This window comes from Cajanus cajan, chromosome 1 (assembly GCF_000230855.2).
Source record: "Cajanus cajan strain Asha chromosome 1, NIPB_CcT2T_4, whole genome shotgun sequence".
Classification (NCBI taxonomy): Eukaryota; Viridiplantae; Streptophyta; class Magnoliopsida; order Fabales; family Fabaceae; genus Cajanus; species Cajanus cajan.
The window spans coordinates 77,321,964-77,392,053 of NC_138517.1; the positions used below are offsets into that span (position 1 = coordinate 77,321,964).

Consider the following 70,090-nt stretch of genomic DNA (forward strand, 5'->3'; position numbering starts at 1 on the left):
AACATCGCCTTCACCCATCTTCAAAAAAGAAACTAGAGCCCCTAACCAGAGCTCTAATACCAATTGTTGAGAAAGATGACAAATAACAGCAATATTAAGTGGAAACAAAATTGGATCTCTCTTTCCCCTATATAAATATTAATAAGCTCTGAAAGTAACAAGATAATTTTAATAGGATGCACAAAAAAAAAATAGAAATCAACATCAAATTTTAATGTGGGAAAACTTTCAATGTGAGATAAAAACTCATAAGATTAGTCCAGTAAAAACTCCACTAATAATAATGAAGAAAATCTTCAAATGGATATCTAACCAAATAATAAAGAGAACTAAAATATATTGAAATTAGTATCAAACACTCCTTTTCCAAGAGTATTGCTTCACTCTTCTCACAAAATGCTTCTTCTTCCCTCTATTTTACAAAGAGACACAACACACACAAATATACACATTACTCTCTAATTTCTCTTCTTTCTAAAAGATTGATCTCTCATATAAAAAATTACCATATCTAAGACTAATACAATTAACATATTAATTTTTTATTATTATTATCATTAAAGTCAATATGAATCCAAATAAATTGATGATTCACTTCCCTGTATAAAACTCTTATCAAACAAAGAGATTTAGTAACGAGGATTTGCTAAAAAATAGCTTTTAACGAGCTTTACAAGCCTTTGGACTTAGAAGTCAACGTTAATTTCCTCCTTGCACTTAGCAAAGTTTTTCATATACTTTTATTATATTAAACTTTCAAAAACACCTTTCCTCTTCATCTTCCTCATCTTTCCCTCCATAAGCACCCAACCCTAGCTAGTTCCCACGATCTTCTTCTCATTTTCGTCTCAGTCACTCCTTCTGTATTGTATCAGTCAGTTCGTCGACTACATTTTAGAATGGCTACGTCATGGACTTCTTCATGTTCTTCTAGGTAAGTTTTCATGCTTTTTTATTTTTTGTTTTGATTTCGGATTGGATAATTCTAGAATGTGTTAGAATATCACTTCTTCCAAATTGTCAGTCAATTCAAACACATATTATGTTTCGGAATACCAATCTGAATTGGTATATAGTGTCTAGAACAATTATTTCGAAGTTGTTTCAAAACATTCATTTTAGAATAATTTGGACATATTGAATAAAAGTTATATGTATGTGGTACAAATATGGGTGTAGGAAGCAATTTCCCGCAAAGCATATCATCATTCATTCATCGCCTTTGGTAAAAATGGACAGGAGTTCCTAATGGATCCTCCATTTGGGCCTTCCACCAATTGCCTCTCGAATGAGACCAACAATGTGTCAGGCAAAACAGTGCTCTTATGCTGAAGGTAGCCTCATCAATTGCACAACTCTGCAGCAAATACTCTATTTCTTCACTTCAGCCCATTAATTGAATTCATTCGTTTCATACGATCACTTCATTAATTTTTATTTTTACTAATTATATATAATATTATACAAGTAAATAATATATGCATTAGCTTAATTGAATTGGCATATACGATAATTTACTAACTTTAATCATAATTACTTTATAAGTTACTCTTGAGTTCCTCTTCACTGGGATTAGCATCGCCTTTGGTGTGGTACTTGACTTAGGAAACCCTAATAATTATAATCATTTGCATATTGTACATGAATTTGTTTTTTCATTTTTTTTTTGTTGATATATATAGAGAGAGCAAGTGGAGGTAACATAAGTATATATAATATGCTGACCCTTAACGAAAGTGAACTTCTTGATGGTTCCGGGGCCACCATTTCCTTCAAGGATTTCAACACTCTTGATGGCCTCGACAGCCTTTGGGATGAGGTCATCAGAATCCTTAACCAGAGGTTTGTAAAGCCTAGCTGGAGCTACGGTAGAGGTGTTCTCATTCTGGAAAGTAAAAACACCCATGATTATGATTAAACAAGGGGATAATGAAATTGCTAGTGTGAAAATAAGGTTGTTATTTAATTGGCCCGTGTGGTTTAGGAGCAAAGTTGAGCCTAGTATTTATAGGAGTTGGAGGTGGTAGAGTATCCCATTGCTTATACCATTTGGGCGTGAAGATGCTGCCTAGTGACTGACTGCTAACACTTTGCTTGTGGACCCTTTTTGTACCTTTTCTTTGAGATTATTGCAAAATTTAAGATACATTTTAGATAACACGAAACTTTCATATAAAGGCAAAGTACTAGCAAGCTTGGGATATTTTGCAAAGAGAAAAAAAACAAAAAAAAAAAACTCTTCTATAACAATATGCAATACAAATTGAATATTTATCGTCATGTTTGTTATAATTTGTTTTTTAATTTCTTACTCAAGAAAGATGAAGATGGTGAGCGAGATTATTTAAAGAGTGAGGTTTGAAAATTAGTAGTTTGACATACTTAAAAATAAATAAACAAATTGTTGTGTTAACAAAAATCTAATCTGGTGCATTCTCCCACTTAAAATATCAAATTTATATATCATTATTATACTTAATTTATTGAAAAATAATAATTTATAACTATTAATAAAGAGATAACTTTTTAAATGATTGCTTTTGTCTCTAATTTTTTATTGAAATTTTTTGTCCATTCAATTATTATAATAATTTCCTATAAATAATATATATATATATAATATGTAATTATTTATATAAATGTTAGATATATGAAATATCTTAACTTTTTTAGTTAATGATAATAATGATAAATCCAGTGAAATCTCTTATAATTTTTAACTATAGTAAAGGGTATTGAATATTTTAGACTACACAATTTTTATTCAATTTCACTTTTATGTTTACTCTTTTTATAAATTACAAATTTTTTATTCTTTTATGTAAAATTTATTCTATAATTACCTGCATTTTTAATAATCACACACTATTACATAATTTTTAATGTTTTTTTATTTTTTTAAATAACTAAGACACACATATATAATAATAATAATAATATCCGCCCCTGCATTTTTTGTTAATTCATGGGTAATCAATAATCTTGATATTTACTCTTGAAATAAATAACAAACAATACATTTTAAGGAGAATATGAGGAAAAAAAATTTATGCACTGATCAAGGATTATGAACTGGAAACATTTTTCAAAGAACCTGAATAGCTTTCACAAATTGTATAGTCTTTGAATTGGAATTTCCGCTTCAAAATTACGCCTTACATTGTAAGAATTTTTAACGTAAATAATATTTTTTTAAAAAAAATTTACCCAAATAACACCTGTGCAACTTTATTTACACAACTAAAACTATTTACTGTTCACACTCAGAATTTGATTCCCGGGAAACCGAATTCTGAGCTTCAAAAAATTTTTTTTTCTTTTTTTTGTGCTCAGAATTCGGTTCCCGGGGAACCGAATTCTGAGTTATTTTTAATTTTTTTTTTTTTGTTTATGGCTGATTTTCCGCGAGTGTGGGAAGTGGAACGGGCCGTTCTGGAAGTAGAACGGCCGTTCTGCTTAAACACATGGAGTGTTTTTTTTAACATTAGAATGGGCCGTTCCAATTTAAAAAACAACACTCTATGTGTTTAAGCAGAACGGGTCGTTCTGCTTCCCAGACTTGCGCAAACTAGCAGAAAACGCAAAAACAAAAACAAAATTAAAAACAACTCAGAATTCGGTTCCCTGAGAACCGAATTCTGAGCACAAAAAAAAGAAGAAAAAAAAAATTTTAAGGGAACCGAATTCTGAGTGTGAACAGTAAATGGTTCTAGTTGTGTAAATAAAGTTGTACAGGTGTTATTTTGGTAAAAAAAATTTAAAAAAATATTATTTACGTTAAAAGTTCTACATTGTAAGCGTCGAGTTCATAAATAAGAATAAAAAATTCGGGATTACCGCAGTCGAAATAGTGTGGACCCCCTTCTAGAAAATCAATTCATATCAAGTAATTAACTAGTTGTTCATCGCCCATGGATTCAATTTCTTTAAATAACATCGTGAATTCTAATCTTTTTAATGAAAATATGGAGTTGCAAAATGGATATCCCATTAAATTCAACTAAATTTTTTTTATAAAAAGATTAATAATTAGAGTAGTTTGTGAATATTTTATATTAATAATATAATTATTAAAAATTAATATTTATATTATTTGATATTTTTTATTGATAATTAATTATATGACATAATATTTAAGTTTTTAATTTGTGAAAAAAATAATTTCTAATTACATATTTTATAAAAATTAATCAAGGATAATGTAGTTTAAGGTTATTTAATAATTTTTTTTAAACATATGCAAAAACTAATTGGATCAGATGACAATTATAATATTTCAATAGATAATATTTAAACTAGTGATATGAAAATATTTGTAACAAAACCAAAATTTCTTCTTCTAAAATGGGGGACCAGACATAAGTTACAATATTTAAAATAAAAATTAATTTCACTTAGTCCCTTTATAATATTTAGGTTAAAACCCTATTTTGGTCCTTTATAATCTTTTTTTGTTCAATTTAGTCCTTCATTAATTTTTGGTCTCAATTTGGTCCCAAATTAATTAATTGGTTTCAATTTAGTCCTAATTTAATTAATTGGTTTCAATGTGGGACTTTCCGTCCAAATTGTTTTAACGGTGTTAACTTTTGGCCACGTGGACGCCACGTAGATGCATACGTGGCATCCACGTGGATGAGAATTTTTTTGAAAACACCTGGACCCAGAACGGCCCGTTCTGAAACCAGAACGGGCCGTTCTGGGTGCACTTTTGGTGTGTTAATTTTGCAAACGGAACGGTCCGTTCCAAGTGCAAAATTAACACACCCAAAATGCACCAAAACCGCCCGTTCCAGTTTCAGAACCGGCCGTTCCGATTTTATTTTATTTTTTTATATATAAAATATTAATAATTTTATAAAATATATATTATTAATTATATTTTAATTATGTTATTATATCCAATAAAATAAATATATTAATATTTTTTTATATTTTATTTTATTATGTTTATCTTATTAATTTTTATCATTTTATTCCTTTAATCTTAAATAAGTTGCAAAAAATTATAAAGTGATATTCCTTTTATCTTATTAATTATTATATTTTTTAATAAAATTAATTTAGAATATTGGTTTAATTGCATTTTTTATCCCTCAAGTATTACAATTATGCATTTTTGTGATCTCCAATATTTTAATTGCATAATTTTAGTCCTTAAAGAATTGCAATTGCGCGATTTCGGTCCTTCAATTTTTAATTGAACAATTTTAGTCCCTCAAATATCATAATAGTATGATTTTTGTTTCTCCCATTAAAAATTAATAATTTTAATATATATATATATAATGTTTTAAAATTAAATAATTATTTATCTATTCAAATTAACGTATATTATAATTTTCGATATTATATCAATAATATTATTAATATATTTATAGATAAACTAATAATTTGATAAATATAACTTGTTATATATTAATATACTTTTACAAAAATATAAGTATATTAATTAGAAATATATATCTGATCTTATATATTTATATTTTTGTAAAAGTATATTAATATATATTAAGTTATATTTATCAAATTATTAGTTTATTTATAAAAGGGTAAAAATATTATTGATATTAATTTATCAGTAATATTAAAATACTAATAATATATAAATTTTATTTATTTAGTAATAGTAAATATATATCATTTGATACATTAAAAAAAATATATACGTTAATTTAAATAAACAAACAATTATATAGTTTTAAAACATTATATATATATTAAAATTTTAAAATTATTAAATTTTTAATGAGAAAGACTAAAATTCCACAATTATGATATTTGAGAGATTAAAATTGTTCAATTAAAAATTGTGAGACTCAAATTACACAATTATAATCTTTTAAGGACTGAAATTACTCAATTAAAACCTTAGAGATCAAAATTGCATAATTATAATATCAAAAACACAATTAAGTAAAGAATATTTTATTCACAGTTCTGGAACGGGCCGTTCTGAAACCAGAACGGCCCGTTCTGATTTCAGAACGGTCCGTTCTGCTTCACTGGTGGTGTTTTGATTTTGCAACCAGAACGGCCCGTTCTGAAAACCGTTCCGTTTTCAGAACGGGCCGTTCTGGGTCCAGGTGTTTTCAAAAAAATTCTCATCCACGTGGATGCCACGTATGCATCTATGTGGCGTCCACGTGGCCAAAAGTTAACACCGTTAAAGCAATTTAGACGGAAAGTCCCACATTGAAACCAATTAATTAATTTAGGACTAAATTGAAACCAATTAATTAATTTGGGACCAAATTGAGACCAAAAATTAATGAAGGACTAAATTGAAACAAAAAAAAATTATAAGGGACCAAAATAGAGTTTTAACCTAATATTTAATTTGGTTCGTATATAAGTTTAGTCATCTTTTTAAGGTTTATTTTTGTTTTTGTCTTTATAGCATTTATTTTTCTTTTAATTATTACAAAAAAAAAATTAATTCCTACACATTTTAACATGTACTTTTTTATTTAGGTGTCAATATCTATTATAAATAGATGTTGTCATTAAGTTAAGTAGTTATCTATTTAACAATATTATGTCATCATCACTTAATATGATATATTAGTAAGAATGTCACATTATCGATAACTTAATTTTATCTTCTTTTTTATTTATTTATAAATTTACTAATGGCATAAAAGATAAAAACAATCTTACTTTTGTTTAAAAATGTACATCAAGTTTTTTATTTTAAATTTTAAAAATTATTTTTATATAAGTGTGTTTTTTTAAAAAATTAATTCTTTAAAAAATAGATAAGATATACTTAAAATGGGGAAAAAATACATTTTAGAAAAGTTGACATTTAGAAGAGTAAAAGTTTTTTTTAAGACATTCAATGAGACAAAAATTTCTTAATATGTTGTAGAGGTTCTAAGTAAGACTCTTCACTCGTTTTTGTCCCTGAAAATTCGATAAAGCCATAAAAAATAATCACAAGGCTATATATTTTAATGAAACACGAAGTTTTTTTTTTTTTAATCATCTTAGTAGGTATACAATTTGTACTGTCCGTACCGCGAAGTCGAGCTCCGAGCTCGGCATCACTGTACAAAACGAGGTCGGGCGCGCGCTACGCGACGTCAGCTCGGCATTTAAGCAGATCGTAACCGATCTCGAGCGATCTCGCTTCAGACGGGATCCATCATTTAATCCTATCACATCTTATCTCAGGCCCAAGGCCCAAAACAACCCTAATTCACACTAAGGTACGTGCATTACATATACGAGATTCATACTCCCACAAACACTAACTTTAGCATCGGAGTCTCTTTTGCAGGTACCACCCCCATCTTGGAACACCAGCGTACCCGTGAAGGAGGCTCACTGATCTTACCTGGCAAATCACCTCTACGGCAGATTTCCGGTAAGAACATTTGGCGCCCACCGTGGGGCCGATCAAGACAGCTCTTATCGGCCACCTGTATAGTTTTCACCAGAAGCCATAGTAGATGCACAACAGACGACCTAGATCACGCAACTACCATGGACAACGAAGCAACATCAAGAAGGCTGATCGAGCAGGTCGAGCAGATGCGGCAGCAGCGCACCACCGATCTGCAAAACATGCGTGCCAAACACGAAACTGACCTAGCCGCGATGCAAACCGCCAATGAAGCAGACCTAGCGGCGCTGTGCGCCGAGAATGAGCGTATTCGCGCTCAACCCCAGCGGCGACACTCTGATCATCACTCCGGCTCTCAACCCAACCCCGGCGGAGCAATGCGAGCCGAGGTAGCCCAGGAAGTAGGATCAACTCCCCCATAAGGAGTGATCAGCACAATTGCAGGAGGTTTCGCAGGAGGGGGAGCCAGCAGCTCGGCCCGAAAAAAACACCTGCGCAACGTCAACCGCATACAATTTACCACCTCTGCTTCGCACTAGAGCTCGCTGACGATCACTTTCACCGACGATGACTATGCCGGGATCAACCCCAACCAGGATGATCCCATGGTTATCGTCGTGACATTAGCCAATTGGGAGGTTCACAAGACCCTGGTCGACCAAGGGAGCTCGGCCGACATCCTATATTGGCCAATGTTCCTCAGGTTAGACGTCCCCCACTCTCTCATACAACCTCACACAGAATCCCTAGTCGGTTTTGCAGGAAGAAGCGTTCACACTTGGGGGTACGTGGACCTACTCACGACTTTCGGAGCACCTCCGGATTCGAAGCTGGTCATGGTTCGATACCTCCTCGTGGAGGCCGACACCTCCTATAACATCATCATCGGCAGGCCAACCTTGAATCGGCTCGGAGCGGTGGTGTCCACCCCACACCTCACCATGAAATTCCCAGGGCATGATGGGAAGATTATCTCCATCAAAACAAATCAGAAGATAGCACGACAATGCTACACCGAAAGCCTGAAAATTGCCTCACCTGGCGAACAGTGCAAGAGCAACCTTACCACCGTGGCTTACACCAACCACGAAGAAATCACTGACCTCGATCCAAGATCCGACGCTCGTGACAAGCGGCCTAGCCCCGTTGACGAGCTCAATGACCTCCGGATCGGGAAACTCCCCAAGCAAACCACGAAGATCAGCAGACAGTTGACTCCAGAGTTGCGATAGCAACTTGAAGCGGAAATCCTCAAGAATGTCGACCTCTTCGCCTGGTCTAGCGCTGACATGTCGAGCATAGACGCCAATTTCATCTGCCACAGGCTCGTAATACACAAGGAGGCAAAACCAGTTGCCCAAAGGAAGAGGAAGGTCGGCGGTGAAAGACGGGAGGCCATCATCGCCGAAACACAGAAAATGCTCAACGTTGGCTTCATCCGTGAAGTCAGATACACCACATGGCTGGCGAACGTGGTCCTGGTAAAGAAGAACTCAGGGAAGTGGCGTATGTGCGTTGACTATACCGACCTAAACAAAGCATGCCCCAAGGACTCATACCCTTTGCCGAGCATCGACAGGTTAGTCGACGGAGCCTCCAGACACGCCCTCCTCAGTTTCCTCGACGCCTACTCAAGGTACAACCAGATAATGATGTACCCACTTGATGAAGTGCATACGTCTTTCATCACCGACCGTGCCAACTACTGCTACCGGGTGATCAAAAACGCAGGGGCAACCTACCAGCGGCTGATGGATAAGGTTTTCCATCAACAGATCGGGAGAAATATGGAAGTTTATGTCGACGACATGGTAGTCAAAACTACCTCGACGATAGACCACGTTGCCTACCTCGCCGAAATATTTGCCCAGGTTAGGAAGCATAACATGCGCCTCAACCCAGAGAAATGTGTCTTCGGTGTCCAGGGGGGCAAATTCCTCGGCTTCATGATTACCAGCAGAGGAATCGAGGCCAACCCCGAGAAGTGCAAAGCCATCATCCAGATGCAAAGCCCGCAAACGGTGAAAGAAGTCCAACGCCTGGCCGGACGGTTAGTCTCACTATCCCGCTTCATTCCCAAACTCGCGGAGAAGGCGGGACCAATCTTCACTCTACTAAAAAAGCCGAAGGATTTCCTGTGGACAGACCAGTGCGAAGAAGCTTTCCAAAGCTTCAAAACCTTCCTCACAACCCCACCAATCCTACAGAGGCCGGATCACAACACCGACCTCCTCCTTTACTTGGCCATGGCAGAGAACGCCATCAGCGCAGTTATCGTACAAGAACACCAAAAGGTACAGACACCTATCTACTTCATCAGCCGAGTCCTCCAAGACGCGGAAAGAAGATACCAAATGATCGAGAAGCTGGCATTAGCGCTCGTCACCGCAGCTTGGCGGCTCCGACCCTACTTCCAAAGCCACCAAGTGATAGTCAAAACTGACTACCCCGTCAAGCAAGTTCTGCGAAAGCCTGAACTCGCCGGACGCATGATCGCCAGGTCGGTAGAACTATCCGAATTCGGCATCCAGTACGAAAGTTGGGGACCCCTGAAGGCCCAATGTTTAGCTGACTTCGTAGCCGAGCTCACGCCAACTACTGCCGAGGAACCCCAGGTATGGACTTTACATGTTGACGGGTCCTCCAACTCTAAAGGCGGCGGCGCAGGCATCATCCTGGAAGGGCCAAACCAAGTCACCTTGGAGCAGTCCCTCAAGTTTGGCTTCAAGGTGACCAATAACTAGGTAGAGTACGAGACACTTCTCGCAGGATTGAGGCTGGCTCGCGACCTCGGAGCTCGAAGAGTGAGTTGCAACAGTGACTCGAAACTCATGGTGGAGCAGCTTAGTGGGACGTACCAGGCAAAGGACACTCTACTACAGCAGTACTTCCACACTGCGTCTCACTAGATCTCGTCCTTCGACGAATTCACCATAAAGCACGTGCCGCGAGAGCAAAACGCCCGAGCTAACCTCCTATCGAAGCTCGCCAGCACCAAAAGGCTCGGACAGCACCGCACCATCATCCAAGAAACCTTGCACTCACCCAGCTTAGACGACAGGGTCATCAGCGTCAGTGACAATGAAGACCTGGGATGGATGGCAGACATTTGGGGCTACTTGAAAGAGGGAATCCTACCCGGGGATAAAGACGAAGCTCGGAGGATAAGGATGAGATCGGCCAAGTTCATCATCGTCGGAGATGAATTATTCAAGCGTGGAGTCTCCTCTCCACTGCTCAAATGCCTGATCGCGTCTCAGGCAACCTATGTCATCAAGGAAATTCACCAGGGGATATGCGGCATGCATTCCGGGGCGCGTTCAATGGTAACTAGGATACTCTGAGCTGGCTATTACTGGCCAACTCTGAAGTCGGATTGCCAAAGCCACATCCAAAAATGCAAAGAGTGCCAGCAGTTCGGCAACGCACACCGACAACCGCCCGAAACTCTCCACCACATGATGTCGGCGTGACCTTTCTCCTAGTGGGGAATGGACATCCTCGGGCCATTCCCCCTGCGAAAGGCCAACTAAAATTCCTCCTGGTGGCGATCGACTACTTCACCAAGTGGATCGAAGCATGCCCACTCGCCAAAATCACCACCGAGAACGTGCAGAAGTACACCTAGAAGAACATCATCTGCAGGTTCGGAATCCCTCACGCCCTCGTCACTAACAACGGTCGACAGTTCATCGCACAGGAATTCGAGGACTTCCTCCACGAACTCGGAATCAAACACCTTTCGACCTCGGTGGAACACCCTCAGACCAATGGCCAGGTCGAAGCTGCCAACAAGGTCATCCTCCGGGAACTCAAAAAGCGACTAGGAAGCGCCAAAGGGCAATGGCCCGATGAACTCCCCAGCATCCTATGGGCGTATCATTGCACCCCCCCAGTCAACCACACAAGAGACGCCTTACAGGCTGACCTACGAAGCTGACGCAATGATCCCAGTAGAGGTCGGCGAAACATCCCACAGATGCCAAGTCTTCAACGGCGAACAGAATGCTCAAGAACTGGCAGCTGACCTCGACTTAGTGGATGAGCTTAGAGACGAAGCTCAAATCCACGAAGAAGCCTGCAAGCTCCGAGCTTCCCGAAGATACAACACCCGAGTAAAACCTCGCTCGTTCCGGGTAGGTGACTTGGTATGGCGATTACTAGGCGAAGCAAGAAAGGACACGTCAGATGGGAAACTCGCACCCACTTGGGGTGGCCCCTTCCGAGTTACAGAAAACTTGGAAAATGGAGTGTATAGACTGGAAGAACTCAGCGGCAAACCTATACCACGAACTTGGAATGCTACGCATCTCAAGTTTTATTTTAGTTGAACTTTGTATGAATGAGCTGTGCACTCTTTTCCCGCCTCAGTCTTTTGTCCCAAAAAACAGAAAGATGGGTTTTGACTGAGAGGGTTTTTAACGAGGCACATCTACATAATCAATAAAATGACTCATTCCATTCAACTCACATCTTTTTCCCATCATTTTACGTTTCACCTCAAATGGAGGTCGAGTTCGAACCACGATATGATTAAGGTCGAGTCCGAACCTTCACAAAGGTTACTTAACAAAAAGCCCCAAGTCGAAATCGAACCTCGGCGTGACTGAGGTCGAGTTTGAACCTCGATATGATTAAGGTCGAGCCCGAACCTTCACAAAGGTTACTTAACAAAAAGCCCCAGGTCGAAATCGAACCTCGGCGTGACTGAGGTCGAGTTCGAACCTCGATATGATTAAGGTCAAGTCCGAACCTTCACAAAGGTTACTTAACAAAAAGCCCCAGGTCGAAATCGAACCTCGGCGTGACTAAGGTCGAGTTCGAACCTCGATATGATTAAGGTCGAGTCTGAACCTTCACAAAGGTTACTCAACGAAAAGCCCGAGGTCGAAATCGAACCCCGGCATGGCTGAGGTCGAGTCCGAACCTTCACAAAGGTTATTTAGCGAAAAACTAAGGTCGAGCACGAACCTTCCCAACGTGTTACTTAACAAAAAACTAAGGTCGAATTCGAACCTTCGCAACGTGTTACTTAATAAAACAGAGGTCGATTCCGAACCTCAGCACGAGCGACTCAAAACAAAGTACCACCATGTCCAAAACCATGCAACAGAAATCGAACATATGTCTTAAACCGCGAAAACAGCTCAAATCAAATAAAAATACCAAAACCATGTTCAATACATGAATTCAAATAAAAGAAAAGTAAAGCAGACAAGCGCAATCAAAATTGGCCTACGCAGAGGCGTCCTCGCTAGAGTTATCCTCGACGTCGTCCTCCCTCACCAACTTTCCAAAACGAACAACTTTTTCCACATGCATGCTGGAAAAATCAAACCCAGGCGCCAGAAGTCTAGCCTGGCGAGCAGCCTTGAGGAAACCCCTCTTATGCTCCACCACGAGGGAACGCTCAACCTCCTCAAGCCTCCTTTTCAGTGCCGCCCTCTCGGCCTCCAACACCGAAAGACCTACCCTCTGAGCGGCTATCTCCTCTTCCTTACTACTAATGATAACCTCGTCGCGAAGACGCTCCTCGGTCACCAACACTAGTTCACCCTTCAAAAACGCTACTTCATCTTCCAAGGAGTGAACCTGGCCCGCATAACCTTCATTGGAACGCAGGGCAGCCTCTAGTGACTCTTGAACCTTGGCGAGGTCCCCCCTTGTCGCTTGGAACTCGGCCCCCTACAACTTTGTTTCCCCAAGAGCGGCAGCCAGAACCCCGTTCTCCTCCTTCAAAACCTTATTTTCTTCCCTCAGGGGCTGAACTTGGCCCTTCAGCTTCGCCACATCCTCCTGCTGCTTGGACCACTTGTGTTTCCAGTGATCCACAATGGTCGTGCCCCTTTGCAGGAAAATCTGAGCCGCTTCAAGGCCCCCCATCGGCCCGGCTGACTCAATCATTGCCTGATCAGCCGCACTCAGTGACCCCATGGGGAAAAACTTCTCCGGCGTCACCGCGGCACTCCACAGAGACTCGATCTCCTCTGACGCGCTCAAATGTTCCAACCGCATCGGCGCGCCCTCCCGCGCATAGCGGTACGCAAGATACGGGCACTTGGGAGGTCCCTTCGCCCCCAGAGCAGAAGTCGGGACCCCGGAGCTAGGCCCTTTTCCGCGAATATCGGTCGAAGAAGAGGCAGACGCCTCCGGCCCTGCACCAGAAACATCGACCCTTGTCGTCACCGACCTCAGAATCTCTGGAACCTCGGCAGCCTCGCTCGCCTGCAAAAGAAAAAGGAAAAGACACATAAACCTCACAAGTCGAAAAGAATTGAGGAATACGGTGCATCAAAGGATCACAAGTACACGCTGCTTACCTCGGCAGCTTGGGCGACCCGCTCGGCGAGGAGCCACTGTCTCGGAGGTTGGAGCGACCTCACCGGCAGCCTGGGTAGCCACCTCGGCAACAGCCCCCACCTGTAGTAGACAACCCCAACTCAGGAAACTGAAAAAGGGCATACAGGACAGAAGAAGGAATAATCAGGCGAGGCACTCACCACGGAAACCCGCCCAATAGCTTGTACCGGCACCTCGCCGGGTTGAACGCCTGGCTCAGCAGCCGACGCCACCTCTTTGACAGCCACACGATCGACCCCCTCCGACCGCGGGCTCCCAGCAAGGTCCACCTCCCCTACCTCACGAGGGGCGGAGGTGCCCCCGATCTCTCCCCCAACCCTCCTCCTTTTTCGGTTGATCTTCAGGGGGGAAACCTCCTCCTCTGGAAGCTCGGAAACTCCGAACTCGATCACTTTGAAGCGGGGCTTCAGCTCGAGCCACAAGTCTTTCCCTATAAGGCCTACAAACAGACAATAAGGCACGTCAGGGAAAGAAAGATTACACAAACCTCAATATAATACCAAGATACAAAATACTCACCCTCCAGGACCCTGTCCCGGTGTGCCAAGTTCGCAAGCGACAAGATCGTCTTGCAATCCAACGGGCGAGGCAAAGCCGAGAGACTCTCAATGACGGCAACCTCCGAAGCCGTCAACTCCAAAGGGTTCACCCCGTGAAACCTCGACGGATTAGGGCACCAGTAAAAGGGGGACTTTGGCAGTCCACCAAAGTAGAAATCCCCATCCTCCAAAGGGTCGACGTCCACGAGGACCACCCGGAAAAACTCAGACTTGAAATTCTTATAAGATTGGGAGTAAAGAGTGAATAAACTCCTCTTCTTTACTCCCGTTTAAAGAAAGAATGCCATACGGCGGAACGCCCAGCTTCAGCTGGTAGAAATGAAGGAAAACGCGAAGGGACAACTCCAGCCCTAAGACCGCGCACAGGACCTGAAACGCCCTCAAAAAGTCCCAGCTATTGGGGTGCAGCTGACAAGGGGCCGCGCTGATATAGTTCAAGAAGTCACACTCAAACTGAGTAAAAGGAAGACAAACGCCCAGGTCCCTGAAGAAACTCTGATAAACATAAAAGTGGGGGGGATCGGTCGATTTCTGATGGAGCTAAGTTGAAGAAGATTGATGAACTTCAACTCCTCCATGCTTAGGACCGAAATACACTTGAGGTAGACACCTTTAGATCTCTGAATTCTCCTTTGAAGAAACTCCAAAGGAAGAGAAGTCTTTGAAGGAGATTTGGCCACTCCTTAAACTTGTGAAGGAGCTTGAGGAACCAAGCAAAGTTTGAAGAACTTTGCTAGAAACCTAGAGAGAAAATTTCTCACGGTTTTGGAGACTCTTGATTAAGAGAGAAAAATCTGATTTCATTCTCTAAAAAGTTCAAAAGTAAGTACAAGTGTAGGAAAATCAAATATATAGGGGAGGGTAGCTTGTAGGAAAAGTTATCCTTAACCATGGTTCACTAGGAACCATGGTAGGGTTAACTTAAACTCCCACGGTTTAGCTAGCTTGTAGGAGAAGCTAATCCTTGACCATGGTTCACTTAAGAACCATGGTAAGGTAAGCTAACCTTGCTTGAGTTTAGAAGCTTGCAAGACAAGCTTCAAACTCAAGAAGGAATGCTTGAGAAATTCGGCCAAAGGAGAAGGAATAAGCTAGGCGGCCCTTGGTTTAAATGCTCCATGAATTAATTTTGAAAATCTTTGATTTGGTTTAGTTAGGTTCATCATTTGATAATGAAACCTAGCTAAATCAAATCTATGAAAAATTAGGAGCAAAATGAGTCCAATATGCAAAATTTTGCCTAGGCCCAACTCAGGCCCAATTTCTAAGCACACCCTCAAGCATTGCTAAATGTCACCCCCTTTTCCCTACTGAAAAAATACAAAATGAAAGTATCAACTAGGGAGGTTAAATGGAGCTAAACTCTCCAAGTAGCCTACCTTAAAAACAATATACAAACACTAGGAAAAAGCAAGTAAAGTGCCTCACAAATACAAAGGCAAAATAACCTATACAAGAGACTATTTACAAAATATATGAAAAAGGTCTTTAAGATCATCCCATTCCTCTTGGTTCTTTCAGTATATCACCTCTTGGATTCCTTGGCCTTGGCCATAGTCTATCAATTTCCCCATGAACACACCTTCACCAGTCAGACAAGGCTCGAGCCGAATCGTCCGGGAAATGGTGGGGTCGCAAATCTGGTGCGTCTCCCAAACCGCATCGACCTCCAGACGCGACCTGAACACACTTTGGACGAACCCCACCTCGCGCTTGACCTAGTCATAACCAGGAACACCCGGCTCCAAGTCCTTAGGCGGGGGTAACTCTCTCCTCTCGGCGGCACCCCTCCCGGTAGCCACCGCCTTTCCGCGCGCCTTGCCCCTGGCGGGCGCAGAAGAACCAACGCCACGACCACCAGCCATCAAGAAAACTCGAAGAAAGACTGTGAAAACGAAGACGAAAGGCGAACGAAAGCAAGAAAGATAGGAACAAGAAAGCACAGAAGACTATCGTACCCAAGAAGCTAAAGAGTAGAAGAGAGTGAAGCGAATGGGAAGAGACGCGGGAGAGAAAAAGAGAAGGGCTTTTTCCCACATTTCAAAACTGCCACGCCACGTGTCGGTCAGGGGGCACGCCTGACAACACAATTAATTGCAAGTCCATCATTGCATAACCGTCATTTCCCACAACGCGCCGCTTGCACGTTTTCGGGAAATGAACAGTCGTGACGCATGACATCTCAACAGGTAGAAGTACGCGAAAGGTCACTCCCCCCCAAGCAAGCTCGGTCTTAACTCCTCGACCTAACGGACTTCGGAGCTCGGGGGGTTAGTGTACTGTCCGTACCGCGAAGCCGAGCTCCGAGCTCGGCATCACTGCACAAAACGACGTCGGGCGCGCGCTACGCGACGTCAGCTCGGCATTTAAGCAAATCGTAACCGATCTCGAGCGATCTCGCTTCAGACGGGATCCATCATTTAATCCTATCACATTTTATCTCAGGCCCAAGGCCTAAAACAACCCTAATTCACACTAAGGTACGTGCATTACATATACGAGATTCATACTCCCACAAACACTAACTTTAGCATCAGAGTCTCTTTTGCAGGTATCACCCCCATCTTGGAACACCAGCGTACCCGTGAAGGAGGCTCACTGATCTTACCTGACAAATCACCTCTACGGCAGATTTCCGGTAAGAACACAATTAATTACATTTTCTAAGTAAAAACACTTTTGTCTCCTAAACTCTTAGAGTTATTTTAGTTATTTTTTAAATCAAAACTAGTGAGGATTATATATAAACTTTTTCGTAATTAGTAATTTTTGTTCTATCTCTGGAAACTTGGAGACAAGTGGTTAATCTTAGTAAAGTGTTGTCCTTTTTTAGTTTACCACGTGTCACTTGGAAACAAGCTACATGAAGATGTTTGTGCTTACTTTACACTTTACATGCTCTGTAGTTTCTAGATCTTTCTAGTGACTTCCCTTTCCCATTCGAGACGCGCCGACTCACTCTGAAGTAATAAAAGTAAAACCAAAAAAATGCCTAAATAGTAAATACTAATGAAAACCAATAAATAAATATTAAACTCTTGTTTCAATTCGCGGTCTTGTTAGTTGTAGCCTGTTATTCAAACGTCGTCGTTTCCCAGTTCCAACCAACTAACTTTCAACGCCGGAACTCACTCGTCAATGTCGATCTCCGGTGGCGCCGCCGTCACCGGCGGGAACGTCAGGAGGAACCACCGCTACCTCGGCGCGGACCGTTTCTACTACCCGCCACCGTTGCGGAAATACCGACCAGAACAGGAACATGTGGAGGAGCAAAGGTCAACGTTGTCGGAGAACAGGCCCGGTTCCTCTTCCGATTGCTCCGTTTCTTCTGAAACAACGCGTGAGGTCTCCAATTTGTGTCGGTTCTTGGAGCACACCACACCGCATGTTCCCGCGCAATATTTTCCCATGGTAAACTAAACCAAATCAATGCCTTTCAATTTTCGAATGATGTATGAGTTTATGGCGTTTTATTTTGTTTTGAACATTTTAATTTTATTAATTTGGACTGAAAAATTAGTTTATCAGTTTTTTTTTAGCAAAAATCATGTTTGGTTTATTGATTACTTTAAGAATTTTCCACGGATCGTGTAGGAGTCCCTCATTTTGTAGCATAAAATACTTGATGTGATACTTAAGCTTAAGCCGTTAAGCCATGGGACTCTTTCACTTAATGGAATAGTTTTTTTCTAAAATTGGACTATCCTTTTGTACTTAAGTTCTGAGAGATTGAGGTGATAATAATGCATTGCAAACGGTTTGTGTTGTAATTTTGGGGTAGTGTTAGGTTTGTTTGAAAATTGAAAGTGAATTGTTGTGGGGGTTAATTGGGTTTGTTTGGGAAAGGAACAGAGAAGCAAGAGAAGATGGAAAACTATGGAGGGAGAGTGGCATGCGTACTATGTGCTTGGGGATTTGTGGGAATCTTTCAAGGAATGGAGTGCATATGGGGCCGGTGTTCCGTTGGTGTTGGATGGGAGGGAATGCGTCAAACAGTATTACAATGTCTCCTTGTCTGCCATTCAGCTTTATGTTCATCCATCACAACATTTCCCATGGTTAAGGTCGGTGTTTCACTCTCAAATTTTAGTTCTACCTGTGTTGTGCCTCTCCAATCATTGATCATTGTGTGTTTGTTTGTGTTTGGCAATTTATCGTTGTTATATCAATTTGGATTGTTTAAAATTTCGTAAGGCATTTTCAGTTTTAGTTTTTGTCTACTTATTTTTACTTGGTGGAGAGTTTGATGTACTTATGCTTGTGCATCTTATTCTGTTTGTGTTGATGTTGTTCACATTTAACAGTTCAGAACTTTAGGTTTTTACTATGTAGTTTGCTACAAGTGAAAAGTGAAAACATTAGAGCAACTGAGCAAGGATCTTGGATCTTGTAAATCATGGCTTTTGTTTGATGACTCCTCTGATTTGAACTAAATAACTAAACTTTGAATTCAACAAATTATCTCACATTTTCAAGTTGTTAACTCACAAATTATGCTTCCATAACATCCCCATATAATTATTTTGACCAGTTGATAATTGTGCATAGGGGTGGATGACTAAACTGAATAAAAATTAACATTGACACATTGAAATTGTATCCCTAATATATTGATTTAGAGTTTAGGGTTACTAACGTTACATAAGAATCTTTTTTTTAATAAAAGGAGTAAGTTTTAAGGATATTTTAGTGACGTGATTATAAAATTAATAAAGTAAAAGTATGCTAACAAAAAATTTAATGATGAAGAACTTGATTATTCTTATTAACTAAGAAGAAGAAAAATTTTAAAAAATACAAATGTAATAATTTTTATAAATAAGTTGTATACATTCTTAGAATAGTGAATTTGAGTCAAATTCAACTCTACAAAACCAGCTTGTAAGGTAAAAAAATTAATTTTCACTTATACACTATTTAATTGTCTAATTTTTAGTCGATGTGAGACTTGGATTTTTCCCAATATATATAAAAGTATTTTAAGAGATATTTATAGTACACAAATTTATAAGTGAATTTATAATTTAGTTAAATAATATATAAAATATAATAAAAACCAGTTTGCTAATGTGGTCAGGTCTTTTTGTTTAGCAGTTAATTTTCTACGGAGTTTCTTTTTTATCCCTTTTATGTGTTGCTTTATGAATAAATTGATATATATTAACTGTGTTAACATACTTTTCTAATTGATTATAAAAGAAACTTGTGGAGTTTCTGTCCAAAAAAGAAACTGGAGGTTAGCAATTTTTATGTGTAGTCCCAACAGCTGAGGCTTTTTGTAAGGGTGCAACTTTATTTCCTTATTACTTCTCAAAGCCCATCATGGACCAAGAGACTCTACTAATTTTAAGGTGCCACCATTGATTAAGATGTTAAGCCTAAGAATTTTAAATGTTACACTAGCCTGATTACTGTATTTTCTTGCTAAATTAATTAATATACACTAAATGATTTAGGACTACAGTTAATGTAAGTAATGCTATATTACTTATCTTTGTAATTTAGTTTATCACATGTTAGTTGTATCACTTGTATGTCTTCGGCATTGAATTTAGCATATTGACATGGCTAGTCACACTCCAGAGCTATATGGAATACTGTGTTAATAATATTGTCATCAGGTGTCACTCTAAAACTATTTTGTTCTGTTCCTTGTCGCCTTAGTAACTTAGTATTGCCTGCAATTTCCAAATGGCATTCAATAGGATTCATGTTTAGCCTCTAATTTTATGATGACAACCACAATTATTTAGATGCTATGAATCTAGAATAAGGAGAATTATTTATTATATTTTTCGAATAATAGGCTTCTATCTCCTACCCTTTTCAATCATTCCATGCATCAGTTTACCACTTTGACTGATTTTCTAGACTTACATACTTGATACTACTATTACTTTTTTGTGTGTATCTATGAAATAGTTTCATTTTCGTTTCATGGCAGTTGGAATCAGCCTAACTTATCAGATGTAAGCACTCATGGTTTGGAAAGAAGTAAACCTCAAACAGGTTCATCAAGTGATGAGATTGAGAGCTGCAGCCCACCTGGTCAGCTTATATTTGAATACTTTGAGCATGAAATACCTTACAATCGTGAACCATTAGCAGATAAGGCAAGATCCTTATCCTTTGGTTCGGTTCCACCTTGAGACAATGAGATTATGTTGCTTTTCGATCCTAATATAGATTCATATTTCTTGCCCCCAGATTTTTTACCTTGCACATCAGTTTCCTGAGCTGAAGACATACCGGAGCTGTGATCTTTCGCCTGCAAGTTGGGTTTCTTTGGCTTGGTATGCTTTATCTCATCCTTTTAGTTAATTAGATTCTTAGGGTTGTATTATGCACATGATAATCACTAATCTAAAATTATCTGTTCCTGCATATATCATGAAGGTATCCAATATACAGAATACCTACTGGTCCCACACTTGAGAGCCTGAGTGCCTGCTTCCTGACCTTCCATTCCCTGTCAACAACTTTGCAAAGTATGTATTATTGTCTTCGTTCTGTATGGATAAACTTTTTCGAAAATACTTTTAAGAGAAAATAATAAGGAAATCAAAATAAACTTTTCCATAAATCAAAAATAAAGTTTTGAAGAAGTTAATAGAAGAGAATTTCGACAAATTAATTTATGTTAATTTTAGTTTATGAATAAATTAATTTCATTTTTTTTCCTTGACCCTTTGTTCAATTTCTTTTTGTCTTGAATTTGCAAGGTATCAACTGTAACATTGTTGTCTGAATCAGGTCCAAAGAATGATGGACTTCATGTTAGTTCAAGAGGTAAGGAGTTGTCGTCCAAGCTATCATTACCAATCCTTGGACTTGCCTTTCATAAGTTGAAAGCTTCTCTCTGGGATTCTGATGGTGTTGCTCAAGGTCAGAAAGCCAATTCTCTATTGAGAGCTGCTGATAATTGGATTAGGCTATTGGAAGTTAACCATCCCGATTACAATTATTTTATGTCTCATTATACATATTGGAGATGAACTGAGTTTTCTGTAAACTGAAGCAACCTATCTCCAAAGTACCAGCTTATGCAGACCTATCAGCATCACTCAAGTTTAAAAATAGAAAAAATAGAATAGCAGTAGTTTTAGAAAATATGAGAACTTTTGTTGTAAATAGATCCCGAGTAGCACCCATGACATTGATAACCAATGGCTGACTGTTGCAGTTATATGTTAAAATTCAAATGGTTCAATGTGAAACTTGATCAATCTGATATTAATATTAATAATAATAATAATAATAATAATTAAATAACATATAATAACTAATATTTTAACCTATATAATGTTATTATATATAATTAAAATTAACTTTTATACATTAGACAGGAATATTTTTATCTGATGTAAGAGTATTTTTAGGATTTTTTTTAATGAGAGCTTGTTAGGATATTTTTAATTTTTATCTAATTTAATTTTTATTTATCATAATTATTTATAAGTTAAATATTAATATTTTAAAATAATTTATTAATAAATAAAAATAATTTTTTGTTGCAATATAAATTATTTATTTTGAACCTAAAATATAAATTTTATGTTCAAAATATTTATGTATATTAATTTTAAATATAATTTATACATTTAAATATAGTGCTTATATATATATATATATATATATATATATATATATATATATATATTATTATAAATTCTAATTATACATAATAAATATGTATGTGTATTACACAAATTAAAATATTTGTTTATATTAAATTATATTTTTATTGTATATAATTAAAATTTATAATAAATAGATATTTTTAAATATATAAATTTTTAGATTTATGATGAATAATTTATGTTGAAACACAAAATTATCTTTATTTATTAATAATTTGTTTTTAAATTAATATTTAATTTATAAATAATTATGATAAATAAAAAAATTTAGTTATATAAGAACCGAAAAGAAATCAAGAAATCTTACAAATTCTACGTCAAAGAAAATTTTTAAAAATATTATTGCATAATATAACTGTTCGTATTTTAATATAAGAGTTGATAATAGGTTTATATTTAAAATTAAAAAAAAAATTGACTTGAGTCATTTTTCTTTTGTCACTTATTTTACCAATTTACTGGTTTTTCAACTTTTTAACTGATTTTTTTCAAATCAGTTATGTGACTTATTTAAACACTAATCATAAACCTAACAGATTATTCCAAATGTTAGTTACGATTAATTCTTTGACCGACTATCTCAAACTTAACTGGTTTACTAGTTTTTAGTTTTATCGACAAGTTTAATCTAATTTTCAAAACACGAAATACAATTAATTCATTAATTTAAATATATCTTTTCTTAAAATAATTTTAGTTGCGCATGTTTCTATATTTTAGATAACTTAGATTTAGGGATGAGTAAAGATTCAATTAGATTAGATTAAATTTGAATCATATTTCAATTGAACTAATCAACTTTTATCAATTTGAACTAATTTAATTCAATCCAATCATAGACCAAAATAATTGGATCTTTTATTAAAATAATAAAAATGAATAAAAAAATTATATTAGACAACTTGTGATGTACACCAAGTCTAATGAATAAATATTACATATTTAAAACATGACAAACTTAAAGCATCAAATAATACAAAAATACAAACTTCAAATATTTAATATTACAAATATGTTAGTGAGCATTATAAAATATTTTACTTAAAATATTTAACATTACAAGCTTAACAAACCAACCAATATCACTAAATTAATCTTAACGCTCTCAAAATAAAATCTAGAAGTCAAGCTAACATCACGAAGTCCAACCCTTACAGCTTAAACCTCATAACAAATCATATGACTCAAACCTAATAATAAAATTATATATAAATAGCAACAAAAGACAAACTCCATATTTTCGTATATTTTATTTAAAAATAAATAGATGATAAAAACAATTGAAGTTAAATACATGTAAGTTAACCCCAAGCGTGTGGTTCAGCGGTAGGGGTTGATCTACACTTAAGCAAGGTCAGGGGTTCGAATCTTGCCTTGTGTATGCAGCTGCGTTAAATCTTGGGGCCAGCTATCCCACCCTTTGAGGTGCCTCCAACGTAGCGAGGAGATTAGTCACTGCTATCGGCGGTGGATACTCCAAGGACGAACAAAAAATACATGTAAGTTGTTAACAATTATACTGTGTTAACAGTTTTAAGTAGTTATTTAAAAACTCTGAAAAAAAATTGAAACATAAATTTAACATAGAAATAGAGAAATAATAATAATAATAATAATTACTAAATAAATAGAAGTATGGGAGAGATCAAATTGTGTAGAAACTTGCGAATATTTAATAGAATAGAACGATTTAATTTGATTTCTTAAAATTTAAATCAAACTGATTGAAATCGATTGAATTTATAATTTTCTAATCTGATAGCAGTAACCAATCCAAGTTTTTACCTTCGATTTTGATTAGGATTTATCAAATTGGTTTGACCTCGTGTCCAACCACCCTGCATAGAACATTTCTAAAAAATAAACAAAAACTCAAGGAGACTGAATAATCCTTCGCAATGTACACGCGCAGGGATTGATTAATTTATTACAAAGCTATTTCACTAAAGTTGACTAGCTTTTTAAGTAAATTTAAACACAACGAACTATGAGAATCTGTGTTTAAACTTCAAATCGCCTTTTCCCCCTCTTCATGCCATTGCACTTTTTATTAAATAAAATGAGAAACATATAATTAAATATAATATTTTAACATTACTCTTATATTAAAATTTTAGATTTTAATCAAATACATTCAATCTAAAATATTTAATAACTTGCGTACCCATTACGCAATGTAAACAACAAATATTTTGGAACATTTAAGTAATAACTTAGGTCCCAGGAACAATACTCCACGTCAAGTCTACTATAAGAAAATTCAACAAAAGACTAGCTGAAATTGACCCTCCAACACCCTTACCCTTTATTATGGAACATGTAGAAAAATCTTAAAGCCCAACCTTAAAAAATATGGTCTATAAATTCTACTGTGCCCATGGTTGTCCGGTGCTCGTAAATGAATTTTATTTCCATTGGTTATTTGGAACTAACATAGAACAAAAGCAGGAATAAAGTAAAGTTTGCATTTTATGAACATAGCTATAGACACATTACATATTTATCAAATGTAGCCACTGCCACTTCGTATCGTTCTGAATAACTATCTCTCTCTCTCTCTCTCTCTCTCTGGTGCTTACAGAACCTGTTCCTAATACAATAGCGGCATACGAGCTACAAATGCAGTCATAATACATCACCATCAACAATTGTGGACATCAGTAGCCCTTGCACGAAATCAAACCTCCGAGCCTTCTCTACTTTATCCTCTTCCGACATCTGTAACTGTTGAGGTTTTCTGTAATCATACACAATTGTTAGACTAGGAAGTTTTAGAATGGTTTTGAAAGAGAAAAGGAAACAGTTGAGAAGCAATACGATACACTGTTAAAATGATCATATAACAGTTCATGTCATACGAAACCAAGGCATCATTCGTTTCATAAGTTACTTCAAAATGGACACAAATTTAACCAGAGTATAAGAGCTATTGCACCTGTGCATCGTCACACATCCAGAACTAAAACTTGAACATAAAACAAACTAAAACTTTTGCACTCATTTCTTAAGCAAAGCAAATCTTAATCAAAGGGCAACATCAAGATTCCTTACCTTTCCAAGAAATCATCTTTTGAGCTCCTCTCTTTTACAGGGGCATTTTCAATGGAAGGACAAGATGGTACACTCACAGATTCATCAGCTACAACATGGTTAAACATAAATAACGACAACAGAGGATCAGGCTCAGAAGCAGATGGAACTATGTGTGAAGAACCCCCAAGAATAGAGTGCAAGGCTCCTTCTCGTAACTCTTTTTTCAACATAGAAATTGGTGAAGTAGAGCCTCCTTTCCTGACCCTCCTTTTACGCTGCACGTAAGTTCTGGTTACGGAAAAACTTTGAAGTTTTAAGTCTTAAAGCAAACCGTAACATTTGACCATAAGAATAGCACTTGAATGTAGTAGTTATACGCGGCAATGCAGATAAGGGATGGGTTCACCTCACACACAGACTTGCTTGAATACATAGTTAAATAAATAGGACAGAGACAAAACACGATATTACCATTTAGCAATTCTTAAATCACTACTCACTAGAATAACAACACAAAAACAATTAGCCACATTGGTAAAACTCAAATTCATTGTATGAAGCATACTTATGAGACAAGTAACCAGTGTTTTTCATTTAAAACAAATTAAACAAATGCTTGCTAAATAGAAACATACTTAACCACTATTGCTAGCCTACAGGAGGGAGGGGTCAGACAGAATGAAAGGCCCTAAGTTTTAACCTCATTGCCGGCATTGTACATCAAAAATAAAAATATAGAAACACACTTGAGTGTTTATGTTTCGCTCATTGAAATCTATCACCCATTCACACTCTTTAAGCAGCTCACCATTTATATTGATAGGTGGGCAACAAACATTCTAAACACTTGGCATAACATCACACTATTTCAAAGGTTTCTTTTTTGGTTCAAGGCAACAAACGTGCATATTGAAATTTTATTTATCAACACATCTTAGCCTAGTTTAGAAGAACTTGTTATCAAGTATTTAAAATGAATCAAACTCCTTTCCTAAGTTAAAATCAATTTAAACATGTGGAGTTCTCATATCAAACTTCTCCAAAAGCTAAAGTGCACAACGTGATTTGAACTTCTGAAGAAGAAAAAAATGATTTATTTAACTTGCTATTTCTTCTCCTACGTATGCACACAAGTTTTCAAACTTCACAAGCATCGAATAAGTGAGTGAAGTAGAATGAACCCTTTATCCACCCAAACACATCAAGTGCAACTAAAAAAATAAAAAAAGACAGCAACTTGCCAAAAGGATATCCTCAAAAAGTTCCCATGTTGCGTAGTGACATGTCCCACAAGATCTCCTCCCACCTTCCCACAGATGGGACACACCTGAAGCAACAATCAGAAAGCACAAAAAAAGTAATGTGAGCAGATAAACATAACAAGAACCAGCATCATCGTACAAGTCCCAAGCAGACCCAGTAACTCACTCATCCTCAGTGGAGGAATTAAGAGCTGGTAATATTGAAAAAATACATTTTTTTTTAACTGGGAGTGCTGATTTATATGATTCCAGAAAGTTGGTAAGTGGAAAAAGAAAAGAGGGAACGGACCCCGTTTTTGGCTTGGATAGGGTGGTGGTCGTCAATGTGGCAGCAGAGGGAAACGACGTCGTAATCCTCGGCGCAGAAAGGGCAGAGGAACTCCGACCTGTAATCATCGCCGCCTTCAATCTCCTCCACTAACAGATCTGCAAGATGAGCCATTGGTCATAAAGAAAATTATAATTGAACATATAATAATAATAATAACAAAGAATAATAGCGGACAGAGGAGAACTTGATGAAGACCAGATCGAGAGTGATAGCGGCGTGAAGGGGCGGAGAGGCGCCAGGAATTGGAGTCCATGGAACCCTAAAATGCGCGTCGGAGAGAGAGAGTGTGTGTGTGTGTTTATATGTGACTATGGAAAGAAGGAAAAGGAAGTGATGTGGTGAGAGAATAAGAATAGTGAATAGTGAATAGTGATGGAGGAAATGTTTGTGCAAGTGTCATCGCTCTCTTTTCTACGTCCAATTTCGGAAATGCCCCTAACTACCTTTTACGCCGGTAACTCTTTGCAACAATCATTCTCTCTATCTTCTTTTCAAATCCTCATAGCAAGTTGCTCTCGTAGCTCAGTTGGTTAGAGCACCCGTTTAGTAAGCGGGAGGTCTTGAGTTCGACTCTCAACGAGAGCAAATTCTTTTTCCTATCTTTCCTACGTCTTCTATTTATATACTTGCTACTTGCTTAGTACTTTATAATGCCAATTTAAATTACTCATAAAAATAAATAAATTTTATAATCACATAAATTATAGAATTAAATAATTATTTAATGTTAACGATAGTATATTTTATGATAATTAGCATTTACAGAATGATAATTTTTTGTGATTAAAAAGATATATGATTTTTTATTAGTATCATATAAATTATATTAATTATAATATATTTTGTTTAAATTAATATTTTTATTTTTATTGTATATAAATTATTGTCAATTTTGTTCTTTGATTATAAAATATATTTCTTGATAGTTATTTAGAAATTTTTATTTTGAATTATAAATCCAAATAAAAAATAACATTAATTCTCGTTATATTTCAATATATTTCATAGAAATTAACATTTATAGTATATAAATCATTGTAATTTATGTTTTCTGGTTATAATAATTATATGATTAAGATAATTTTGATTAGCAATATGTAAATCATATTATAAAAAAAATTAATTAACATTAATTATAATGTATTCTGTTAAAATTAACATTTATGATATACAAAGTATTTTTTTCTGAGGGTAAAATATATTTCCTAATAATTACTTATAAGTTTTTCTATTTTGAATTATAAATTCAAATAAAAATGCTATTAAAAAAATGTTCGTTATTTTATTAAATTTATTAATGTTATAGTCAATCTTTCAAGATAAAATAATTATTTAATAACTATTAATATATTTAAAATTTCAAACTTAAAACTATACTATTAATTATATAACTAAGGTCTGAATAACATGTATTGCATGGACATATGTTTAGATTTGTCGTTTCAACACGTGGTACTTGTAAATATTAGATTTGGTTATAAGCCATAATTTTGTTTAACTAAATATGTCATTAACAATGTGTCGGTGAAAGAAATAGAGGATAAAAAAGATAAAAGAGAGAAGAGAAGAGAAGTGTAAGAAGATAAACTGGAAATAAAATAGAAAAATTGGTGAAAAAAATTATTATTATTGTTATGTATTTATAGTTATTTATTTATTTATTTATTATTATTATTGGAAGTTTAATTATTTTATAAGTAAATTTATTTGGAAATAAATTTATTATTATTATTATTATTAAAATTTATTATTTTAAAAAACAAATAAACAATTATAAATTTTTATAAATAATTTTATTTAAAATGTCAAATAAAAAATATTTTTAATATCATAAAATAGATTATATATATATATATATATATATATATATATATATATATATATATATAACTTTCATATATTTAACCTCATTTTAAAAGAAAAAAAATTATTATATACCTATCAAACTTTCACATATTTATCCTCATTTTAAAACAAAACTTTTTATTATGGACATATCAAAACATCCTTCCATTTTTCTGTAATTCCCTTTTATCAAATATAAATACTTTTCAACTTTCTCACACTTTTTTTTTATTTTTTCTTTTATTTCTGCTTTTCCAAACAAACCATTATAATACAATAAATGAATTTAATAATTTTATTTATTATTTAACTTGTACATTACATTTATAATAATTATATAAATAATATTATATAGAATCAATCAATATTAATCATAATAATATATTTTGTGATGACTAACATTTATGTAAAAAAAAAATTATGGTATACAATTTTGCACACATTATTCTTTTATATTTTTCAATGGTTTACTGTTTTTTTTAAGACAATATATATATTTTATTATAAATAATTTATTTGATTTAGGTGATATCAGTGACAAAGTTATTGTTCCTATTGTAAATTTGATGTCATCGTTAGGGTTACTGCATCCGATGTATTGTCCGCTTTGACTCGTTAGGCCGTCACGGTTTTCTCCTTTAAAAGGCGTCTCGGTGGGTTAAGGAGAAAAAGTGTTTATAAACTACCCTTAGCCTCGACTCCTAAGCGATGTGAGACTTTTAGGCATACTGGAACAAGCCCCCCAGTCGATGCTAAGGGGCAATAGTGGCTTGGGCCCTCCTTCTAGCGCCAATGTTCCTATCATAAGTCTGTTGTCATCGTTAGGGTCACCGCATCCGAAGTATTGTCCGCTTTGGCTCGTTGGGCCATCACGGTTTTGTCCTTTAAAAGGCACATCGGTGGGTTAAGGAGGAAGGGTATTTATAAACTACCTTTAGTCTCAACTCCTAAGCGATGTGGAACTTTTAGGCATACCGGAACAGTTATAGTTGACTCTATTGTAATTATTAATAAAAATAGAGAATAAATTATTTGTAAGTTTATGTCTTTCTTTTCTTTTTTTGTTAATTTTCATTTTATTGTTCATTTGCTAACGAATATTTTTGTATTTCTTTTTTATTTCCTTCTTTCATTGCACATTATATTTTCTATTATTTACATTTTTCAATCACTTTTTAATTTTGGGCAAAAGTGAAAGGTTGAAGCCAAATATGTGGAGAATTTTTGGGTAAATTCATATTATTTACTATTTTTAAAGTTTTTTTTTCCTTTTTTAAAAATATTGTGGAAAAAATATAGGGTTGAATAATATTATTTCTCAAAAAACTTGCATTTTTTCACAAAATAATGAAGTAATAGTGTTATAGATAGGGCAGAGCAGACGAAATAAAGAATAAACTCAGAGATTTATATTGATTTGTCTCAACTATTAAGATTATGTCTGTTGAGAGTAATGGTGAATGGAGAGAACATATTCCTTGTGTATTGCAAAGCAAAAGATGTGTTTAAATACAAAGCAGTGGGCCTAGGCCCATAAGATAAAACTATATCTAACACTCCCCCTCAAGCTGGTGTATATAGATCATATGCACCAAGCTTGTTACAAATATAATCAATCCTAGGACCCCGTAATGATTTGGTGAAGACATCTGCCAACTGATCAGTAGAGTTAACAAACTGAGTAGTAATGTCCCTAGATAAAATCTTCTCACGAATGAAGTGACAATCTATTTCAATGTGTTTGGTCCTCTTGTGAAATACTGGATTTGAGGCAATATGAAGGGCAGCTTGGTTATCACATATGAGAGTCATTTGTGTAACTTCGCCAAATCTCAGTTCTTTAAGCAACTGTTTGAGCCAAATGAGCTCACACGTAGTAGAGGCCATAGCACGGTATTCTGCTTCTGCACTAGATCTTGCCACTACATTCTACTTCTTACTTTTCCAGGAAATCAAGTTATCACCGATAAAGACACAATAACTTGAGGTGGATCTCCTGTCAGAGGGAGAGCCTGCCCAATCTGCATCTGAGTATCCCACAACTTGGGTATGATTGTTGTAGCCATATAATAAACCTTTTCCTGGAGCACCTTTGATATACTTCAGAATGCGGATGACTGCATTCCAATGTCCTGCACATGGAGAATTGAGAAATTGACTCACCACACTAACCGCAAAAGAGATGTCAGGACGAGTTACCGTGAGATAATTCAATTTCCCAACCAGTCTTCTGTACCTCTCAGGATCTGAGAAAGGCTCCCCCTGACTTGGTAGAAGTTTAGCATTAGGATCCATAGGTGTATCAACAGGCTTGGAATTCATTAGCCCAGTTTCCTCTAAAATATCCAATGCATACTTTCTTTGAGATATTACAATTCCATTTGTAGATTGCGCTACCTCAATCCCCAAGAAATACCTAAGTTTACCAAGGTCTTTTGTCTGAAAGTGATGGCAAAGATGTTGTTTTATCTGAGAAATTCTATGATGATCACTACCAGTAAGAACAATATCATCATCATACACTATCAAGTAGATGCACCCAGCAGTGGAATGTCGATAAAAGACCAAATGATCAGCTTCGCTTCGAGTCATCCCAAACTGTTGGACTACAATACTGAATCTACCAAACCATGCCCTTGGAGATTGCTTAAGACCATAAAGTGATTTGCGGAGACGACATACCAAACCGGAAGACTCCCCCTGAGCAACAAACTCAGGAGGTTGCTCCATATAAATTTCCTCAAGCAAATCCCCTTGAAGAAAGGCATTTTTAACATCCAGTTGATAGAGAGGCCAACGGCGAAGAGCAGCCATGGCTAAGAATAATCTGACAGAGGTCATCTTGGCAACAGGAGAGAAAGTGTCACCATAGTCTAATACAAAAATTTGAGTATAACCTTTGGCGACCAAACGAGCTTTGAGTCGATCAATGGTGCCATCAGGACCAACCTTGACTGTGAAGATCCATCGACATCTAACCACAGACTTCCCAGGAGGCAAAGAAACAAGATCCCAAGTACCATTGTTCTGAAGAGCACACAGTTCATCAAGCATGGCTTGTCTCCAACCAGGGTGGGCCAAGGCATCACCTACATTTTTAGGAATAGACACAGAGGAAAGAGAAGAGAGACAAGTATATTGGGAGGGGGATAATCGGTGATAACTCAGAGTAATATAATGAGGGGAAGGATTACGAGTAGAATGATTACCTTTTCGAAGGGCAATAGGGAGGTCAGACTCAAGTGGTTGGCCCGGAGGAGACGAAGGAGGTGGCACCGAAGTAGAGTCGGGTGGGGGTCCAATGGGAAGGCTGGAGCGTTGCCGACGATGATAAACTTGAAGTGGAGGCTGAGGTGGTGGGTCGGGTGACACAGCAGACACAGGAGGAGTATCAAAGACAAGAGGTAAGGGTGAAGGGGCAAGGATAGGTGTAGGAGAAGAGGAAGTAGATGAAAAGTAGAGAGAAGACTCAAGAAAGGTGACATCAGCTGAAATTAAGTAGCGACGAAGGGAGGGTAAGAAACATTTATACCCTTTTTGAGACCTAGGATACCCTAAAAAGACACATTTATGAGATCGTGCGGAGAGTTTGTCAAGACCAGGACTGTGATTATGGACAAAACACGTAGATCCAAAGACGCGAGGAGGTAGAGGATGGAGAGGTTGAGTGGGAAATAAAATAGAGTAAGGTATTTGGTTGTTGAGGACAGAAGATGGCATTCGATTGATGAGATAGCAAGCAGTGAGAATAGCATCGCCTCAAAAAGGTTGAGGAACGTGACCATGAAGTAAGAGGGTGCGATGAAGAATGCCATGGGAAGCCATGAAGGCTTTAAAGGAGTGAGAGAGGTATTCACGAGCATTATCACTACGAAAAGTACGAATAGAAACACCAAATTGAGTTTGAATTTCATTATAAAAAGATTGAAATATGGAAAATAATTCGGAACGAGATTTCATTAAAAATAGCCAAGTACATCGAGAGTAATCATCAATAAAAGTGACAAAATATTGAAATCCTAAAGTGGACGGAACCCGACTCGGCCCCCAAATATCAGAATGAACTAAAGCAAAAGGAGACGATGCTCGGTTGTGGACACTCGGAGAAAAGGAACTACGACTATGTTTGCCTAACTGACACGACTCACACAATAAATGAGACAACTTAGACGACGTGGTACAAGATGTTGAAGCTTGGCAAGGCTAGGATGACCTAATTGAGCATGGATGAGGGAAGGGGAATCCACCACCAAACCAACAGGAGCAGAGGTGCGTAGGTGATAAAGGCCATGAGACTCACATCCGGTGCCAATCATCCGTCCCGAACTTCGGTTCTGTAAGAAAACAGAATCTTTGGTAAAAGAAATAAGGCAATCAAGAGAACGAGTAAGACGACTAAGGGATAATAAATTAAAGGGAGACTCTAGGACATAAAGGACATTGTCAATGGAGAGAGAAGGAGAAAGATGGACAGTACCAACACCATGAGATGTGGCGCGAGAACCATTAGCCATAGTGATAGAGGGTAAATAAGTAGAGGTAGAAAGAGATGAGAAAAGAGACCAATTACCAGAAATATGATCGGTAGCACCAGAATCTAGGACCCAAGGGCCAAGAGAGGTGGAGTGAGTGAGACCAACAAACGAAGGGCCTGTGTGCGCAACAGAAGCAGTGGAATTGGAAGCTTGACGTTCTTCATACCATTTAAGGAAGTCATTGAAGAGAGCTGGGGGCCCAGAGCCAAAACTATCAAAGGGGGTAGCACCAGATGCAGTAGAGACAGGAGAGGCAGTGTGGGCAACAGCAGTAGTAGGGCGAGGGGGACGACCATGTAAGACATAGCAACGGTCAATTGTGTGGCCCAGTTTGTGACAGTGATCACACTTGGGACGACCTTTGCCCGGTTTGCGAGAACGCTGACGATCATCACGTTGAGAAACCAAAGCAGAGGAGTCTCCAGTGGGAGCTGAAGAATGTATGTCAGGGGAAAACTTGCAAGGCACACGCAACAGAGTGGACCAAGCCGAGTTCAAGGTAGGCACGGTCGAAGATCCCAAAATCTGATCACGAATGGAAGAGTACTCATCAGGAAGCCCATATAATGCCATCAACATAAAGAATTTTTGGCATTGCTCTAGTTCCTTGGCAGGAGTGTCAGCAGGAGGCAAAAGTTCATTGAAGTCATGTAGGAGGCCATGAACTTTGCCCAAATACTCAGCCATGGAGCCATCAAGGCGTCGTGGGGAGATGATATTCTGGAGATTTTGACACACACCATAGAGACGTTGAGTATCATTGGTATATAACACTCGGGCTTGTTCCCATACACCAACACATGTCTCATGGGCACGAAAAATTTGCTTTAGGGAGGGATGAATGGTCGACTTAAGGACACTACAAATTTGAGCGTCAATTTTCAACCAATGAGGACGATCCTTCTCATCAACGGAAGCAGCTGTCTGGGTAAGGTGAGCAACGTAATCCTGTCCCTTAAGCCAAAGCTTGATATCCGAAGCCCAAGTATCATAATTGGTGCCATCTAACTTGTCAATGGAAAGAGAAACATTGACATAATTAGTGAAAATAGCAGAGTCAGGCCGATCAGCGGAAGAGGAAGTCATAGATGCTGTAACAGGAGAGAGAAAAAAAACGACCCGAGAAGGAAGAGATTCGTGACAAACGAGGTCCGATCACAAAACAAATAGTAGATCAGGGTAGAGGAGGTCGGGGCGAGTCCGGCGCCGGTGATCGCCACCGGAAAAGTCGTCGGACGCGCCGCCACGCGCGGCGGCTGACGGAGAGGAGAGAGAAAATGCACCCAGCACGGAAGCGGCGCGTGGGGGCGCGTGCGGCCTCCGTTTGCCGCGCGACCGGTGGCGTTGGGTTCGCTGGAGGAAGGCGAGTTGGGTGGGGGGGTCGCCGGCGGGAAAGGTGACGACGGCGGCGGCAGCAACGAAAAAAACCCTAAAAAAATAGGAAAAATTGCCGGAAAGAGACACGACTGAGTGGATAGCCAGAAAACGGAATGAGACACGTTTTCCGGGCACCGATGAACAGTGGGTCCACCGGAAAGTCAAGGATAGGCTCTAGATACCATGTTGAGAGTAATGGTGAATGGAGAGAACATATTCCTTGTGTATTGCAAAGCAAAAGATGTGTTTAAATACAAAGCAGTGGGCCTAGGCCCATAAGATAAAAAACTATAAGATAAAACTATATCTAACAATGTCTAATTCTTAAATTCAACTAGATCAGGTTCCACTATCTTATCAAAGATACAAATATTATTTATCAAGACACTTCTACCTCAACTCTAAATATTTTTTGACTTGTTTCTTCAAGCAGCTATCCTAATGTTCTTTTTACACAAAACCTCTCCAAGCTTCAATACCAAATATTTTTTTACAAACAAGTCTCTCCAGAGTCAAGTAACAAGTGTTCTTTTACAGATAAGTTACTCTAGGCTCAAATTATGATTATTTTTTTACAAACAAGTCTCTTCAAGTTCAAACCCAATAACTCAAAGTTATAAAAGTTTTACAGAGTTGCTTCATTTTCCTTTTAAGACGTGATACAATTGTTGAGCTTAGGAGAGCTTGAAGCCTAAAGAAGTTTTGATGATCACAACACAAGTGTACAACAACAATTTACAACTTGGAAGCACAAAAATAAAGTCAAAGAAAAGTCAAGAACATGCTATGTAATGGAGCAATGTAATAGAGTTTATTAAGTTGTTTTGAATGAGATTTTATATTGTGTGTGCTTAGTATGCTTTGTGCATAATCAAATCTATATCTAAACTAAGTAGAGAGTATATGATGATGAGTTAAAACATTGAAAAGTTATTTTGAGACTTAAAATGAAGTTTTAAGTACTAACTCAAAATAATCGATTATTGTTAAATATAATCGATTATTCCAGCAATAGGCAAAATGGGATGCCTTGCTGCAATAATTGATTATTTGTCAAAATAATCGATTATCCCAGGAACAACTTTCTGGAATAATCGATTATCCAGCAAAATAATCGATTATATTGTTCTTGGTTGGTTTCCAGAAAACCTGAAGAACAAAATAATCGATTATTCTTTAAAATAATCGATTATCTACGTCTGAAACTTTTATAAATAGTTTTGAACTTTGAGAAACTTTAGACAAGAGTTAGAGCTGATAATTAATTTGTGAAAAACGTTTTGTGGAGTCTTTGTGACATCTTGGAGAGTTTTCTTTGTGAAATCCAAGAGTGAAAACGTTTGTGAAAAGCTTGTGAGAAGATAATCATCATCATATTCTTGAAAGGGGAAGATAAAGATTTGTTCAAGAATTCCAGGTGAAATCGTTCCTTTATTCTTTGTGAATCTTTGTAAAAATCTTGAGAAGGGTTTCTCAAGTGGAAGGTTTCTTGTAGTGGGTTCTACAAGGGGTGCTTTCTTGGGGTCAAGAAAGTGGTTATCTTTTGTGTTGAAGTATATGCATGTGTGTGTGCTTGTAAACCTTCTTGCTTAAGATAGTGGAACAAATCTTAATCAGGTGTTGATTAAGGACTGGATGTAGGTCACATGTGGAGTGGCTGAACCAGTATAAAAGACTTGTGCAATCTTCTTCTACCTTATCTTTTACATTGTGTAATTTCTTGGTTGAACTTTAAAGAAGATAAAACTTGATTAACAAGTGTATGTGAATTTTGTCAGTTTAAATCTGAATTAGAGCATTATTGTTGAACCTCATTATGTTGTAATCAAGTGAGCATATTGCATTCATATTTTCATAACAAGTCTTTAGAAGAGCTTCATTTGAAAATTCAGTCTTAGAAAAGTTTAAAAGTGAAATAAAGATCCTAAATACTCTGATAATTTTTAAAGGGTCATAGAATCCAATTCACCCCCCCTCTTGGATTGTGTCATTCTTTTCTAACAACAACAAGTTAAGTATAAAACTAATTTACATAAAGAATGAAGAAATAATATTTTATTTTAGATTATCGTCACTTCTTTCTAGACTTTAAACTTCATTTTATATAGCTTTAGTGATGATGACCATTGCAAATTCTTGAGTTTCTCTCTTATGGTTTACTTCGTTTGTCTTCACAATTTGCTTCTTGAGGAGAGAAGTGTCTGTTAGTATGATAAATAGTTGCACTAAATGTTTTTAGCGAATTTTCACTTTTTATGTAATCAAAAAAACTACTTATCATCTTTTAGATACCAAGTCGGTAGAGTCATACTTGTGTCAGGATGTTGTAGTGATGAAACAACTTTCGAGTGCAGTTTTCCATGTTTACAGATATATGCTTATCATTTTCTGATGCAAAACATGTATTTCTTTCCTTTTGTGAAACGTTTGGTATGGAGGATGTATTTTTAAATTCAATTTGTTAAGGAATCTGACGAAGTCATATTCTTGTTTAAAGATTGTAAATGATATAAGATTTAATGCATATTTCTTTTTATAACTCAAAATTTGTCTTAATTGGCAACAAAATCGTCTTAATGTAGCTTTTATCTTATACAAACATTCATCTTATTGTCAGATTATGTTTTAGATGATTTGTCTTAATTGTTTTGAAAACTCTATATTATTGATCCAGAATTTCTTTATTTGTTAACAAATTTTTTTTAAATCAATAATATTGGACGGTGTAATACTTAGTAAAAGTTACACCAATGTTGTTTTAACCATCCGGGTTATAATAACACCAATATAACTTTTACTAAGTATTACACTGTTCAATAACATTATATTAAATGTGAATTTTGTAAATCTAACCATTAAATTAAAAAATTTTTACTCTTAGATCATATATACAAAATTTTATATTAATCAAAGATAATTTGATACTTCATTCTTATTAAACAAAATTGATGTAATATATACATTTTAAAATATACTAAAATATGAATACTTTAATTACCTTCAATTTTAACAAAATTTGATATAAACATATAAAGTGATATGAACTTTCAATCTAACGATTAAATTTACAAAATTCACATTTAATATAAAGTTATTGAGCGGTGTAATATTTACTAAAAGTTATATTGGTATTGTTATAACCCTCCTTATATATATATATTCATATTATTTATATTTTTGGTGCAAGCAAAAAATATAATAATATTCACTAAGAAACATCATTTTGATTAAATTAAACTTTCTAATATAATCATTAAACAAATATTTTTCTGATAGAAAAATTACCATTTCAAGAACCAATTGAAGAATAGTGTAATATTTTCTCCTCATCATTTACAACTTTGGATTAATTAATTTTTGGGTATGGTACAAATATCGAACTGAAACACATTATATTTCTTCAATGAGTGATAATGAAACTCATTTGTTCATTCATTCAATTGTCTTGATAAACGTTTTAGTTCAAACTCATCATCGAGAGTTAATCAATTCTTCTTTGATTAATCATTAATCCTATAAGTAATTAATTACATCCAATGCCCATTCAACCAGTAACCAAGACATAAGTGCCTAGCCTTAAAATATATAATAATAAAACGAATGTTAATCACTATAATAATTTCAAGTCAAAGAAACTATTGCATTTCATCTGAAGAATTTATCATTGACATTTTAAAGAAACATTGGCTATTAAAGATTTCAATTGAGCCAGTTCAAGAACCACATCAATATACGCATTATCTATATATAAATTAATAAATAAGTAAAATATACAATAAAACAAAAAAAAAGTTTATTATTAAAACTAAAAGAGTGCATAATTAATTGTATCTTAGACACTCCATCAAGAAAATATTGTATCTTGGACACTCAATCAAGAAAATATTGTATCTTGGACACCCAAGCAAAAAAACATAGTATCTTGGAGGTACACTTTTATTACCAACAGCACAAACTCAAGGCAGATTACTGCATTTGATTTGAAACCCAAGAACTATAATCATTAGTAGAAACTGCTTCTACGACGATAGGCATAAATGCATGATTGGTTCCACAAATCTCACTGCACTGCCCATAGTATACCCCTTCTCGTTGAATAAAAGTAGAGACCTGATTCAAACGACCAGGTACAGCATCACATTTGACACCCAAGGAAGGTACTGCCCAGCTATGAAGTACATCAGCTGCTGTTATAATAAAACGTAGATGAGTTTTGGCTGGGACTACCACTCTATTGTCCACTTCTAACAAACGCAATTGACCCAATTCAAGATCACTTTCTGGAATCATGTAACTGTCAAAAGCAAGCGACTGTTCATCAGAACTGTTATAGTCTGAATACTCATAACTCCAATACCATTGATGTCCGATAGCTTTGATAGTAATGGATGGATCAACCACCACCTCGTCCATTGAGTATAACAGAGCAAATGATGGTATAGCAACGAACATAAGGATGATACTAGGAAATATGGTCCAGAGAATCTCGATTGTTGTTCCATGAACAATCCTTTGCGGAATTGGATTCCTTTTGTGGCTAAAATGCCACAAAGCGCGAGCCATGATATATGATACGAAAACAGCAATATTGGTGAGGAAGAAAAAGATATCGTGATGCAAGTCTATTATTCCTTGCATCATAGGTGTTGCTGCATCTTGAAATCCAATCTGCCATGGTTCTGCTGCATCACAAGGAGCTATCGTGGAGACACTTTGAGATATCCATCTATTAAAATTAAAAACAACAATTATAGAATGATTCGAATAATGGAAACAATTAGAGTCTATTAATTATATGATTAGTATGAATATTAAGATACAAATGATAGTGAAAGAATACAAACCTTGGGATGTCCCCCATTATCTTCACCATATCAGTAGTTATATTATGGAATTCAGAATTTTGAACAATCTGTTCAGGGTTCACCGAGGTTGGTAAACAACTATTCTTGCTGTCAAAATGGATCGATCTTGAATTTCTTCTGGCGAGTGATAGATAAGTTGAACTCGTGAACCCTTCACTTCCTATATTTGGCATCCTGATTCTAGCACCTGTAGTCCTACACTCAGTTCCAGCAGCCAAAAGTGAAGAGTATGATCTTTTGCTAAAATGTCCATATGATTCATTACCACCAGATGAAATCAACTTGCGTTCAAAATTATTGGTATGCAAGAATCTTGACATGCCAATGTTTCCTTTGCGACACTTTCGCAGGAAGGAGGACCCAACATAAGATAGCAGCCCCATGCTGCAACTTCGGAAATTCTTACCCTCACCTTGGTTTCACTGAAACAGAAATAACAAAATCTTGGTAATTGCCCAAAAACATTAGTGAATGACTCCAAATGCAAAATACACATTAAAAACAGCTGACAAAATAAACTTAAGATCAAAGTGGCTACAACATGAACCCTTAATTATTTTTGGGTTTTATACTTTAAATTGTAGTATTACCTAATAATCACCTAAAAGCTTTCACGTGGTTATTGTATTATAATGACGAAATCTCCAAAAGAAACTCGCATCAACTGTTTCACATTCAGCACATACAAAAATTGAAGACCCTTAACAGCGATTAAAACTTTTAGCAAATTGACAAAACACTACACTGAATGGACTTAATTAAAAATAACCCAAGACACATATCAACACAAACTGAATAGTAAGTGATGAAATATACTATTTTCTAATCTCCCATCATGTTTAGTTTTATATCTAATCACAAATTATGTTTTGTACATGTCTATAAAATACTACCACAAATGGAGAAGTGTTAACTTTACCAGTCTGCATGGAAACGATAAACATGATTCAGGGGGGGAGAAAGAGAAAAAAGAAAAAACTAAAAGGGATCATTACTTAACTGAGAACAATCAAATTACACGAGTACAGTAATACTAATATCCTACGTCTCTAATGCCCACGGCAAGCTGGAAAGTGTTCACAACACCTCCAGCTTGAGATGACAATACAGGTATCAAATTGAAGCAAGATACAATAAAATATGCTAGAACATGTTGGAAAAAGATAGACAATGTCTAAAAAAATCATAAGTTAACTACCATACAAGTCAGAAGCTGGAATCATCAAAGCCATAAGGCAAGAAGCTTAACCACCAAGCAAAAACTTTATCTCAAAGTTTAACTACTTGGCAGAAACACAAATCACTAAGAAAGTATAATCACCATAGTAAGGCAGAAACAACATCTCAAAGGTGGTTAAGTTTAACCATCAAGAGCAGAAAGCAAAGGGTTGGTTAACCACTAAAGACAGAAACACAACACCTCAATGCTTAACCATCTATAACAGACGCTCAACACAATGCTTAACCCCCATGGACAAAGGCTTATATCATTGAAAAAAATGCAATAAACCACGCCTATACAAACACATCGCGAGCAGGGTAGAAACTACAACCCCAACTTTTCAAATCTATAACAGTTCCAACCACAACCTCAAATTCATTTCAGAACAAGTAGGCAAGGCATTTGAAACACCACCAACCCAAGAGTTGTAGAAACTAACGAGCCACATAACAATAAAAATCAACAATCACTAAAGAGTTGGATCCATACTCCAGAACCATGAACCAACCCAAGGTCACGCAAAAATGTATTTCCTATTAAAAATATATATACGTAACGAGGAAATAGAGCCGATCGTGACTAAAATGCGAAACCGGGATCCGTCACTGTCAGATCCGAGAAATAGATTAAAACCGACACCAAAACCAAGGGTTTGGAGTCGACGCAGTGAATTCCGGTGACATAGTGAACAATGAGTTTAGGAAAACAAATCGAAAGACACAGTGAACTAAAAATACAGAAATTAGAGAGCGGCGTAAGCTTAAGATCTGGATGCAATCGGAGAAAGGAAATGAAAACATAAACAGAAATACCTAACCGATACATACCTTGATAGATTCACTGAAATTAAAAGAGTGGCTTATAAAATGGATCTAACATCATATTTCTGATCTGATACGAAGAAGAAAGGAACTAGTACCTGGTGGCGTTCAAGGGACGGAGAAAAATAGCAGCACTTCGCGTATATCCTTCGGTCAAAATCAGATACAACAATTTTATATGAATCAGATTGGCTGTGAGGTCGCCACATAGGTCGGAACAACGTGGAGCAAGAACAACCCTAATCCTTCTTCTTCCATCAATTCTGGGCCTCACCACTTTTTCGGCCTTTTTGGTTTTTTGCTCCACCAAAACGGATCTATACATATGACTTGGTAAAAAATAAAAAAATAAAAACGTGTAATCTACTGTTCAGTGACACAATGCCAAAGATTTAACACGAGGCTGATGATATATATACCTCCATTTTTTTATACATACACCCTCTTTTTTAAAAAAATATTAAATTTCTAAATTATCCTTAATATTATTTGAGGAAAAAAAAATTATCCTTGGAAAATTTTTTTTGGAGGTGTATTTGTACATAATTATAATTATAGAAAGTTCTTTCTGGAATACTAAAATTACTATTCCGGAAATAACTTTCCGTCAGAATAATTCTATAAAGTACTTTCTGTAACACTAAAATTACTATTGCGGAAAGTTCTTTCCGGAATTATGGTAACAAATACACACACTGTTAATATTTCGGAAAGAATTTTTCGCAATAGTAATTCTAGTGTTACGGAAAGTATTTTCCATAATTATTTTGACGGAAAGTTATTTCTGGAATAGTAATTTTAGTATTCTGGAAAGTACTTTCCGTAATTATTCTGACGGAAAGTTCTTTTCAGAAGGCTCATGATATATACACCTCCTGTTTTTTTTTTATAAGTACACCTTCTTTATTTTTAAAAAAAAAATTATAAAATATTATATATATTTTTTAATTTTATACCTTTAACTTTCAATTTTTTACTTTTTTCTTTTTTTTCACACACTTTTTTTCTTTCAATTTTTACATGCTACCAAAATAGGTGGGGTGAAGGAAAGACAACTGGGTGCATGTAAAAATTGAAAAAAGAAAAAAAAGAAGAAAAAAGAAAGATCTGTAAAAAAAAGTACTAAATTAAATGTTGTAAATGTAAAATTAAAAAAAAAAAGCAAAAAATTAAGAATATTTTAAAATTTTAATTATTTTTTTTTAAAAGGAGGTGTACTTATAGGAAAAAGAAAGTGTATATATCATCAACTTTTAAAAAACACTTTCCAGAATTTTTTTTTTATTCCAAATAATATTAAGGATAATTTAAGAATTTAATATATATTTTTTTTAAAGGAGTGTATATATAAAAAAATAGAAGTGTATATATCATCAACCTTAACACGAACTACGATGGGCCAAGTTTTTTTTAAGTGAATAGAACAGCCCAGAGGGCTATCCTGAGACCAAAAATAAAATAAAATATGGGCCAAATGAAAGAAAAAATGAAGAGTAAGTGATGGCATATGAATAGTTGTAGGCAGTACCTTCATATTTGGCAGCTGTGTAGCACAATAAAGACAGTAAGGATAGAGTACATATTATTTATTATGTATTCCAATTTTGAATCCATCGTCAACCTAAAGTTCCAGTACTGACCAGACCAAACAATAAAAAAAGGTCCCACTCAGGAATCTCACTCTTATTCGGATAAACCTATTATTATTCCACGCCTCTCCCAAATAAATAATGGATAAGCTTGTTAAATGTATACTATATTTATTATATATAATTAAAATTTATAATAAACAATATATTATATATAAATATATAAGTTATATATAAAATTAATATATTTATATTTATTTAGTACTAAGATTTTACTTTAAACTATTTTGATGTGATTAAAAGATAAATGAAGTATATATATATATATATATATATATATATATATATATATATATAATTTTATACGTGGGGGTAAGAATTTAAAATTACGTGATCATTTAAAAAAATTTCACGTAACTTTTAAATTTCACATGTATTACGTTTTAATCTTGATTATTTATAATAAGATATATTGATTAATACTTATTGGTCTTATTAGATATATAGTTCAAATAATTGCTTAAAAAAGTCAAATGGCATTTAGAAAAATTTACATAACTTATTGCTTTAATTTTGATCATTTATAATATATAAGATGTAATAATTAATATTTATTTATTTTCATTTTCACATATACATTTTATATAGATCAGTTGGCATTAAATATTAAACTTTTGTCCTAACAATCTCCACTTACATTGCTTAATAATTGTTTTAAAACAGATTATAAAAAAAAAAAAGTTACATATAGGGACATGCAAAAATTGTTACTAAAGATACAATATATATAGTATTTGACATATAATTACACATAAATTTAGTATTGATTTTGAATAAGATTTAACAATATATATTATATGTCATTATAACTTATATTTACAACTTTTAATAATATACCAATATATATTATATTTATGGTATAAGTAAAAGTAATTTTTAGTAACAATTATTGTATTACTATAAGATGTGCATCACTATATGACAATTTTTTTATAGTGTGTATATCATGAAAAAAATATTATGCATAAGAGTAAATCTATATCATACAAGCATATGAGATTAAAAAGAACGCTTAAATATGATTTTTGTCCTTATAAATTAGTATTTTTTTTCAATTTTTGTCCCTCTATTTTTTTTTAATTATCCCTATAAAATTCAAATGTTTAATTTTTTTCCTTATTGTCACGCTAGCAAAAGATGATGTCATGATAATGTCATTATGTGTCACGTCAACATGATTTCATGACATATATTTACACCAGGTGCAGTTAGTTCGCGTCCGGCCTAAATCCAACCCGAGAGCTCTAAGCTCTTCCACGCCCGGCGCATTCAGCTCGCGCCCGACGTCATTCAAACAGAGACTCAAAGGAGTCTCCACGCCTGGTGCGTCAACCCTGCGTCTGGCACCGTCTAGACAGAGATCTCTAGAGGTCTCCACGCCCAGCGGACTTACCCTACGCCCGACGCCATATCAGAAAATGCTATACAGAACCACCATTTGATATCGCGCCTGGCGTGGCTCTCCTCACGCCCGGTGTGACTCATCTAGAGGCTCCCATCTCAAATCGCGCCCTACGCAACTAACCTCGCGCCCGACGTGAATTTAAAATGGCTACCTCTAATGAATGCATGCCCGACGCAAACTCAAACAGAAGCCACCAAAAATTTGAAAATTCCATCCAAATTGAAAATCAGGAAATCTAACCACATGCAATCCGAGAAACACAATACATAGACTCCATACAATTAGAAAGCGTCCTCAGATTCAACATGAACCTACTCAATGCATCAAAATCACCAAAAATCCCATTTTTCCCAAAATCCTGAAAAATGAGAAGTTTTTCAATTCAACCATTGATTCTCAAATTTCATGCACCAATTGAGTTCCTAAACTCACATGCAACCAATCAACCTACATTCTAGCTTCCCTCACTTGAAAAATTGGCTCAAAACATCCAAGGAAATAAGAAGAAGAAGAATTCCCTTCGAAGCTCGACCCGTGGACTTTAATCCTCCAAACACAAGCTTCCTAGCCTGAAATCCAAGAAAAGACAGAAGGAATTAGTGATCTAGAGAAGGAGAAAAATCAAACAGAGAAATTTGGGAGAGAAAGGGGCTCACGGATCCAGAGTCCTTCTCTCTAAAACTTCTCTTTAAATTTCTTTGAGGAATGAGCTTATGAGACTCCCTTCTCAAAGAAAATCTTATATACTCTTATCTCCAGCATCTACTAAACCCTGAACCAACTTACTACATTATAGTAGGGATATTTTGAATTGAAGGTGTGGAAGCGCCTTTGGTTTGGGAAGGTGAATCCAACGGTTGAGGATTTGGGTGGCAGAGGAAGTAAGAAGAGGGTGGGATAGTTGTAACGCGTCATTTAGCTTAGGAGACTTATTTGGGGTGTTTCTGTCTAGGGGTAATGGGATTTTGGGTTAGAGCCTCGATATGATTTAAGTTTGGAGATGTGGAAAATAGGGTGAATCTGGGATGTGGATGGAAGACGAAGCTCGTAAACGATACAACCAATGCAATGCAAAACCTGGAACAGATTGAAGAAACGACAAGATAATTTGTTGGGAGTGTGAAGAGCCAAAGTTCCTTACTAGTATGGTTATAACTTTAGAAAGACCTAAAAACCTAGTTCAAAAGATAAGTCTTGGCTCTTCTTGTGAGCTTGATATTTCATGCTCGATTTAGTTATGACAAAATGATTTTTCGAGCTTGTTAAGAATCATCCAAGGCAGGAATAGAAGCACTTCCAAGGATGTAATATTTAAGAGTTGTTGGATCTCGATTGTACAAAGCACGAAACATGGTCATCCCAATGATTGAATGATAAGTTGAGTTATGACAATACTCAGCCAAGTGGAGAAACTTATACCAATGGCACGATTGAATGATAAGGCTTAACAAAGATAAAAGAAGTATTAGGTAAGAAATTAATGTGGTGATCAAGAGAACATAATGGGGGAAGACCATGAGGTTGGGAGAAAATAGAGTTGAATTGATAAAGTAACTATTGAATTTTTGGGTGTAAAGGGGAAGGAGTAGGGGGTAGTGTAGGGTGATGATCCATGGTTAAAAGGTGATACAAGGTGAAGGCTTCTGTATGGACAAATTGGCATAATTAGGGATAAGAAGCTAAGGAAGGATAACATGAGGTATGCCTAGTAATGGTAACCAAAACTTCATTAAGAATAAAAGATGTATTGTGGATAGAAAAATCAACCTCTAAGGAACCTAGGGTATTAAGCCAAGCTATGCCAAGAATCACATCAACACTCTCAACTGGAAGTAAATAAAAAGGAACGATAAATATATGTTCTTCAAAAGTGAGAGGAACAGAAGGGCAATGTGAGGTGCAAGTAAGGTGCTCTCTATTATCCACCATAAAAAAAAAAAAAAAGCTCTGAAGATTCACTTGGTAAGCGTAAATGTTTAGCTAAACGAGGTTGCGAAATGTTGTGAAAACTACCACTATCATTGAGAATCATAACTGGCAATCTACAAATATAGCCTTGAAACTTGAGGGTGGTAGTGGATGGTAAACCCATGAGTGCTTGTAAGGAGAAGTGAAAATGAATAGCTTCCTCAGATAAAGTGGCATCACCATCTTTTACTAGTATTTGATCAGTAGGTTCCTCATTATCATCACCTAATAAGAGAAGAAAGAATTGGGGTGTAGCACAACAATGACCAACTTGAAATTTAGCATCACAATTATAACATAGTTCGTCGACTCTATATTCTTGTAGTTGTGCCTGCGACAAATGTCAAATAGGGAGTGGCAATTTAGGTATGACAGTTGGTAAAGAGGCTAAGGAAGATAGGTTTTTTTGGAGGTGGTGGCTGGTGAAGAGGAAGGTGAGTAGTTACAAAAAGAGTGTGGTTTGGAATCCTTACACTCATATTCAATTAACTTGGATAACCTAATGGCTTGGGTGACATCAACTAGTTTATATAGCCAATTAATGTTGAAGCTCTTATATGAGGCCTAAAATGAAGCAATTGCATAACATGAGTGAAGCCAAACCTATAGTATGATTGCTTAACTTTTCAAAGCATGATTGGTACTCAACAACTGTATGGCTCATACGAAGCTTAAATAAGGAAGCTTTGTGATTCTCAAACAAAAAAGGACCAAAAGCGGATTTCCAAAGTATGGATGAAAAAGTACCAATTCGACAATTGGTTATTTTGGAACATCCATTTAAACCAGCTTAAAGCATCATCTTCCATGTAGAAAGGTGACATCGATAAAGTTCTTATAAAATTTGGTAAAAGGTAAAGAATTGATTAGCTTAGAAGAGCCACTCCAATGGATTAGAGCCATCAAAAGGGTTGAGTTAGAGTTTGGGAGAACAGATTGAAGAGGTTGGTGGAGGTTAGGGGCGAGGGATATGTCTAATAAGGTAAAAGATTAAAAGAGGGGTTATTAAGGTTGAATGGAAGGCCATACGAAAATCCATTAGGGGATAGAGGTGGAGGTGGAAAAGGAAGGGTGAGACAAAAGGGGTTGGTAGTGAAAAGGGTTGTTGTAATAGGATTTGAGGTGTATGGAATCTTAAAGTATGTGAAGGTCCAGGAATATAGGATACGTGATTGAAGGGGATGAGTTGGTTAAGAACCCTTGCCATAATAAATGTGAGGGTTTTATGGCGCTTGTCCTAGATGGATTCATGGTTGTCCAACTAGGTTTGGAGGCATTGGAATTTATGGGATAGAGATTGAATCGTATCAATGGTGTGTGCGAAGGAGGTGGCTTTATGAGGCATTAGGGTAAGCTAATGAAAACACCAAAATGTTAGGTTAAGAGATATACTAGGCAAGCTAAAAGGAAAATTTAAATAATTCATTCATAATTCAACATGGAGAACTACAATTCCTTTATAAGGATAAAAAAAAATACAACGGTAAAAGAAATCTAACCCTCCATGTGTGTGTTATGAAAACGTAACAAACAATGATCACATTCTTTAATTGCTTAAAATAAATAATCACTTAGTCATTTGGGCTTCTCAATTGTGTGTTTGGGCCTTAAAAAGTTGGACTACTTTCATAAGATAACTCCCAAAAGTTTGCAATAGACACGAGGTAAGTGATGACTATTATTAAGGCAAAAGGTGTATATGATTTAATATGATGTATAAGCATGTTAAAAAAGAAGGGATGGTGTGTAGTGAATGAGAAAATTTTGTGTATTTATGCAATATGTAAATGACATCATAGTGTTGAACAAGGAAAAAATGTAGAAAAAATGACTTTTTTTTTCACCCATATGTAAGTTCATTTTTTTTTCATTTTTCATCCCTAATTTTTTTTCTTTCATTTATGATCCCTCTATTGTATTGATGACGTGACATTATGTTGACTTGACACATGATGTTATCTTTTGCTTATGTGACATGTGATGACATCATCAGGTTAACACTTTTGTAATAAATTATGACGGTAGAGACGAAAAATGAAATGTTTGAATTTTAGAGGGATGATTTAAAAAAAATTACAAAGATGAACAATGAAAAAAATGCTATATTACAAGGATGACAAAAATTATATTTAAGTCATAAAAATAACTTATAGTCAGATAATTTTATAATATATATATATATTATATGTGTTAAATTTGTTTTTATTAATTAGTAATATTTCTATTTAATAAATATTTATATGAATAACGTGATGTATCACATTAACAAATAATTTCATTGATATTAGAAGATAATGCAAATTATCGATATATTATATTAATATAAATAGATAATGTATTGACAATTAATTAATTTCTATTAAGAAAAGGCTATGTTAATGTCTTTTTATTAATATGTGATTTGTTTAAGTGTTTACACATACTTTCTTTATCTTTCTTATTCAAGGGTAACGTTGTATATGTACATTTTTGTCTTCTAAAAATTGACAAATTCTAAGATTATGAAGCCTTTTTCAGTAAAACGTCACACCAAAAGAAAAAAAAAAGATAACAATAGTTGTTTTTTTTAATTTTATTTTACCATCTTTATGTTTCAGAGATTTACCAAGGTCAAATAGACATCAACATTCTATAAGTATTTATGAAAATACTTCAACAAGATATTCACATTAATAACAAGAATATAACATACACTTTGAAATATGAGTTTGTTTCTTATTGATTGGATCAATACCTTTTGTGCATGTGAAAGATATTAATTTTGTACTGTGATGGTGATATAGTAGAAATAGAAGAGCACCTTTCGAGCAAGTGTTTACTCTAGAAAAAAAGACGAAGGAAGAAAGAAGCAAGAGAGAATAATTCTGTTATGATTTCTGTTCCCCCTTTTCCAATTTCACTACAAAATTTATATGGACTCAACACGTAAGATTGTCCACCCACCTTGCGCTAACAATATAATACTAGTAAAAACAAAAGAGTATCACCATTCAATATTATTTGTATATTAAGATTTATTTATAGCAAATAAAGTCACTCAATTTAGTGGGCTTTTTTGATGGCGTGTTTGGGCCTCCCACTTTCCACCAATGGTTCCTCTATCATCCCTTCAGCAGGTGTGTGCATAGATGTATGACCCAGCTCAATAGGAGGAGCTTGATTATGAACTGTATCATTTTCCTCTCCTTCAAAATTCACCTTGTCCTCAAGGTGAAGGGCTGGATAAGCAGAGCAGAATTCTGAAAATGGCTCCCAAGTGGCTTCCTCTGGTATATGTCCTTCCCACTGCACCAAAACTTATTTTTGGGTAACTGTCGCCACCGGCCCGAAATGGGCTTTCGGCATTCGCGAAGGATGGTTGGACTCTTTTATTTGTTTAAAAATATGGATGGCTAGAATGACTTATTCTCAAACTGAGACCTCGTCAAACGAGCAATTTTATTAAAAGGCTCACCAATCCATGTTAATCCCAAGCGGGACCCTCCATGGATTAGCGGTTTTCATAAAAAGGAAGGGTTCATGGAGTCGCCACCAATGTGTTACTCAAAACATTGGAAAAAGAGGTTTAAGGCAATCGATTCAAAAATCGACTTCGGCCATTACAACCAGAGTCGGGTAAGGGAGTCGGTTACGCGTGGGGAAGGTGTTAGCACCCCACAGCGCCCCTTTCAGGTTCCCTATGACAGATTATTTCTAAAAATAATAGTGCAAAATTACTAAATTACCCCTATTTATTCTAAGCAATTATAAATTAACTATCTACATGATGACAGTTTAAATATGTACACACAGAAAGCGGTAAAAGAAGGGACTTTAAAGAGATAAACCTTTGAAGCGTGCTTTCTTATATATCTTGACAGAAATTGGGAAGCGTTTTGGCGTTCCCTCCCTCTACAAGACCGCTCGCTCCCTCCTATAAAATTTTAACTATGGAAATCCGGAGGATTTCCCTTCGACTAGGTTCGAGACTCAAACAAATGGCTCGTGACTCAAGAACTTCGTCGGATCAACTCTTCGAGTGATTTCTAGGCAGAGCACTGCTCAAAAAAACCCAGAATACTCAAGAAGAGGGTTAAAACTCAGTGAAAAAGTGTAGAATGACGTCCAATTGACGTCATATTTATAGGGATGAGGCGCAATACGGCCTCTGGGGGTCAATACGGTCCGTATTGAAGTTTTGAACTACAATACGGCCGTATTGATTTCAGTACGGCCGTATTGAAGTTCAAAAAACCTCAATACGGCCGTATTGAGTTCAGTGCAGCCGTATTGAAGTTCAGTGCAGCCGTATTGAGTTCAGTGCAGCCGTATTGAAGTTCAGAAACTTCAATACGGCCGTATTGAGTTCAGTGCGGCCGTATTGTAGTTTAAAATGTTCAATACGGCCGTACTGAACTTTTGGGAGGCCGTATTGGGCTTCATTCCCTCCACTTTCTTATTTTTTGCTACTCTAAGACCTCTAAACCTACAGATTGTCATCCCACGGTCTTCTAAGAGTCCCTTTGGCTGACTTTCCTTTGATCTTCGAGAGTCTTCGAGTCTTATTTCCGACCTGGACAATTTTAGGGGTCTACAGCTGCCCCCCCTTTACTTAGTCAAACGGCCTTTTGGTGTACCGTTTGATAAGTAAAGGAGTTGACCCAATTGTCCGGGGAATAAGCCATCCTTCCGACTTGTAGTGTCTTCAGGTGGGAAAATTGTTGAGTAGCCTCTCCAGGTTGAGTTTGCCCTCTCTAGGGTGAGTATTAGTCGTCGCCTCTCCAGGCTCATTGCATACCTCGGTGCTCTCGACAACTGGGTAGCTGAGTACCGCCTCTCCAGGCTTGTGCATACCTCGGTGCTCTCGACAACTGGGTAGCTGAGTACCGCCTCTCCAGGCTTGTGCATACCTCGGTGCTCTCGACAACTGGGTAGCTGAGTACCGCCTCTCCAGGCTTGTGCATACCTCGGTGCTCTCGACAACTGGGTAGCTGAGTACCGCCTCTCCAGGCTTGTGCATAGCTCGGTGCTCTCGACAACTGGGTAGCTGAGTACCGCCTCTCCAGGCTTGTGCATACCTCGGTGCTCTCGACAACTAGGTAGCTGAGTACCGCCTCTCCAGGCTTGTGCATACCTCGGTGCTCTCGACAACTGGGTAGCTGAGTACCGCCTCTCCAGGCTTGTGCATACCTCGGTGCTCTCGACAACTGGGTAGCTGAGTATTGCCTCTCCAGGCTTGTGCATACCTCGGTGCTCTTGACAACTGGGTAACTGAGTACCGCCTCTCCAGGCTTGTGCATACCTCGGTGCTCTCGACAACTGGGTAGCTGAGTATTGCCTCTCCAGGCTTGTGCATACCTCGGTGCTCTCGACAACTGGGTAGCTGAGTACCGCCTCTCCAGGCTTGTGCATACCTCGGTGCTCTCGACAACTGGGTAGCTGAGTACCGCCTCTCCAGGCTTGTGCATACCTCGGTGCTCTCGACAACTGGGTAGCTGAGTACCGCCTCTCCAGGCTTGTGCATACCTCGGTGCTCTCGACAACTGGGTAGCTGAGTATTGCCTCTTAGGCTTTGAGATGATTTTGTCTCCACAGTCCACGATGCTGCTTCGACAGTTTGATTTTGATTTTGGTGCCGCTGAGGGCTGGATAACGCAGGGATCCGTGTAGGGGATGTGCAGTTACTCATAGGTTCTTGTGTCCCAACTTTCCATTGTGTAGTTGGTACCCATTGAGGAATTTCTGTTTCCTTGGGGTGTAGACACGAAGATGCTCTTTCTGAGATGAGCGGTGCCTTATGATTGGCTGACGTCCTTTCGACGTTGGTGGAGTATCCCGGTTATCCTTATTCGGGTGACTCTTTTGATTTTCTGATTTTTGTTGCCTCTGTGTAGGCTATTATCCGCTGGGGGATTCTATTGTGATGATTTTGTCTCCACAGTCCACGATGCTGCTTCGACGATTGTTTTTTATTTTTGTGCCACTGAGGGCTGGATAACGCAGGGATCCGTCTAGGGGATGTGCAATTACTCATAGGTTCTTGTGTCCCAACTTTCCATTGCGTAGTTGGTGCCCATTGGGGAATTTCTGATTCCTTGGGGTGCAAACACAAAGATGCTCTTTCTGATGTGAGCGGTGCCTTATGATTGGCTGTCGTCCTTTCGACGTTGTGGAGTATCCCGGTTATCCTTATTCGGGTGACTCTTTTTTGATTTTTTTTTTTTTTTTGATTTTTGTTGCCTCTGTGTAGGTTGTTATCCGCTGGGGGATTTTGTCGTTGATTTTGATTAGCCTCTTCTGTTAGGCATATCATCTTGATGTTCAATGATTGGCTGAAAAGCCAAATTCCGCTTAGGGAATTGTTATTGATTTTTTTTTGATTTTTTTGCTTTTTGAAGGGGTGCCTCTGAGTAGGCGAGTGAGGATTTGAAGTTTATATATCCCGGAGTATTATTTAGAAAGCCTCTTCAGGCTTAACTTCACTCATCGCTTGAGTTGGAAAGCTATCCTCCACTGAGGAGGTCATAGTCCTTTCGACTTGGATATTCTGTTTAGACGATCAAGCCCTCCTTGGGGAATCTTGCTGATCTTGGTTTGATAGCTTTCACTGGGGAATTTGGCCCATGAGTGGAAGCTGAGATATCTCTGGGGAGTATTATTTCGGCGAGCCTCTCCAGGCTCAATTATTCTGTACAATTTGTCGAGTATTATTTCGGTGAGCCTCTCCAGGCTCAATTATTTTGTATGAGTATTATTTCAGCAAGCCTCTCCAGGCTCAATTATTCTGTGGGAGTATTGTTTCGGCAAGCCTCTCCAGGCTCAGTTATTCCGCACGAGGCGATTGATTTTCTAAATCTTTTGCCTTTTTTTTGTCGTTTTTGGCTTTTTCTGTATTTTTTGCCTTTTTTGTCATTTTTTTGGCTTTTTCTGTATTTTTGCCTTTTCTGTTGATTTGCGGCCCTTTCTGTTGACCGCTGCCATACACAAGCAATTTTTCCTATTTTCTATTTTATGCAATTGCCTCATGATAAGGTTTTTGAATGTGCAACTAATGTGTGTGATGCATAAATGCAAGTTTTATTATTTAATGTTTTTAGAAAAATGAATGGCTCTCCCTATCCTCCTTTTCTTGGAGGAATTTCTGTCATCGACGTGAGGGAATATTTTTGTGAGCCTTTTATGCAGGAGATTATGGATTTTATAGGAACCCCTCCAATTTTCTTTATTGACCGATTATTAAGGAATTTCATACAATTTTTTAGAAATACCAATTTAGAGGCATAATCACATGGTCAAGAGAGAAAAGAAATGAATAGATATTTTATTAATATTCACAAGTATTTTTACAGAAAGATATACAGAAGGAATTTCTGAAGAATGGCTGGCCAGGGTAGGCTATATACATTGGGCTTAACAATTATATCTGTAATTGTTGCTCTTTACATTCCCCTAGTTGCTTCGGGTGAGATGCCTGAGCCAGGAGCGTAGATGCTGCAAGACGCTTGCTTCTAGAAGATAATCACTTGAACCGCCTTTCGGTTTTCGATTCAAGTGACCGTTGCTTGCTTTGCTTTTACATCTTATTCTTTTGCCCCTAACTTTTGCCTAGGACGTATCCTAGCGGGGATAATTTTGCCTTTGTTTTGCCTAGTACCCTTGTACTGGCGGGCTTTTTGTTTTGCCCTAACTTTTGCCTAGGATCCCCTTTTTCGGGTTTTCATCCTAGCGGGCTTATGCAAGCAACGTCTTCAAGCATAGTACTTCTTTACCTCATCAGCGTTGACTGGGTATCGAAGTTCTTTTCCATCCATGTCTGTGAGGATCAATGCTCCTCCTGAGAAGGCTCGTTTTTCCACGTATGGTCCTCCGTGATTTGGGGCATACTTTCCGATTTTGTCCTTTTGAGTTGGTAGCAATTTCTTCATTACCAACTCTCCCTCATGGTAGACTCGAGGGTGGACTTTCTTGTCAAAAGCCTTTTTGATCTTCCTCTGATAGGCTTGACCATGGCATATGGCGTTCAGCCGTTTCTTTTTGATAAGGTTCAACTGGTCGTATCGGCTTTGAACCCATTCTACCTCGGAAAGTTTTGTTTCCATGATTACCCTTAGAGAAGGTATCTCGACTTCGACGGGCAGAACTGCCTCCATCCCATAAACGAGGGAGAATGGAGTAGCTCCTGTAGATGTACGTACTGAAGTCCTATAGCCATGAGGAGCGAAGGGTAACATCTCGTGCCAGTCTTTAAATGAGACAACCATCTTTTGCACTATTTTCTTGATGTTCTTATTGGTTGCCTCGACTGCCCCATTCATCTTTGGCCGATATGGGGAAGAGTTATGGTGTTGGATCTTGAATTCTTGGCACAGTTCTTCCACCATTTTGTTGTTCAGATTAGATCCATTATCAGTGATGATTTATTTCTCCATGCTTCCACTAGATTATTCTAAAATCTTTCGGGACAAGAGAGAAAAGAAAGGAAAGATATTTTTGTTCTGAAGTTTGTGTTTTAGAGGGGATTTATTTTTCAAAAATGGTTTTTGTAAGAATGGATGGCCAAGGTAGGCTTATGTGTTTAGGCTTGTTTGATTAAACACTTATGAAGTTAAAAAGTCGTGTTGTGATTCGACAACTTGGATAGCTTCCCTTGAACCTTTCTTTTTGAATTCGGTTCATGGTACCATCATGGATTTATTTTTGTTTTTTGATTGTCCTTATTTTTGCCTAAAACACCATTTTGTGGTGTTTTAGCGGACTTTTGTTTTTTGTTTATTTTGCAACCCTAATTTTTGCCTAGGTCACCCTTTCGTGGGATTCCTAGCGGGTTCTTTGCTCTTATTTTTTGCGCATCCCCCTTTTTGGGTTTTCTGCCGAGCTTCTTTTATTTTAAAGGATTTATTTTTTATCCATGATGGCACTTGTCGAGGCCAAGGGAAGGTGCTCCAAGTTGTCACACACACTTCCACATAAAAAATGATGCGGGTTTATTATTATTAAGATGATTTTAACCTCATTCATGTTTATTCAAACAGGGTTAAAAATAATGTGGTTTAGAATTTTATTATAAGCAAGAAAAGAAGCAATGAAGAATGATTTTATTATAATCATAGCGGAAACATGTGTCCTTATTTCATCACTGATATGGGTCCCAATATTGACCTCTTTTATCTCTCGGCCCTGCCCCAAATTCACAGTCTCCAATTTCTCTTGACGAGCTTCTTGATCTAACAATCTTTGCAAATCCGGAGAAATGGTCTCCTCATCACTGTCCAACTCAACCCATTTATCCTCAACTTTCGGATCCCGGTCAGAGCGAACAATTACAGACATAATTATTTTATTGGTTCTGTTTAGGTTTAGAATTATTAATGTTAATGGAGAAAGAGAGAAAAGAACAAAAGAGAGAGTAATGTGTGAAAAGTGCCTCTTTATTGATATGTATTAAAACTGTACAAAAACCCTTATTTACATGAAAAGGTTCTCATGATCTCGGGTACTGATCATGAGTCCCTAAAAGAAAAGAAAAATATGAAGGGGCCCTATTGTGGCTTGCCATTCTCTACTCCTGCTTTGGTAGAGGATTCTTGCTCACGTCGGGCGCTGTCGAATCGAAGGTGACCCACCCAGCATCAATAAGGTCTTGGACCTTATATTTGAGAACTTTACAATTCTCCGTTGAATGCCCCGGTGCCCCCGAATGGTATAGACATTTGTCTTGTGGTTTGTACCAATCGGGGTATGGTGGATCAAATTTCCTCGGTGGAACATAAGCTAGAAGACGCGCTTCTACTAGCTCCGGCAGGAGGTCGCTATATGTGGTCGGAAGTTTATCAAACTTCCTCACAGGGTTGTATTGCGACTTTCCCGACTTCAAAGTGGAAGTAGCCGAGGGTATGGTTATAGCATTGACTCCTCCCTCTTTCTTCTTCCCGAAGGCCTTCTTAGCTTCATATGATTGGGAAGGCTTAGCCAGCTTCCCACTTTTAAGTCCTTGTTCCACTCTCTCCCCAATGGTGATGATGTCCGAGAAGAGTGTCGTTGTGTTCCCTATCATTTTATCGTAATAGGGACCAGTCAACGAGTTGATGAATAAGGACACCATCTCCTTATCCGACAGCGGGGGCTCTATCTGTGCCGCCAACTCCCTCCATCGTTGGGCGTACGCCTTGAAAGATTCATCATTTTTCTTACTCAAGGCTTGAAGATCTGACCTATCGGGTGTTAGGTCGATGTTGTATTTATAGCGCTTGAGAAAGGCGTCGGGCAACTGCCTCCATGTATGTACTAGATTTCCATCTAGCTGCATATACCAATTGAGCGCAGTATCGGCTAAGCTCTCTTGGAAGCAATGGATCAAGAGCTTTTCATTTGTGGCATATGCAGCCATTTTGCGACAGTACATGGTGAGATGACTCTTAGGGCAAGTCGATCCCACGTACTTTGGGAAATTCGGCACTTTAAATTTAGGAGGGAATTGGATGTCCCTCACTAAACACATGTCGGCGGCATCTTTAATATCGAAGTCATGCCCCTCCATAGCCCTTAGCCGATCCTCTAGGGCGTGGAATTGTTCCTTTGAAACCTCGGGCTCTTTAATCATGATCCCCGCCCCAAGGGGTACAGCTCGTGGAGGTTCTTCCTCGTGCTCCTCCTCCTCATGATGATGAGACTCATGGTCACTGTGGTGAGACCCATGTACATTATGATGACGCATGAGCTCCATCATTTGCGCCATTTGTTCTTTGAGCTGCGAGAGCTCGGCTGTAAGTTTCTTATTTTGGTCCTCCAGCGCTTCCATCTTCTTGATTTTCTGCGCGCGTGTGAGGACAGAGAGATGACCAGCCACTTTCTAAAATGAATGTTTAATTAGTTTATTTATGGGATGAATACGCTCTTGACATGAGCTTGATAACCCTCCATTTTTAAGGCGCTGCCTTTTTAAAACGGAGTGTTACCACCCTCCTTGACTTATGATCCCTCCCCAACGGAGAATCTCGATAATTATGGGTCTCTTTTACTCATGTCAAGAGGTATTGGTGAACCTAGAATGCATGGTTTATGAGGATGCATGATAACTTATTGGTAATGATGCACATGCTCCTCACTTTTATTATATTTTCGCACATGGTCTTTCCTCTCATGTCATGGTTTTTTCATGCATGGGGATTATTCTTTAGACCTTATCACGAGGTTATTTATTAATGCACAAACAATTGCACATAAGCATTTACACAAACAATTCACTCATCCACGAACAGTCACGAGCGAATCACGAGGTAGGGGTTTCCTGCAGAAAGGTGCATATTCAAGGTGGTTCTAACTGTTCTCACCGGTCTGAGGCCCCCAAGGTGCCCCCATTATAGGGACCCAATTCCTCTCGTCGTAAGTCGATGGAAAGCTCCAACGCACTGTCGGACTTGAGTTCATGGTTATCACCTTGAGTGATGCTTTCCGACAACGGTCTACGGGCACCTATAGACCCATTCGACAACCGGCCGTACTAACATCCACTCCCTATGGCTTACCACTCATGCCCCCGGGTATAGAGGGAACTGTTGTGTGCAAAGGTTTGTGTGCAATTTATATTTCAAACAATTGCAGAAACTAAACATACAACAGTTTATTAAAGTCATATAAATAAAGCATGTTATCATACAAACAAGGGGTAATAAAGTAATTTTAACTATTATTTGTTAAAAATAATCTGTCACTAAATGGGATTGACTCTCGAGAAATCCCCAGTGGAGTCGCCATCTGTCGCCACCGGCCCGAAACGGGCTTTCGGCATTCGCGAAGGATGGTTGGACTCTTTTATTTGTTTAAAAATATGGATGGCTAGAATGACTTATTCTCAAACTGAGACCTCGTCAAACAAGCAATTTTATTAAAAGGCTCACCAATCCATGTTAATCCCAAGCAGGACCCTCCATGGATTAGCGGTTTTCATAAAAAGGAAGGGTTCATGGAGTCGCCACCAATGTTTTACTCAAAACATTGGAAAAAGAGGTTTAAGGCAATCGATTCAAAAATCGACTTCGGCCATTACAACCAGAGTCGGGTAAGGGAGTCGGTTACGCGTGGGGAAGGTGTTAGCACCCCACAGCGCCCCTTTCAGGTTCTCTATGACAGATTATTTCTAAAAATAATAGTGCGAAATTACTAAATTACCCCTATTTATTCTAAGCAATTATAAATTAACTATCTACATGATGACAGTTTAAATATGTACACACAGAAAGCGGTAAAAGAAGGGACTTTAAAGAGATAAACCTTTGAAGCGTGCTTTCTTATATATCTTGACAGAAATTGGGAAGCGTTTTGGCGTTCCCTCCCTCTACAAGACCGCTCGCTCGCTCCTATAAAATTTTAACTATGGAAATCCGGAGGATTTCCCTTCGACTAGGTTCGAGACTCAAGCAAATGGCTCGTGACTCAAGAACTTCGTCGGATCAACTCTCCGAGTGATTTCTAGGCAGAGCACTGCTCAAAAAAACCCAGAATACTCAAGAAGAGGGTTAAAACTCAGTGAAAAAGTGTAGAATGACGTCCAATTGACGTCATATTTATAGGGATGAGGCGCAATACGGCCTCTGGGGGTCAATACGGTCCGTATTGAAGTTTTGAACTACAATACGGCCGTATTGATTTCAGTACGGCCGTATTGAAGTTCAAAAAACCTCAATACGGCCGTATTGAGTTCAGTGCAGCCGTATTGAAGTTCAGTGCAACCGTATTGAGTTCAGTGCAGCCGTATTGAAGTTCAGAAACTTCAATACGGCCGTATTGAGTTCAGTGCGGCCGTATTGTAGTTTAAAATGTTCAATACGGCCGTACTGAACTTTTGGGAGGCCGTATTGGGCTTCATTCCCTCCACTTTCTTATTTTTTGCTACTCTAAGACCTCTAAACCTACAGATTGTCATCCCACGGTCTTCTAAGAGTCCCTTTGGCTGACTTTCCTTTGATCTTCGAGAGTCTTCGAGTCTTATTTCCGACCCGGACAATTTTAGGGGTCTACAGTAACGCCATGATTCAACACATTGTGAGATGCACAAATTGCTATAGGAAGTTCGACAGGCTTGTTATCAAAACTTCTAGCTGGCAAGTCGTGAGTTTGTGAAACCATCTGACCGCGAAACAACTTGAGGACTGAAATATGAAAAACAGGATGAATACGGCTTTTCACTGGTAAGCCCACATGATATGCAACCTGGCCCACACGCTCCAAAAAAGGAAATGGTCCATAAAAGCGTTTGCAAAGCTTGTGATAACGACCTTGTGAAACTGACGATTGTCTATAAGGCTGTAAACGGACCAACACCATGCCAACCTCAAGGGTCACTTCACGACGATGCCGATTAGCTTTCATTTGCATGCGGTTTTGTGCAGCCAACAAATTGGTTTTCAAGGTGCGCAACAGTTCATCTTGAGTAGTAAGGCTCTCATCTAAAGCCTGAATTGTCGTCGTGCCTCTAGTGTATTGAGGAATCGTGGGAGGAATGTGGCCATATAGAGCTTGGAATGGTGACATGTTGAGACTACTATGGAAGCTAGTATTGTAATGAAATTCTGCCCAACTCAGAAGAGAGACCCAGTCTGTTGGTTTGCCATGTGTAAAAGCACGCAAATATTGCTCTAATCCCCTGTTGACAACTTCACTTTGGCCGTCAGTTTGTGGATGATAGGCACTACTCATGGCCAACTTTGTACCACTTAGTGCAAATAGTTGCTGCCAAAAGGAACTCATAAAAATTGGATCACGATCAGAGACAATCGAGCGAGAAAACCCATGATGACGAACAACCAGATCAATGAAAAGAGTAGCTACTTTGCTGACTTTAAAATAAGAAGGTAAAGGACCAAAATGAGCAGATTTTGAGAGACGATCTACCACCACCATAATGACAGAACATCCTTTTGATGGAGGAAGCCCAATAATAAAATCCATAGCGATGTCCTCCCATATAGCTTCAGGAATAGGCAGAGGTTGCAATAAGCCCGCCGGGGCTTGAGTGGAATACTTCACTTGTTGACATAAAAGACACTGAGCAATATGGTTAGCAACAACTTACTGCATTTTAGGCCAATAAAAATTAGCAGATAACTGAGCAAGAGTACGTTTGATGCCAGCATGGCTACCACTAGGAGTATCATGAAATTCATTGATGAGCATTGTGCATAAGGATGAGGTAGGACTAATTACATATCTACCATGGAACATCAACAACCCCTGCCTTACGGAATAAGGAAAAAATAGATTTCCATTTTGATGTTTGAAATGGAATGATTGAAGAAAAGGGTCAGTGAGATTCTCTTGCTTTAGTTGGTCAATAAGTTGGAAGACAGGACCAAAAACTAAGGCAAGAAAAACTGAAGGTAGAGTAGTTGCATTATCGTCCTTGGTAGTAGGGACCCTCGAAAGAGCATCTGCAACACTATTAGAGCTACCTGATTTGTACTCAATGCGAAAAGTGAAACCCATAAGTTTTCTCACATAATCTTGTTGATCCGGGGTTTGAATCACTTGTTGCAAAAGTTCCTTGATACTTTTATGATCAGTGTGAATCACAAATAAGGAACCTAGCAAACATTGACGCCACTTAAGCACAGCTTCAACGATTGCATGTAATTCCTTGACATAAACAGAGGAGGCTTGGAGACGAGGACTCAATTTCTTGCTAAAATAAGCAATAGGATGACCTTTTTGCATTAAAACAGCCCCAACTCCATCATTAGAAGCATCAGTCTCAACAATAAATTCTTGAGAAAAATCAGGAAGTTGTAAAACAGGGGCTTCGACCATGGCTTGTTTGAGAGCTGCAAAAGCCGAATCTGCAACAGCACTCCATTCAAAGGCATCTTTACGCAAAAGGTCTGTAAGAGGGGAAGCAATTAAGGCCTATTTAGCCACAAATCAACGATAATATCTTGTGAGTCCTAAAAAATCGCGGAGCTGTTTGATGTTCTTGGGAGGAGGCCACTGCACCATGGCTTCAATCTTCTTAGGATCAGCATGAACATCTATAGAAAAGACAATGTGGCCCAAGTATTCGATGGAATGCTTGCAAAACAAACACTTAGAGAGCTTAGCGTAGAATTTATGTGAGTATAAACGATGCAAAACCAGCTCTAAATGTTGAAGATGATCATCCAAAGAAGAACTATATATCAAAATATCGTCGAAGAAAACAATGACAAACCTTCGAAGATAAGATGAAAATAGTTGGTTCATGGTCGCCTGAAATGTCGATGGGGCATTTGTTAAGCCAAAAGGCATAACAAGAAACTCAAAGTGGCCATCATGAGTACGAAATGCAATCTTGTATACGTCTTTAGAGTGTACACAAATCTGGTGATATCCAGCACGTAAATCCAGCTTGCTGAAAATTGAGGCACCCCCTAACTCATCCAAGAGTTCATCAATAGTAGGAATTGGGAATTTATCCTTCATAGTGGCATCATTAAGGGCCCTATAATCAACGCAGAACCGCCACGACCCATCTTTCTTACGAACAAGCAACATAAGAGATGAGAAAGGGCTATGGCTTGGTCGAATGATCCCTTGCTCAAGCATTTCACGAATTAACTTTTCCATCTCCGATTTTTGAAAGTGTGGGTATCTATATGGATGAACGTTGACAGGTTTGGTGCCAGCGATCAAATGAATGCGATGGTCAGTAACACGATGAGGTGGTAGGCCTAAAGGGGGCTGAAAAAGATCATTGTATTTAAGCAATAATGGTTGAACCATAGGGGAAATGTCCAATGGCAAGGCAAACTTTGTTGAAACGATATCCCTATCAACCACCGAACTAGAAAGCTAAAAAAGAAAAGGAGAATCCTTATGGTGAACAAGAGCTTGTAAGTGATGGATAGAAATTGGATTCGGCAGAGATGTGTTTTCACCTCTAAGAGTCACTCCAAATAAAATTCATAGTGAGAGCTGAGTAATCATGTGATACTCGACCAAGCGATTGTAGCCAAGGAAACCCAAAAACAACATCAGAACCTTCAATCTCCAACACAAAGAGATATACTATGAATTCAATTCCTTGAAGAGTCAAAGACGAAACAACCAATCATCAAGGTCAGCACCATCAAAACGCAGTACATCGAGCTTCATTGAGCGAGGTGTCAATGTGTGTGAACGATGATTCAAAGAATCCGCGTGTCTGTTGAAACTCGGTACGAAGGTTAGCCATCTTGGTCTCCACAGAAATCATGAACTGTTGTAAGGAAGCATGAATTGAATCAGAGAGAGTATCCAACTGTTTTGAGAAATAGCAAAAGAAATGGAAGAAGACATGGCACCCAATCTACAAAATGGAGAAGAATAATCAATGAAAGCACCAATGATACAGTAGAAATAGAAGAGCACCTTTCGAGCATGTGTTTACTCTAGAAAAAAAAAAAGACGAAGGAAGAAAGAAGCAAGAGAGAATAATTCTGTTATGATTTCTGTTCCCCCTTTCCCAATTCCACTATAAAATTTATATGGACTCAACAAGTAAGATTGTCCACCCACCTTGCGCTAACAATATAATACTAGTAAAAATAAAAGAGTATCACCATTCAATATTATTTGTATATTAAGATTTATTTATAGCAAATAAAATCACTCAATTTAGTGGGCTTTTTTGATGGTGCATTTGGGCCGCCCACTTTCCACCAATGATTCTTCTATAATCCTTCAACAGATTCGTGCATAGATGTATGACCCAGCTCAATAGGAAGAGCTTGATTATTAACTGTATCAGATGGAATCCAATGTTCCAAATTATAATTTATACAGATGCGGATTTTTGTAAACTTAAGGGGTTTTCCTTTTCCTATCCAAGTGAGAAGTAGAAACGATTATATTTTTAAAATGCAAAATTTAAAGTTGGTGTTGAATATATAGTAGGGGTCCTATCTATCACATTATAAGATCCTGTTAACTAATTTATTACTATTTGGATAACATATAGGGTTCGATAATCGTCCTTTTTTGTGGCGGGTTGCAATTTAAAGCCCATTTAGTTGATTGCTATTATTAGGGGCCCAAAACCAATGTTGTCGGATCAAAGTTGTCGTGTACTTACTTTTTGTTTAAACAAATTTGGCTAATGTCTACATGTGTAACTAATGTTCATGGTACGTGCCATTTACAGTTTTCTTGCATGACACCACACCATTCAATTATTTTGACTCGCTTTGCTTTATTTGCTTTAATTGTACTGTAAGTGGATTTTTTTTGACTTTTAGCAATCATATATATAGATGCTATGATTAGTGACAGTTATGAAAAAAAAGAGGATAATGTACACCTATAAAAGGGTAATTATTGTGGAACACAAAGACAACAAAGAGTACAATGCATGTCAAATTTCATGTTCTCTTCACTAAATATGGCAGGGAGCACCATGTGCACTTTAAGGTGTTTATAAATGGGAGGAAACAAATTGCAGTTTCTTCACTTTAGCATATGCTTGCTGGCTCCATCGATCATACTAATTATAGTTTATCAGGTTACCCACACAATTAACAGCTTAGAAAATTCATAGGCTTGATCCTAAATTAAGTGTTGAGAGAATATGAGGAGAGTTAAATATTTAAAGATTTTCATAACACAAATAAATTTGAGATTATATCTTGTCAGATTAACATGCATGTCTTTCTTATTAATTTATATGTATATATTACTGAACATGAGATGTGAAACTGTCGTAATTCATACTTACACTCTAAATTACGAAATCGTACTTCAAATATTTGCTTTTAGGAGAGAGAGTAAGCACCGGTTTCCATTAAAAAAAGTTTGTCGGTGGTCTATGTGTGCATATTGGTTACTATTTGTGCAAACGAAAGTTTATATACTTGCCTGACTAACAATAGGATTAAACCCTATGATGACTTAATTAATTTCTTATAAATGAAGACTTTCCTTCTTTGTGGGCACATATATATATTTTGAGCAATAGGCTAGCTAGTTGGCAAACACAGCTATATATATTGTCTCACATAGGAAAAAACAAATGAGCATGGAGTTTACATATATTTGTAGTTGGTGAATTGCATGACATGTGAATATTTTGAGAAGAATAAAATTATATGTAATGCACTATCCACACATGCCAGGTGCCGTGGCACATGATGAAGAGAGAGGTTAAGCATGCAACTCCGGATCCATAATGTTTGTACTATGCAAGTTGACAACTTGAGGAGGTATATATATATTACCTTTGTTGCACTCTCATAAGGGACATGTGCTCCACTTTCCAATCAGCATCTGTTTATGAATTAAAAGTTTTTTTTTTTTAATATCTCCTTAAATTGATACATGAGTGTTTATCTCTCTAATACTGAACACTTTTCGCAGGTGAGAGATATGCATGGGAGAGATTAGTGTTAAAATTTTCTTTTTATCATTTATCTCTTTAATTTGTGTATTAAAGAGGATGTAGGCTATATATATTTAGATAAAAGTTACTGGAAGCCAACTTTGAGAATTTTTTAATGTATATTTTCTAACTCTTACGCATATATTGATATACGAGAAGATTTTAGTTTATTAAGAGTTTGAAACTAAGAGTATTAGGAGGCTTTAAGAAGATGGAAAAATTTTCACCGGAGATTATAAATCATGATTATGTGAATCATTAAGATATTTTGAGTAATCATACATATCTTAAGAAATATTTATATATTTTATTTACAAATAAATTTTTTACTATACTAAATTAGCAAATATAAAAATTAATGTGATATACATGATACAAATACATGATACGACCTTTTTATTTATTCAATAAGATACTATATATTATTCTTTCATTTTCCTTTTTTTTTTTTTAATCTTTTGCTTTGGACCCTTATAGGTTCACATCCACCACCCATAAAAGCAAAACAAAGCAATCATGTTATCCTAAAGTCCATTAAACTCCATTATTTGACCATAATTCAGTACCTTGACAGTACACATAGTTTGCATAGATGCAATATATAACCAAAAATTGTTAGTAACACACACTAACAAATTAAGGGATTCAGTTCACCGATGCCTCTCACACATCATCATGCAAGAACCTTGACTCAATTGAAATTATATCATGCAAAAACCTTGAATCGATTGAAATTATTATAAGAGCTATATTCTTTCTGAACTTATATAAATAAAAAATGGATTTCACACAAATTTAAAAAATTAATTAAATATATTTAATTTTTATGATTTTACATAAAATATACACTACATTTTCTAAAATATCATTAACTACATTTATAGTAAATACTGCTCTCTTTTATTATTTTAGGGGTATTTTTATATTAAGAGGGAGTAAATGAAGTTGACTTTATTAAAGTTTGCTTATATTTTAGTCCAAAAAACTTAAGTTTATATATATATATATATATATATATATATATAGGGAGCATATCAAGTGAGAGAGAATTTATTATGAGAGGTGAAAGGGTTAAAATATAACCCTTAGATTAATCAAGTGAGAGAAAATTTAGGGTTTAATCAAGTGAGAGAAAATTAATCTAAGAGTTATATTTTAACCCTCTCATCTCTTATAATAAATTTTCTCTCACTTGATATGCTCCATATATATATATATAAGTTTAGTGGAAGTATATTTATTTATTTATTTTGTTCTTGAAAAGGGGGATTTTAATTTTAATTTTATTTTTATCTTGTCGTAAGTATCTTCCATTCTTTTAGCTCATTGAGACATAAACCAACTTCATTCGTAGTATTGTGCTTATTGTTGATTTGACAAATTTTCATACATAACGAGAATCAAACATAGATTTATATTTATAATGCAAAATATAAGAAAAAGTTATATAAATTATTTTTTTTAAAGATCTAAAATTATAATGTTAATTATGATTTTCACATTCTATGTAGATTAATAATAAAATTAATGTCCATATTAACTATATTATTTTCTCAAAAAAAAATATCTATTCATAATATTGATCTCTATATTATCTATATGTTTTAATTAGACTAGTTATTGAGAAAATAAATAATACTCAAATATTTTGCTTAAAAAGAGAAAAATATATATAATTAGCTTGATAATAAAGATTATGTATAACTAACAAATTGTTAAGCAATGTATTATATTCGTGTCTTGCCTATAAAAAAAATTGCAGTTGGTGAAACACTGCAATTGGTTTTATTTATTATTTATATGATTTATGTGATTAATTGATAAATTGTTGTAATTGAAGTTGTTTTAGAGTTGTGAGGGGTAAGAGATTCTTGAGAGTTAAGCTGACTAAGGTAATTTCAGTTAGATTTAAGTTGGTATAATTTAAAGGAAGATATATAAATTTTTTCTTAAGATGTGAACCTCATAAGTTCATATTTAAAAAAAATTAAAAAGAAGTTAGAGAAAGGAACTCTAGAGTTAGAGAAATTTTTTTCTTCTTCTGCTTTCGCTTAACTCTTCTAATTAAATCCTTTCCTCAACTAGGTAATGGCAAAAGATAATCGAATTCAAAGCTTGGAGGTTGAGAATTCAAGTTGTGAGTAGTGTAGAGTTTTTCCTTTTTTTCTTCCTTTTTCCCTATCTCTTCTCATTTTCCTCATTATTGAGCAATTTGAGACAAGGGAAGTTTATTAACTAAAGTTGTTGATTTTCTAGTTGTTGAATTCTACCGATAATCTTATATTTTGATGGTTAAGTTGATTGAAATCATGAGATGATGATGTTGTTGAAGTGTGGTTCTTAAGTGTACATTTGAAAGAATTGGTGATCTTGATGGTTGAGTTGCATGTTGTTTATTGTAATGAAAATGTGTTATATAAGTCGAGTGCATGTTGAATATATGATTGCATGTTGGTTTGGGCCGGATTTCTTGCAAGTTAGGATCTCTCGACCCTAATCATGCTAGGTGCGAGATTAGTAGTGTTAAACATGGATTAGTGCATGAGGAGCTATCTAACTTAGTCATGTTGGGCATGAAATGATACATGTTGAGCATGATTACTCGAGGAGCTCTTTGACTTAGTAACATCAGGTCCTAATATGAATGGTGTCAAGCATAATCATGACAGAAACTCTCTACCTAGTTGACGCTAAGCATAAGTTTTGTGGCATCGAGCGTGAGTCAAGTAAAGACTCTCAACATGAATGAAGTCGGACGTAGGTTTATTTATGCCAATTGTGATTAACTCAAAGACTCTCTACCTTATCTACGCCAAGCATAAGCAGATTGCCAAGCATGGGCGAGCTAAAGGCTTTTTGCCTTAATGACGCCAATGTTGAAAGGATGGCATCAGGCATGGTTTATTGAATGAATTTGATATTTTAAGTTGTCTAAGAGTTGAAGTGTGATGATTCACTTACATAAATGATGATGTGTGATTATAGTTCATTATGCATTGATCTAAGATAATGTATGAGGATGTTAAAGTTGTTTTAGTTGTAATTAGTTACTTGTGAATGAGAGTTGATGAAGTTGCAAGATGTATGTTGTTTTAAGTTGTATGTAGTAAGTTGAAGAAAGTTGTTAAGTTGTATAGGCATGTGGTGATGAGATACATGTTTAAGTTTAGATACATAAAAAACTATATGAGAGTAGTTTTAAAAATTAAAATATCCCATTATAGATATAAGTTATGGTGGAAGTTAACTTTTGAATGGATAATTGTTTTTAAGTTGTCTCCTCTAGGTTTTATGTGGAAATAATATAGGGGTCAGGTCGAGCCATACTGATTATGAAGTGACCAAAAATGTTGATCCATATAGGGGTGAGGTCAAGTCGTATATGTATAAAGTGACCAACTAAGTAAAGTATGAAGTTGAGGGATAAAATTCTTAACTGATTGCTAAAAAAGTGTGCAGTATTTAAAGAGTATTCGACAAGCTAATTCCATATGAGACTTAGATATGCATGCTAAGGTCGTGGTGTTGACTCACATCCAAGTTGTTTTACCTTGATAGTAGTACTATACTTTCCCAATTTAAGTGACGAAACCTATGAAATCAGTTTAAGTTGTTTATCGGGTACTCTAAGAGGCCTAACGTTGTATCTACCTAATCTAGTTACGATAGGTTAGTCGTAGTGATTTAGCATAGTCAAGCCATTTAAAGTGCTCATCTTTGTTATAAGAGATTTTCATAGTTGATATGTATAATGATGCATTAGTTGTTTAAAGTTGTTCATGATAAGAATGTTAATTGTGTTGTAGGTTGTTGAGTTATTCTTATGTGGTTGTTGAGTTATTCTTATGTGGTTGTTGAAAAGTTGCTGAGTTGTGTTATGTTGTAAGTTGTATGTGATGATTGAAAGTTGTGAAGGATGATAATAAGTTGTTATTATGTTATAAACTAGCTTGAATGTTGTTTGAGTTGTTTGTGTTGCATAAATTGTAAAATTATGTTAATTTTTTCACAAGTTTAACTTTTTTCCCCTTGTCATTAGACTACAATGATCATACTTAGTATGAGAATAGAGCAAGATTAGCTCATTGGCTTAAGTGTTGATGGATGGTCATACTAGAGATGACCTATTTTTGTAAATACTACTCTAATGTAGTGGTTGTTGTATAAAGACGTTGACCGACGATATGTTGTGTTGTTTATATTTTTTTTATAACTAAATACTTAAGTAAGATTAATCAATTTAATATTTCATATACATATATATATATATATATATATATATATATATATATATATATATATATATATATATATATATATATATATATATATAAAGAATTAGGGGACTAAGGTCCCATACCTTCAAGGTAGTTTCATTCTTAACTACAATATTCGAATTCAAAATCTTGTATATAAGAGATTAAATTTAGTATCACTCATATTCAAGATGTATTAATATTTTAATTGTGTATTTGAAATTGAAACGTGTAATCGTATTGTAGACAAGAAATTTGAGCTTTAATGAACTTTATGACTTCAGATTGAAAGCCATTAATGTTTTTTCATCCGCCTTTGGCATACTATGAAACTATGGGGCAGTTGGATTTGAAAGTATTGATATTGGTGTATTATGGTGCTACCTTGTTATTACGTTAACATGTTAAGGTCCTCTTATTCATTTATTAACTGTCTTGAATTAGTGGTGTCCTGAAACCCAGAATCAATCTTGTATATTTAAATCTAATTTATGTTTATGTTAAAATAATGTTTGATCAATAAAAATTATATTTTATAAATATAAGTTAATTCTTTATTGTTAGGTTTGAGACATTGTATAAATTATGTTAAAAAAAATATAAATTAACTTACATATATGACTTTTGAAAAAAAAAATGTTTTCTCACTATATATAACATCAGTTTTTTTTTCATTCGTTATTATATAATTATTTTAAAAAATTACTAAATATTTAATTAACATACCCTAATTGCATATGAGTTTGAGTAATATACAAGTAGTTGTATAAAACATGATAATATGAGATGTGATAATACAATATTATTATTTGTGTTTACATTTTGTGAATAGATGATAATGTAGAGTTTTTTTATATATAATATTTTTAGTTTATATATTACTTATTCTAAAATGCATATATTTAAAATTATATTTTAGAATTAACATAATTATATTAGTGTTTGACTAATTTTCTTATAATAAAAAGTTTTAAATATTTATGATGATTTGAAATACAAAAGTATAAAATATTTTATGAAAAAAGAAAACATTTATTAGTTTAACATAAAATTCATTTTCAAATTTATCTTTTAAAAAAATATTTAATGAAATATATTAAATATTTTTTGGTCTTTCACAATCCTTAATTCCAAAATGACTGGAGTTTTAAAATTTAAAAAAATTACCAAAATAATTGATGTTTTGGATTTTCAATTTAATATTAAATATTATTTTTTTAAGTTGTAATTGCTTTTTTTTTATAATTACAATAAA

At 36.3% G+C, this 70,090-nt stretch overlaps 4 protein-coding genes and 1 non-coding gene across 8 annotated transcripts; 3 read left to right on the forward strand and 2 right to left on the reverse strand.

Annotated features, from left to right (window-relative positions):
• Positions 1–11,199: 11,199 nt before the first annotated feature.
• On the forward strand, positions 11,200–11,679 carry LOC145955753 (uncharacterized). The gene has a single exon (XM_083070894.1). The coding sequence runs from the start codon at positions 11,200–11,202 to the stop codon at positions 11,677–11,679; it is 480 nt and encodes a 159-aa protein (XP_082927020.1).
• Positions 11,680–17,290: 5,611 nt separating this feature from the next.
• LOC109814982 (uncharacterized) lies at positions 17,291–21,485 on the forward strand. Of its 2 annotated transcripts, none has more exons than XM_020379537.3 (6): positions 17,291–17,679; positions 18,115–18,332; positions 20,213–20,381; positions 20,476–20,561; positions 20,665–20,756; positions 21,022–21,485. In XM_020379537.3, the coding sequence occupies exons 1-6, from the start codon at positions 17,407–17,409 to the stop codon at positions 21,261–21,263; spliced, it is 1,080 nt and encodes a 359-aa protein (XP_020235126.2). In that variant the 5' UTR covers positions 17,291–17,406; the 3' UTR covers positions 21,264–21,485. The 2 variants fall into 2 exon arrangements, with proteins under 2 accessions (XP_020235126.2, XP_020235127.2); XM_020379538.3 differs by having other exon boundaries at positions 17,293–17,679; positions 18,121–18,332.
• Positions 21,486–24,359: 2,874 nt separating this feature from the next.
• On the reverse strand, positions 24,360–26,896 carry LOC109814967 (protein DEHYDRATION-INDUCED 19 homolog 4). Of its 2 annotated transcripts, none has more exons than XM_020379510.3 (5): positions 26,709–26,896; positions 26,493–26,629; positions 26,194–26,268; positions 24,960–25,222; positions 24,360–24,645 (listed from the first exon to the last, which is right to left on the reverse strand). In XM_020379510.3, exons 1-5 carry the CDS (start codon positions 26,785–26,787, stop codon positions 24,534–24,536), a joined length of 666 nt encoding a protein of 221 aa, XP_020235099.1. In that variant the 5' UTR covers positions 26,788–26,896; the 3' UTR covers positions 24,360–24,533. The 2 variants fall into 2 exon arrangements, with proteins under 2 accessions (XP_020235099.1, XP_020235100.1); XM_020379511.3 differs by having other exon boundaries at positions 26,730–26,892.
• A 149-nt stretch (positions 26,897–27,045) lies between these two features.
• On the forward strand, positions 27,046–27,119 carry TRNAT-AGU (transfer RNA threonine (anticodon AGU)). The gene has a single exon. It is a non-coding gene; the product is annotated as a tRNA-Thr (tRNA).
• Positions 27,120–38,067: 10,948 nt separating this feature from the next.
• LOC109814968 (Cytochrome C oxidase subunit II-like, transmembrane domain-containing protein) lies at positions 38,068–41,458 on the reverse strand. 2 transcript variants are annotated; one of them, XM_020379512.3, is made up of 3 exons: positions 41,298–41,458; positions 39,136–39,578; positions 38,068–39,017 (listed from the first exon to the last, which is right to left on the reverse strand). In XM_020379512.3, exons 2-3 carry the CDS (start codon positions 39,537–39,539, stop codon positions 38,258–38,260), a joined length of 1,164 nt encoding a protein of 387 aa, XP_020235101.1. In that variant the 5' UTR covers positions 39,540–39,578; positions 41,298–41,458; the 3' UTR covers positions 38,068–38,257. The 2 variants fall into 2 exon arrangements, with proteins under 2 accessions (XP_020235101.1, XP_020235102.1); XM_020379513.3 differs by having other exon boundaries at positions 41,206–41,429.
• Positions 41,459–70,090: the final 28,632 nt, after the last annotated feature.

Excerpts from the sequence above, each read along its gene's own strand:
- LOC109814967 (XM_020379510.3), bottom strand. The coding sequence starts at position 26,787 with ATGGACTCCAATTCCTGGCGCCTCTCCGCCCCTTCACGCCGCTATCAC. Across the intron at positions 26,630-26,708 it reads TCTTCATCAAGTTCTCCTCT|ATCTGTTAGTGGAGGAGATT; the intron begins GTCCGCTATTAT and ends CTCATCTTGCAG. Across the intron at positions 26,269-26,492 it reads CTATCCAAGCCAAAAACGGG|GTGTGTCCCATCTGTGGGAA; the intron begins GTCCGTTCCCTC and ends TTGTTGCTTCAG.
- LOC109814968 (XM_020379512.3), bottom strand. The coding sequence starts at position 39,539 with ATGGGGCTGCTATCTTATGTTGGGTCCTCCTTCCTGCGAAAGTGTCGC. Across the intron at positions 39,018-39,135 it reads ATAATGGGGGACATCCCAAG|ATGGATATCTCAAAGTGTCT; the intron begins GTTTGTATTCTT and ends TAATTTTAATAG.
- LOC109814982 (XM_020379537.3), top strand. The coding sequence starts at position 17,407 with ATGTCGATCTCCGGTGGCGCCGCCGTCACCGGCGGGAACGTCAGGAGG. Across the intron at positions 17,680-18,114 it reads CCGCGCAATATTTTCCCATG|GAACAGAGAAGCAAGAGAAG; the intron begins GTAAACTAAACC and ends TGTTTGGGAAAG. Across the intron at positions 20,757-21,021 it reads CCTGTCAACAACTTTGCAAA|GTCCAAAGAATGATGGACTT; the intron begins GTATGTATTATT and ends TGTCTGAATCAG.
- LOC145955753 (XM_083070894.1), top strand. The coding sequence starts at position 11,200 with ATGAACTCCCCAGCATCCTATGGGCGTATCATTGCACCCCCCCAGTCA.